This window comes from Mesoplodon densirostris, chromosome X (assembly GCF_025265405.1).
Source record: "Mesoplodon densirostris isolate mMesDen1 chromosome X, mMesDen1 primary haplotype, whole genome shotgun sequence".
Lineage (NCBI taxonomy): Eukaryota > Metazoa > Chordata > Mammalia > Artiodactyla > Ziphiidae > Mesoplodon > Mesoplodon densirostris.
In genome coordinates this window covers 32569126-32640598 of record NC_082681.1, presented here as the reverse complement: position 1 = coordinate 32640598, position 71473 = coordinate 32569126, and the positions used below count along the sequence as shown (strand labels likewise).

The window sequence follows — 71473 nt, the reverse complement described above, 5'->3', positions numbered from 1 at the left end:
TGTTAAGATAAATAATTTTAGATTAGTTTCTGCCACAATTTTAAAAAGTTATTTGGATTTCTTTTCCTAAATATTAAAACAGAAGATTGCTTGCCTAATTAATTCCCCAAATTCTTCCCCTATTCCACTCAGTTTCACATAGAAACTAAGGAAGGAATTATCTATTGAATTTTATTGAAGATGAGTGTTGAGTTCTCTTATAGCCACTGCCACCCACAAACACGCATGTGTGGGCACACAAGTAGAGTCAGAAAGTATCTGAGAGGGAAAATGTACAATACAATTATTTGTCTCTTCTGTCCACTCTCAATTAAAAGAGAAAAATAGACATGGAATATTGGATGGAGAATAAAACAGTTTTTTGGACCTAAGATATTCTGTTCATTTATGTGCTTTTTTTTTGTTGTTGTTGTTAGTAATTTTTAATTTTTTTAATATGTGCTTTGTTATAGATTACTTTCCTCTGTACTAATTTAAAAAAAAGCTGGAGAATATTTAAGACCTTGTTAGCTAAATAAGAAACCTTAACCATCTTGAAGGCAAATTTCCAAGTAAGAGTAAATTTGACTATGCTTTTCTCTTTGTCATAAGCCATAGGGGTCCTTTCTATTGTGCCTCCCTGACATTTAGTATAAGGACTTAAGGTCTCATAATATTTTTCTAAAGAACCTGTCTTTACCCACCCTGTGTTAGGCATGTATTAGCTCCAATAGCTTGTAAAACATGTTTTGGAGAATTTCATGATGTCATAAATATGTCTATTGTAGAAAATAGTTCCAGCTCACAAATTGTATATGTTATTAATCACTCAAGTCATGGCAGACTGATAAACCACAAGTAAATAACAGTAGTGCTTCTAATAGGATTTATTCACAATGCCATATCTTGTTCTTGCATATACTTCCCCTTATCCCATTTAGTTTTATTTCTTTCATTTAATCCTAAGTCGGTGTTAACATTATTATGACTATGTAAATGTTGTTCCTAGCTGAGACATATAATATACCATTATTATGCTTCCTTTCATATATGACATTTTGTTTTTCCTGGAGTTATTAATTACTTTGGTTATTTTATTTTATTTTTTTGGCCATGCCCTGCGGCTTGTGGGATCCTAGCTCCCCAACCAGGGATTGAACCTGCACCCTCAGCAGTGAAAGCACGGAATCCCAACCACTGGACTGCCAGGGAATTCTTATTTTGGTTATTTAGTTAGGTTGACTGATTTGTTTCCTTGTATTACCTATTACTAATTTTTCGGCCAAACCCCTCCAGAGATGTAAAGCCATATTCCATAAGGTCAAACATATCAGGTAATCTACTAGTTTTTGTTTTTGTTTTCTATTTGGAGACATATTTCCCCCTGTCATCTACCCTTCTACGCCTGTAAGGATTGATTGATCTTTAGGCCTGCTACACAGATGTTTTCCTGGGACTTCACTTTGCCTTTCTTGGATTCCCCTGTCTACTGGATGTCATTCTGTTTTTGAATATCTGGGTTGTTTCCAATTTTTGGCTATTATGGACATTTTTTTTTTTTTTTTTTTTTTTGCGGTACGCAGGCCTCTCACTGTTGTGGCCTCTCTCGTTGCGGAGCACAGGCTCCGGACGCGCAGGCTCAGCGGCCATGGCTCACGGGCCCAGCCGCTCCGCGGCATGTGGGATCCTCCCAGACCGGGGCATGAACCCGTGTCCCCTGCATTGGCAGGCGGACTCTCAACCACTGCACCACCAGGGAAGCCCCTATTATGTACATTTTTGTACATGATTCTTCACACAAGGATTTCTGTTGAGTGTATACCTAAGAGTGGAATTGCTGGGTCATAGGTTGTGCATATGGTGAATTTGTGAAATTGGATGGAAAAAAATCCCATCTTTATTTTCACTAACCATTAAATGAAATTTAGCATTTCCTTCAATTATGAATGTAGACAACAAACCATAGCAATAATAGCAGTACTTGTGAGTTTGACTGATAGAAATCATAGATCTTTTCCTAGCACATTACAGTTGTTGCATGTAACATGAAATACTGTTTATGCTGATGCCTTCAGTTCCTGAACTTTTCTGGGTTTCTGCAGCACAAACTGGCTTATTTCCTGTTGGCTTTCCCCATGCATGTACTTAGTCTCATAATTCCTCCATTCAGCTAAGCAAGTTTTATGTCCTTGTGGGTCCATATCTTTTATCCATTATCATTTTAGTGGGATTTCAGAGTGTTGTGGAGATGAAAACATGTTTCCAAAGTGTTCTATATGGCTTTAGATTTAAATCAGATCTGTAGTTATATCTTTTTTTCAATATTATTTATGTATACCTTTAATCTTTTTAATAGGTCAATCTTTTTTTAAATTATATTTATTTGTTTTGTAAAATTTATTTTTGGCTGAGTTGGGTCTTAGTTGCGGCACTCGGGTTCTTTTGTTGAGGTGCACGGGCTTCTCTCTAGTTGTGGCATGCGGGCTTGGTAGTTGCAGCATGTGGGCTTAGTTGCCCCGTGGCATGTGGGATCTTAGTTCCCAGACCAGGGATCGAACCTGCGTCCCCTGTATTGGGAGGTGGATTCTTAACTACTGGACCACCAGGGAAGTCCCAGTAGGTCAATCTTGATAGAGGTAAGTCTGTTATGTTAGTCTTTTCAAAGAACCAGTTTTTGGTTTTGTTGATGATCTCCACTTTTTTGGGGTGTTTGTTTTATTAATTTTGCTCTTTATTATTATTTTTTCCCTCTATCTTAGGGATGTTCTGCTCTTTCTCTAGCTTCATGAATTGAATGCTTTATGCATTAATTTGGAATATTTTTAGAGGTGCACTTAACACTAAATTTTCTTCATGATTCCATTTTAGATGCCTCTCCCATGTTTTTATATGTATTTTATTGTTATTCAGTTTTAACTTTTTCATGATTTTCATTAGGATATTCTCATTAACTCGTTGGCTATTTAGGGTTGTGTTTTTAGTTTTTAGATGTATGTTTTTGCTGCCTTTTTAGTATTGATTTAAAATTTCAACATGCATGTTTAATTTTTAATGAGTTTAGAGTTGATAGATGGAGTTTCTAGTGCTTTAACTCCAGTCCTTCCAATCACACCATCCACTTTTCTGTTATGGTTGTAAGGTATTTGGGTTTCATTTTTTTAACCTCCCCTTTTTATATTAACAGTTAGTACATATTTAGATTTTACAAAGTCTTTACTCACCATTTCTTTTTGCTTTGTTCTCCTTTTTGGGTTCAATTTCCTTCTTGCAAAAATCTTCATTTTAATAGTTATGTCAGTGAGGGTCTGTGAATGAATAGTAAATGCCCACAAGCTTTATATATCTAAAAATGCTTTTATTTCTCTTTCATTCTCAAATGAAAATTTAGCTGGATACATTTAACCAAGTACCTCACTTTTGCTCCAATGTCACATTCTTAATGAGGTGACCCTGACAAACCTTTAATAACTTTCAAACCATTTCCTGCCCCAGGCAGTATCAATTCCCTTACTTGTTTTTACCTATTACATAATTCACCTATTTGTTTATTGTTTATTTCCTATCTCTCCCCACTAGAATATCAATTCCATGAGGGCATGGATTTCTGTCTATTTCATGCACTATGTATCCCAAGCGTTTAGAAAAATACCTGGCAAGCAGAAGGTTCAGAGTTTTAAAAAAATAAATTCATTGCACTTGCTGAGTTTGTTGAATGAATATAGAATTCCTGATTGACTTATTTTCTTCAGCACTTTGGAGATATTATTTTATCACCTTATTCTATCATCTTTGGTATCTTTTTTTTTGAGAAGTCTATAGTTATTCTTCTTTTGTTACTTTTTGGGTATTCTACCTCTCTTATCTTTTAAGATTTTCTCTCTGTTTTTGATGCTCTGCAATTTTACTACAACATGTCAGATGTGGATTTGTTATAATTTATCTTGCTAAGTACTTAAGGTTGCTCCTTTAGCTTGAAGATTTACTTTATTTCTAAAAATTTCTCAATTGTTATCTCTTCAAATATTGTCTGTTTCCCATTCTCTCCTTCTTGATTCCCTATTAGATGTGTGTTAGAATGTCTCATTCCCCCTACCATGTAACCAGGTTTTCCTTTTCTTTTTCATTGTTTTACTGTGTTGGGTTCCAGGTCATTTCTTCAGATATATATTCCAATTCAGTAATTCTTTCCTTGACTGTGTCTAGTCCATAATTTTTAAACTTTGTTCAAAATTTAATGATATTTTTTTAGCTGTTACAACCAGGAGAGTGCTATTGGCATCTAGTGGGTAGAAAACAGATATGCTGATAAAATTTCTGTTTGTATATTTTTCAAATCCATCTTTTTTAATGCTTTAACATGTTTGTTTTATGGTTCTTATTCCTTCCTTTTTCCAAAAGCTCTTTTGGATTGCTCTACTATCTCTAGTTCCTTAGATGTAAATTATCCCATTTGTTGCCTCTTCTGACTCCTCCCTCAAGGCAGTTAATTTCCTGATGTGGTCTGTAATCTTAGCTGTAAGCCCATCTTCATTGAGCTTGCTCTCTGTAGAAGTCCCATGTACCTGGGTATGACAATGTCCTTACAGAGAAAGTTTGTGTTTGCCTTTACTGGGTCCCTTGATTCCCACCAGTTCAGATCTGTTTTACTGTTGTTTTTGTTGTTACTATTGTTTGTTTCTCAGTTTGAGGGACCCTGCACTTTGCAGGTGTGAAAAACTTAAACCCTACTCCCAAGCATCTCTGGGCCTGATGCATCCTTGATGTTGCACACACTTTTGCATTTGCTCACTCTTGTGCAAACTACCTCATGCCTCCTGGGATTCTGTTTCGCTCTTCTGCTTCAATCCAGGATAATGGGGGATAATTAACAGTTTCTATCACACCCATTAAATTATAAACCACCCTAGAATTAGGATTCTGCTTTATACCTTTTATGAAATTCAGTGCTCACAAGGAGCTCAATAAAAATCTCTTAATAATGATAATTAATCCTTTTAGCAAACATTTATTCAGCACCTATTTTTTTCTTTCACCTTTTTTTCATTCAGCACCTATTCTATGCCAGGGACTGTGTTAGGCACTGGAGCTACAAAAAAATGAAATTAACATGGGAAACAAAGACTTTACCCAAGAAGTATTGCTTTAAAGCAGGTATTTGAACCATTAACAAAAGTTGTCAGGCACAGGAGGAGGGGGAATATATTCCAGGCAAAGGAAATAATTTATGCAAATTATCAGAGGTATGAAACAGCATGTCATGTTAGGAAATGCTGGCTGTCTGGTATACCTAGACCAGCGGTCTCAACCATGGGCTATTTTTCTAGAAACAGGTGCTAACTTCTCTGCCACTGTGACTTAGTTTCCACCACCCCCAAATTAGGACCCACAATCTGACAAGTTTGATTTTGTTTTATTATCGTTAGATAATGTTTATAAAATGCTAGTCACATGTGTCTCAATAAATAGTAGCAGTTGTATGTTGCAGAGAAGTCAAGTAAGGTAAACACTAAAAAATGTAATTTGGAACTGGGTCGTACCTTAGAAAGGTATAAACCTTTTGCTAAGGCTGGGTGACCTTAGCAAAAGTCATTACAGTGGAGTGCTGAATTTTTTTTTTAAAGCTCTTTATTTATTTATTTATTTTGGTCACGCCACACGGCTTGTGGGATCTTAGTTCCCCCAACCAGGGATCAAACCCAGGCCACGGGAGTGAAAGAGCCGAGTCTTAACCCCTGGACCTCCAGGTAATTCCCTGGAGTGCTGAATTTATCAGAATAGGTTAGGCTATGTTGCAACTACAGACAATACCAGAAATTTCAATGGTGTAAGATAAGAGTCTCTTTCTTCTTCATCCAAAGTCTGCAGCAGGTCCAGACAACTCCTTAAAACAGCTGCCTTCCCTGGCTTGACTAAGCAATTGAATATGCTTTGATATGTTAACTTCACCATCTCAACCTGAGGCTTCCAAGTTCACTTGAGCAGAGGAAGAGAGAAACTGGAGAATCACATAGAGGCTTTGTGCACGTATTGCTTCTGCTCACATTTCTTTGGTCAGATCTAGTCATGTGGCACTGTGTAATACAAGGGTATTGGGAAGTGTAGTCTCCCTATGCCCCATAAGGAAGGGAAACAAGATACTGGTCAGCATTAATAATGTCCCTGAGAAACGGTAAAGCCAAAAGAGGGCTTTTTTGGTGAGCTAAAGAGGAAGTGGGAGGAGAGATTGCATTCTTGTAGACAGTATGAGGAGCTCCATGGACCCACTTCCCAGTGAAACTGGTGAAGATTATTAAAAACACAACCATTTACAGTCTCTGGAAATAATCCTAAGAGTATACACCAAATGAAGAAAATATCTATTTAAGAATATCTACTAGGATTCCATAAGAACAGCAAGAGCCTGTGGTATTTGAACCAAGACTGTTCTCTCCCTCCCCTTCCCAGCTCAGTGACATGGAAGCTCCATTCCAGATGGGTGCAGCCAAGAATACAGGGCTCCCCCTCTATGCAGCTCCCATAGAGGACTATCTTCCCAGAAGGGGTAGGACATCACCATTTTTCATCCTGCCTCCGGCTACCTGTTGCTGAAGCTAAGTTCTGGGGTAATGTGGCTAAAAGGTCAGGGTCCCTTCTTTCACCCAGCCCCCTCTGGTGGGACAGAGGCTCTACCTTGAGCATGGTTGGGCTGAAAATACTGGGACCCTGATTACCGTTGCCCTGGCTGGTATGGTGGTTCCACACTGGCAGAGGCAAGCTAAGACCTGAGGCTACTGCCCCACCTCTACCTACCACTTAGGTCCTAAAGTGGGGATGTTTCTCAGAGAGAAGCAACCTCACCCCTCAATCCCATAGTCTTGGCTTGGAGATTTTTCTTTGGGGGAGAAGGTTACAAAACAATCCATAATCTCTTCCCAAAGGAACTGACTTCATCAGCAACACAGAATAGGAAGTTCGAGCTTAAGGGTATTCTCAAAAACAGTGGAGGTAGTGGCCTTTGGGAGGAGATTGGTAGGTTCAGTGGAGATCTATAAACTAGACTGTAGGCCACCTCATCTACAAGAGAGAACTGGGTAAGGAGACGGATTGGAGGAGCCCTCCTAGGCTCAGGACAACTCTCAAACATTGATCTCAGGAATTGTTCCTCCAAAGGAGCTCTAGGGACTTCCCTGGCTGTCCAGTGGTTAAGACTTCACGTTTCCAATGCAGGGGGTGTGGCTTCAATACCTGGTCAGGGATCTAAGATCCCACATGAAGCATGGCCAAAAAACAAAAACAAACAAAACAAACAAACAAAAAACAAAGGAGCTCTAATTTGTATGCTGCAGAGAAGTAAGGTAAATACTGAAAAATGTAATTTGGACAGTAGAGCAATTTATGTCCCAGGGTGTTGTTGAAGACAATAGAGCAATCATTTTGCACACAGAGTTTAACAGCTGGGCACTGTCAGGAAAAGAGACAAAGAAAAACCTGTCAAAACCACTGTCATCTTGGGAGACTATGGGTTCACCCAAGGCCACAGCCCTTGAGGACCAACATCAGAAGATTAACACTGGGGGGTGGGGGGATAACAGGGATAGACTTCAGTAATGACCCAGCCATTCACTAAGCAAGTAACAATAATAAGCCCAGAGTGGTGGCTGGGGAGGCCTGCACCCAGAGTTAGTATATTACCTAAAACATTCAGTTTCCAAAGAAAATATATTATGAGATATACAAAGAAACAGTAAAGTATTACCCATACACTATAGGGTGGTAGGGAGAAGCAGGTAGCAAAAACTTCCTGTGAGAGTAATCAGATGTCAGAGTTAACAAAGACTTCAGAGTAGCCATTATAAATACATTCAAAGAACTAAAGGAAACCATGATTAAAGAAATAAAGTATGAGACAATGTTGTATCAAATAGAGAATTGAATAAATATAAATTATATATAAAAAAGAACTGGAAATTCTGGAGTTGAAAAATACAGTAACTGAAAAGAAAAACTCACTAGAGAGTCTTATATTACCTTATTAGGGCTGCCATAACAAATACCACAGAATGGGTGGTGTAAACAGCAGGTATTTATTTTCTCACAGTTCTGGAGGCTAGAATTCCAAGATCAAGGTGTCAGCAAGTTCGGTTCTTTCTTTCTTTCTTTCTTCCTTCCATTTATTTATCTAGCTGTGTTGGGTCTTAGTTGCGGCATGCAGGCTCTTAGTTGCAGCATGTGGGATCTAGTTCCCTGACCAGGGATTGAACCTGGGCCCCCTGCATTGGGAGCGTGGAGTCTTAACCACTGGACCACCAGGGAAATCCCCAGGTTTGGTTATTTCTGAGGCCTCTCTCCTTGGCTTGCAGATGGCTATCTTTAACTGTGTTCTCACATGGTCATTCCTCTGTGTCCATGTGCCCCTGATGTTTCTTTTTGTATCCAAATTTCCTCTTCTCATAAGGATACTGCTCAATGGTAAGTAGACTTATCATGGTGATCACTTTGAAATGTATATAAATATTGAATCACTATGTTGTATACCAGCGACTAACGTAGTGTTGTAGGTCAATTATACTTTAAAAACAAACAAATTCATAGAAAAAGAGATCAGATTTGTGGTTATCAGAGTTGGGGGGGAGGGGGAGTTGGATGAAAGTAGTCTAAAGCTACTGGAAAAAACACATACAATGTAAGAGCTGTGAGTTGAGTCTATTCCATGTCTTACTGAGGACTGTAGCCCGGGAGACAGCCCCTCAGATAGCTCTGAGAAACAGTTCCGAAGAGGTAGGGGAAGAGCCAGTATATATAGTGCAGTCAAGATCTCGGTAAAGGTTTACTGTTCATGAGGATCAAATATCTCAGTCAATGATTTTAGTACTTTTCTAAGTATGGGAAGGTGCGAGCATATGGTGTCATTGAAATTCTTCCTTACATATGCATTTTAACTATCCAGGGGCCCATATATCCAAAACACACAATGCTTCATCCTGAATTCCTTTCAGGGTGTCCTTGTAGGTCAGTGACTGCAGTGGCCAATGACTTGATCCTTGTAGAACTGGAATGGCAGGCCACATTCTCTGTTTACAGTATAAACTTCCAGTTATAAGATAAATAAGTACTAGGGATGTAATGTACAACATGATAACTATAATTAGCACTGTTGTGTGTTACATATGAAAGTTGTTAAGAGAGTAAATCCTAAGAGTTCTCATCACAAGGAAAAATTTTTTTTCTATTTCTTTAAATTTGTATCTATATGAGATGATGGATGTTCACTAAACTTATTGTGGTAATCATTTCATGATGTATGTAAGTCACATCATTACGCTGTATACCTTAAACTTACACAGTGCTGTATATCATTTATATCTCAATAATACTGGAAGAAAAAAATTAGGACACCACTCAGATTAGATTAGGGCCCACCCTAACAGTCTTGTTTTAACTTAGTCACTTTTTTTTTTTGCGGTACGCGGGCCTCTCACTGTTGTGGCCTCTCCCGTTGCAGAGCACAGGCTCCGGACACGCAGGCTCAGTGGCCATGGTTCACGGGCCTAGCTGCTCCGCGGCATGTGGGATCTTCCCAGACCGGGGCACGAACCCGTGTCCCCTGCATCAGCAGGTGGACTCTCAACCACTGCGCAACCAGGAAAGCCCAGTCACCTTTTTTTTTAAAGTTTTAATTCTTTTTTGAATTTTATTTTAGTTTTATACAGCAGGTTCTTATTAGTTATCTATTTTATACATTAGTGTATATATGTCAATTCCAGTCTCCCAATTCATCCCACTGAGTTTTAATTTTTAATTTTTTTTACAGTAGGTCCTTGTTGGTTATGTTTTATTTTATTTTATTATTTTAAAAAATAATTTATTAATTTATTATTTATTTATGGTTGCATTGGGTCTTTGTTGCTATGCACAGGCTTTCTCTAGTTGCAGCGAGCAGGGGTTTACTTTCCATTGTGGTACGCAGGCTTCTCATTGCAGTGGCTTCTCTTGTTGCAGAGCATGGGCTCTAGGTACACGGGCTTCAGCAGCTGTGGCTCACAGGCTCTAGAGCGCAGGCTCAGTAGTTGTGGCGCACGGGCCTAGTTGCTCTGCAACATGTGGGATCTTCCTGGACCAGGGCTTGAACCCGTGTCTCCTGTATTGGCTGGCGGATTCTTAACCACTGTGCCACCAGGGAAGCCCTCCATGGTTATCTATTTTAAATATAGCAGTGTGCATAGGTCAATCCCAAACTCCCAATCAATTTTTAAAAAAATTTTATTGGCATATAGTTGACTTACAATGTTGTGTTCGTTTCTGCTGTACAGCAAAATGAATCAGTTATATGTATACATATATCCATTCTTTTTAAGATTCCTTTCCCATATAGGTCATTACAGAGTATTTTTTAAATAGTTATTTATTTATTTGGCTGTGCCGGGTCTTAGTTGTGGCATGCGGGATCTAGTTCCCTGACCAAGAATTGAACCCCAGCCCCCTGCATTGGGAGCATGAAGTCTTAACCACTGGACCACCAGGGAAGTCCTGGTCATTATGGAGTACTGAGTAGAGTTTCCTGTGCTATACAGTAGGTCCTTATTAGTTATCTATTTTATATATAGTAGTGTGTAAATCTCCCAATTTATTCCTCCCCCTTAGTCACCTCTTTAAAGGCACTATCTCCCAATGTAGTCATATTCTGAGGTACTGGCGGTTTCAACATACGACTTTTGGGAGGGAAACAATTCTGCCTATATAACAGGTCTCCACAGTAAATTTGAATTGGCAGAAGAATTAATAAACTTGAAGATATATCCATAGAGATTATGCAATCCAAAGAATAGAGAGAAAAAAGAATGAAGAAAAATGAAGAGCCTCAGAGAAATATGGAACACCATTATGCACACCAACATATATGTAGCAGAAGTACCAGAAAGAGAGGAGTGGGAGAAAGGAGGGAAAAAATATATTTGAAGAAATAATGGCTAGAAACTTTCCTGAATTTATTGAAAAACAATCTACCCATCTAGGAAGCTCAATGGACTCCAAGTAAAACAAATGCAAAAAGATCCATAAACAGACACATCATAATAAAAATGCTGAAATATAAAGACAAGGAACAAATCTCAAAAGCAGCAAAAGAAAAATGACTCATCATTTACAAGGGAATCCCAATAGGATTAAAAGCTGACTTTTTATCAGAAACAATGGAGGCCAGAAGAAAGTGGGACAATATATTCAAAGGGCTCAAAGAAAAAAAATGACAGTCAAGGGGGCTTCCCTGGTGGCGCAGTGGTTGAGAGTCCGCCTGCCAATGCAGGGGACGCGGGTTAGTGACCCAGTCTGGGAAGATCCCACATGCCGCGGAGCGGCTGGGCCCGTGAGCCATGGCCGCTGAGCCTGCGCGTCTGGAGCCTGTGCTCCTCAATGGGAGAGGCCACAACAGTGAGAGGCCCGCGTACCAACCAAAAAAAAAAAAAAAAAATGACAGTCAACTAAGAATCCTGTATTGAGCAAAGCTATCTTCCAAAAATGAAGGTGAAATAAAGACATTCCCAGGTATATAAAAACTGAGAGACTTCATTGCTAGTAGACCTACCTTACAAGAAATAGGAAGTTTTTTAGGCTGATATCAAGTGACCCCAGATATTAGTTCAAATCCATACAAAAAACCCCAAAGAACAAAGGTAAAGGTAATTGTTGGAGGATGTCATCAAGATGTGATTGTTGGTTGACCCGAAAGCTGGACCCAGGCAATTAGAGGCTCCTTATCCCCCCACCACCTGAGTCAGTGGAATATGTATTCTACCCACCATTCCCACACTAGGTGCCATTTCAAGAATGTAGCCTTGAGAGAGTAATGCTGAATTGTTGAGACCACCTGGACTGAATATGTGACTAAACCCTGTTAAGGCCTCTATGTAAACTTTTAAGATTCTGGTGGGTGGATGCAGAGATTTACTTAGCTTGCAACCACCTAAGACAAGCCTCCTATGTAAGTTCCCTTGCTTATTAAAACTGCCACCTACAAATCTGGAGTGGTCTGCCTCTTTCATTAGTATCTCCTTACCCTCCGTGTAAGGGGGCCAATTTCAGATTTCACCTGGGGAACTCCTGAGGTTACAAACCAACAGTAGTTGTATAATTATTAAAGACAATATAAATGCATATTTCTTCTCCTTTCTTCTCTTAACCAGTTTATATATTAACTGTAGAAAATGATATGTCTATAGTGTATTGTTGGGCCTATAACATATAGAAATGTAATATATTTTCCAATAATAGCACAAAGGAGGTGGATGGAACAAAGATGTATTGGGCTAAGGAAATGATTCCAGATGGTAACTCAGATCTACCAGAACAAATAAAGAGAATCAAAAATGATAAAAAGAAGGTTAATATAACAGAAGGTATAAATATATACTTGTTCTCCTTTCTTTTCTTAGCTCCTATAAAAGTCATAAAATTATATAAAGTAATATAATAATGTATTATTAGTTTGTAACATTTATAGATGTAATATGTGTAACAGTAATATCACAAAAAGGGGCAAAAGGGAATAGAAGTATATAGGAATATTTTATATCTCACTGGAAATAAATTAGTATAAATCTGAAGCTGAATTTTTTTAATAAAGGATATATTTCTTTTTTTTAAATTAATTAATTAATTAATATTATTTTTTTGCGGTACGCGGGCCTGTCACTGTTGTGGCCTCTCCTGTTGTGGAGCACAGGCTCCAGATGTGCAGGCTCAGCGGCCATGGCTCATGGGCCTAGCCGCTCCACGGCATGTGGGATCTTCCCGGACCGGGGCATGAACCCATGTCCCCTGCGTTGGCAGGTGGACTCTCAACCACTGTGCCACCAGGGAAGCCCTAATTAATTAATTTTATTTTTGGCTGCATTGGGTCTTCATTGCTGTGCGCGGGCTTTCTCTAGTTGTGGTGAGCAGGGGCTACTCTTTGTTGTGGTGAGTGGGCTTCTCATTGCAGTGGCTTCTCTTGTTGCGGAGCATGGGCTTTAGGCACGTGGGTGTCAGTAGTTGTGGCACGTGGGCTCAGTAGTTGTGGCACGCAGTCTAGAGCCTGTGCTCCACAACAAGAGAAGCCACCACAATGAGAAGCCGAAGCACGGCAGTGAAGTAGCCCCTGTTTGCTGCAACTAGAGAAAGCCCATGCGCAGCAATGAAGACCCAGCACAGCCAAAAAAAAAAAAAAGACATGAATGGTAAACCCTAGAGCTGCCATTAGGGAAATAATTCCAAAAATGTGAAAAAATCATTAAAGAAGTTAAAATGCTACATTAGAAAAATATTCACTTAATGCAAAAGAAAGCAGTAAAGTTGGAATAGAGCAACATAAATGAAAAAAGTGAAATACAAACATACATTCAACTCTATCAACAGTAACAGTAAATGTGAATGGATTAAACAATGCAAAAGATAAAGTTTGTCACACTGGGTAAAAAAACAAGATCCAACTGTTACTGTCTACAGGAGACACACTTTTTTTGAGGGGGGGGCTGTGCCATCTTAGTTCCCCAACCAGGGATTGAACCTGTGCCCCTTGCAGTGGAAGCAAGGAGTCCTAACCACTGGACCGCCAGGGAATTCCCAGGAGACATGCTTTAGATTCAAAGATATAAATAGGCTGAAAAAGATATATCATGTAAACAGCAACCACAAGAGAGCTGAAACGGCTATACTAATATCAGACATAATAGACTTTAACACAAAAAAATGTTACTACAGATAAAGAGGGACATTCTATAATGATAAAGGGGTCAATCCATCAAGAAGATATAACAATTATAAAATATATGCACTTAGTAAAGGAGCACCAATATACATGAAGGAAAAACTGACAGGAATGTAGGGAGAGATGGACAATTCAATAATTTTTGAGACTTCAATACCCCATTTTCAATAATGGATAGAATAAGTAGGCAGAAGATCAACACAGAAATAGAAAAATCTAACAACACTATAAACCAAACAGATCTAAGAGACACATCCCACTCTTAGAACCCTCCACCCAACAAGAGAATGTACATTCTTCTCAAGTGTACATGGAACATTCTCTAGAATGGACCAAATGATAGGCCAAAAAACAAACCTCAATAAATTTAAAAGGATAGAAAGAATACAAAGTATGTTCTCTAGCTACAGTGGAATGAAATTAGAAATCAATAACAGAAGAAAAACTGGAAAATTTGTCAATATATGGAAATTAAACAACATACTCTAAAACAATCAATGAATCAAAGAAGTCAAATGGAAAATTAGAAAATACTTTGAGATGAATGAAATGAAGACACAACATACCAAAACTTATGAGATGCAGCAAAAGCAGTGCTTAGTGGGAAATTTATAGCTTTAAATCTGTACATTAAAACAAGAAAAATCTAAAATTAATCACCTAACTTTCTACTTTAACACACTGGAAAAGTGTCTTTTCCAACTAAACCTAAAGCAAGCAGAAGGAAGGTAATAATAAAGATTAGAGGGGAAATTAATGAAAGAGAGAACAGAAAAACAATAGAGAAAAATCAATGAAACCAGAGTTGGTTCTTTGAAAAGATCAATAAAATTGGTAAACTTTTAGCTAGATTGACTAAATAAATAAATAGCAAAAGAGAGAGGACTCAAATTACTAGAATCAGAAATGAATAGGGAAGTCCCTGGATGTCCAGTGGTTAGAACTCGGCACTTTCCCTGCAGGGCCTGGGTTCAGTCCCTGATCGGGGAACTAAGATCCCACAAGCTGTGCGGCGTGGCCAAAAAAAGAAAAAGAAAAAAAAAAAAAAGAAAAGAGGGGACATTACTGATGATCTTATAAAGATAAAAAGGATTATAAATGAATACCATGAATAACTGTAAAAGAAATTAAAGATTAAAATGAATGGAAAAACATCCTGTGTTCACTGATTAGAAGATTAACATTAATTTTTTTAATTACTTTATTTATTTTGGCCACGTCGCCATGAGGCTTGCAGGGTATTAATTCCCTGACCAGGGATTGAACCCAGACCCTCAGCAGTGAAAGTGTGGAGTCTTAACCACCGGACTGCCAGGGAATTCATGATATTAATTAATATTATTTATTTTTCATTTTTATTTTTTATTTATTTATTTATTTATTTTTTTTGCGGTATGCGGGCCTCTCACTGTTGTGGCCTCTCCCATTGTGGAGCACAGGCTCCAGACGCGCAGGTTCAGCGGCCGTGGTTCACGGGCCTAGCCGCTCCGTGGCATGTGGGATCTTCCTAGACCGGGGCACGAACCCATGTCCCCTGCATCGGCAGGCGGACTCTCAACCACTGCGCCACCAGGGAAGCCCAATTAATATTATTTAGATGGCAGTGCTCCCTAAGTTGATCTACTGATTCAATGCAATCTCTATCAAAATTCCAGCTGATTTATTTGTAGAAATTGACAAGCTGACTCAAACATTCATAAGGAATTCATAAGGAATTGCAGGAGATCCAGAATATCCAAAACAATAGGAGGGCTCGCACTTCCTGTTTTCAAAACTTTCTACAAAACAACAGTAATCAAGACCTTGTGGTACTGGCATAAAAATAGATATATAGATAAATGGAATAGAATGGAGGTCCAGAAACAAGCCCATCTGTCTATGGTCAACTGATATTTTTACAAGACTGCCAAGAACATTCAATGGTCTTTTCAACAAATGGTGCTAGGTCACTGGATAGCCACAGGCCAAAGAATGAAACCAAACCCTTATCTCACGCCATACACAAAAATTAACTCAAATTGGATCAAAAACCTAAATGTAAGAGCTAAAACTATAAAACTCTTGGAAACATAGGGGTAAATCTCTATGACTTCATATTTATTTATCAGATTTATGTATTCTCAGATGTGATGCCAAAAGTATGAATAACAAAAGAAAAATGGTTAAATTGTACTTCATCAAAATTAAAACCTTTTGTGCTTCAAAGAATACCAACAAGAGGGATCCCCTGGTGGCGCAGTGGTTGAGAGTCTGCCTGCTGATGCAGGGGACACGGGTTCGTGCCCCGTTCCGGGAAGATCCCACATGCCACGGAGCAGCTAGGCCCGTGAGCCATGGCCACTGAGCCTGCGCGTCCGGAGCCTGTGCTCCGCAACGGGAGAGGCCACAGCAGTGAGAGGCCCGCGTACTGCAAAAAAAAAAAAAAACCCCAAAAAGAGTACCAACAAGAAAGTAAAAAGACAACCCACAGATTGGGAGAAAATATTTGTAAATTATATATCTGATATGGGCCTGGTATCCAGAATATATAAAGAACTCTTACAACTGAAGAACCCAAAGTCAAAAAACCCAATTAAAAAATGGGTAAAGGGCTTCCCTGGTGGCACAGTGGTTGAGAGTCCGCCTGCCGATGCAGGGGACACGGGTTCGTGCCCCGCTCCGGGAGGATCCCACATGCCGTGGAGTGGCTGGGCCCGTGAGCCATGGCCACTGAGCCTGCGCGTCCGGAGCCTGTGCTCCGCAACAGGAGAGGCCACAACAGTGAGAGGCCCGCGTACCGCAAAAAAAAAAAAAGGGTAAAGGACTTGAATAGATATTCCTCCAAAGATGACATACAGATGGCTAACAAGCACATGTAAAGATGGTCGTCATTAGTCATTAGGGAAGTACAAATCCAAGCCATGATGAGATACCACTTCACAGCTACTAGGATTGCTATTAAAAAAGAAAAGGGAAATAAGTGCTGGTGATGTGGAGAAATTGGAGCCCTCTTACATTGCTGGCAGGAATATAAAATGGCACAGCTGCTGTGGAAAACAGTTTGCCAGTTCTTCAAAGATAGCATTACTAGGGACTTCCCTGGTGGCACAGTGGTTAAGAATCCGCCTGCCAATGCAGGGGACACGGGTTCAATCCCTGGTCCGGGAGGATCCCCCATACTGCGGAGCAACTAAGCCTGTGCGCCACAACTACTGAGCCTGTGCTCTAGAGCCTGTGAGCCACAACTACTGAGACCACGCGCCTAGAGCCCGTGCTCCGCAACAAGAGAAGCCACTGCAATGAGAAGCCCATGTACCGCAATGAAGAGTAGCCCTTGCTCACCACAAGTAGAGAAAGCCCGCGCACAGCAACGAAGAACCAACGCGGCCAAAAATAAAAAATAAAATTAAAAAAGATAGCATTACTATATGACCCAGCAATTCTACTCCTAGGTGAATACTCAAAAGAATTGAAAAACAGGTACTCAGAGATATGTACACATTTTCAGAGCAGCCCTATTCACAATTGCCAAAAGGTGGAAAATAAAAAATGTCCATCAACAGATGAATGGAAAATAAATTGTGGTATATACATACAATGGAATATTATTCAGCCTCAAAAAGGAAGTTCTGATACATACTACAATGTGAATGAACCTTGAAAACATTATGTTAAGTGAAAGCCAGACCCAAAAGACTACATATTATATGATTCTATTTATATGAAGTATCTAGAATAGCTAAATCCACAGAAACGGAATGCATATTGGCGGTTGCCAGGAGATGCTGGGAGGAGAGAATGAGGAGCATTTGCTTAATGGGTATGAGGCTTTCTTCTGGGGTGATGAAAATGTTTTGGAATTATATAGAGGTAATGTCACCAAACTGTTCCTCTTAAACCGGTTAATTTCCTGTTATGTGAATTTCACTTCAGTTAAAAAAATGTTTTAAAAAAGGTTAAACAGTTACCGTATGACTTAGCATTTCCACTTCTAGGTATCTCCCCAAGAGAAATGAAGATGCACATCCACACAAAAATGTGTGTACATGAATGTATCATTACTCATAATAGCCAAAATGTGGAAACAACCCAAAGTCCATCAACTGATGAATGGATAAACAAAATATAGTATAACCATAAAATGGAATATTATTCAGCCCCCTTAAGGAATATATTGATATACTCTACAATATGGATGAACACTGAGAGCATGCTCAGTGAAAGCAGGCAGTCACAAAAGGCCACATATTATATGATTCCATTGATATGAAATCTCCAGAAGAGGCAAATATGTAGAGACAGGAGATTACTGGTTGCCTGGGAGGATGGAGAGTGACTGCTAATGGGTATGCTTTTCTTTCTATTTTTTTTATTAGCAAATTTTTTTAAATTTTTAAAAATTAAAAAAAAATTTATTGGAGTATAGTTGATTTACAATGTTGTGTTAGTTTCAGGTGTAGGGTATTGTTTTTCTTTTTGAAGTATTGAAAATTTTCTCAAATTAGATAGTGGTGAATGGTTGCACAACCTTGTGAATATACTAAAAGCCACTCAAGTGCATATTTTAAAATGGTGAATTATATGATATGTGAATTATATCTCAATAAAGCTGTTACAAAGAAGAGTACATGGGAGAGAAACAAAAGACATTAAGTATACATTATTCTTGGTTGGGCGAGAGGGAAGGAGAGATAAATAGCTAAAGAGGAAGATCAATGGAAAAAAAGCAAGGGAGTGATTATCATAAAAATCAGCATAGTGGTTACCTGTGTGTGTCATCTGGAGAATCTGGATAATGTGATGGGCTTCTTGAGTGTTGTCAGTTTTGTATTTCTTGACCTGGGTGGTGGTTATGCAAGGGGTTCCTATGTAACTACTTGTTATACTGCAAAGTTGTGTCTTACGTACTTTTCTCTATGTGCCTCTCTCCATCTCACTAAGTGGAACACCACTTTCCACCTGGTTGCTCAGGTCAAAAATCTTGGAGTCACCTTGACTCTTCTATCTTACACCTCATATCTAACCTGCCAAGACAACTTGTCAGTTTTACCTTCAAACTACATTCAGAATCTGACCCCTTCTCACCACCACCTGGTTTGAGGCACGTACCATCTCTCACCTGGACAGCCTTTTTTTTTTTTTTCTGGCTGCATTGGGTCTTCATTGCTCTGTGCTGGCTTTCTGTAGTTGTGGCGAGCAGGGGCTACTCTTCGTTGCAGTGCGCAGGATTCTCATTGCAGTGGCTTCTCTTGTTGCGGAGCACAGGCTCTAGGCGCACGGGCTTCAGTAGTTGCAGCATGCTGGCTCAGTAGTTGTGGCTCGTGGGCTCTAGCATGCAGGCTCAGTAGTTGTGGCGCATGGGCTTAGTTGCTCCGTGGCATGGGGGATCTTCCCGGACCCGGGCTCAAACCCACGTCCCCAGCAATGGCAGGCAGATTCTTATCCACTGCGCCACCAGCAAAGTCCCAACAGCAGTAGCCTTCTAACTGATCTCTCTGCTTCATCCCTTGACCCTCCTGCCCTGGTTTATTTTCTACATAGCAACCAGTTTCTTTGTTTTCTCCTTTGATCTGGAGGTGTTTCTTAATGAGATATAATCACATACAATGAAATGCACATACATGTACAGTCCAGTGAGTTTGGACAAATGTAGACACCTGTATAACAAACACCCTGGTTAAGATATAAAACATTTCCATTATCCCCCGTAAGTTCCAGAAGGATCCTTTTTTTTTTTTTTTTTTTTCTTTTTGCGGTATGCGGGCCTCTCACTGTTGTGGCCTCTCCCGTTGCAGAGCACAGGCTCCGGATGCGCAGGCCCAGCGGCCATGGCTCACGGGCCCAGCCGCTCCGCGGCATATGGGATCCTCCCAGACCGGGGCACGAACCCGTATCCCCTGCATCGGCAGGCGGACTCTCAACCACTGCGCCACCAGGGAGGCCCTAGAAGGATCCTTTTTAAAGCCAGTGTTAGATATGTTAGTCCTCTGCTCAGAACCTCCCAGTGACCCTCCATGTCACTGAGAATAAAAACTCAAGTTTGTACAATGGCTCATAAGGCTGTACACAGTCTGCCCTCGCCCCCCTCCCCCCATTACTTTTCTTATCTAATCTTATTCTTTCCTCTTCCTTCAGTCCACTCTGTACGGGCTCCCAAAACAGATAATTACATTTCTTCCTCACTGTTCCTAGGACGCGTCAGGCACTTTCCTGCCTCAGGGCCTTTTCACTTGGTGTTCTGTCTGGAATGCTCTTCTCCCAGATATCTGCTTCATTTAGGTCTCTGCTCAAATGTCACCTTATCAGAAGAGGCCCTCCCTGACCACCCTATATAAAATAACATGGCCCCCCACCCCGCACTCTCATCCCCTTACCTTGCTTCATTGTTCTTCATAGCACTTAGCTCAATCTATTATATATTATGCATGTATAATTCTGTTACTCTCTCTCATGTAAGTTCTAGAGTGCAGGGAGTTGAATGCTTTTGCTTTGGCTGTTATCTCCAGTGCTTAAAATCAATGCCTGGCATATAGTGGGTGCTCAAAAACTATTTATTAAATGAATGTCCACAGCCTCCGGTCTAGTCCAGTCTGCCATCATATCGTCTGGACTAGTGCACCAGCCTCCTAACTGATCTCCCTGTCTTGTGTCCGATCTCCACAATCCATTTCCCACACTGCAGAATTATCTTTTTAAAATTCAGATCTGATCATCTCACTTTCTTTCTTAAAACCCTTTGATGGCATCCCTTTGCCCTTCTGATAAAGTCCAGAGTCCTTAACATGACTTGCAAGGTGGCTGACTTGGCCCTGACTACCATCTGTCTTTTTCCTCCAGCATCCTGGTCTGCTTCGAGTTCTTAGCTGAAGCCAGTCTCTCTCTTCAGGTCCTTGGTGTATACTAACCCTCTGACTGTGATACTCTTCCTACCACCCCCCTTTCAGGTCTCAATTTGAGGGTCATCTCCTAGGGGAGCCTCCTCTGAGCTCTTAGACTAGGTTAGCCCCTTCAGAGTCCAGCGGCAACTCATCTCTGCTGGCATGCTTTCTCCACCCCCCCAATATTTATTTTTTTTTTGCCACACCACAAGGCTTGCGGGATCTCAGTTCACCAACTTGGGATTGAACTCGGGCCACGGCAGTGGAAGCCCGGAGTCTTAACCACTAGGCCACTAGGGAACTCCCTCCATATTTAATTTTTTTAAAATTTGTAGGAATAACTATTTAGTTTTCACCTATGAAATGAAGTTGCACCGTTTAATTAAAGGTGATAAAAATATTTCTTTTAAAAAATTTAATCATAAACTTCGTAAACATGAAAAATACCTTGAGTACACCACTGATTTTTGCTACTCATTGTCCTGTTTCTTTCCATGACACTTTTTAGAACACTGTCTTCCTTTGCGTTCCACCTCAGTGTAAGCTTCTCTTTCTCCATCTGCCTCTACAACTTTCTCTTTCCTGTTCTGCAGTTTTTTTGTCTCATCTCTTTTTTTGTTTTTGTTTTTTGGGGGGTATGCGGGCCTCTCACTGCTATGGCCTCTCCCGTTGCGGAGCACAGGCTCCGGACGTGCAGGCTCAGCGGCCACGGCCCACGGGCCCAGCCACTCTGCGGCACGTGGTATCCTCCCGGACCGGGGCACGAACCCGCGTCCCCTGCATCAACAGGCAGACTCCCAACCACTGTGCCACCAGGGAAGCCCGTCTCATCTCTTAAATGCTGTTTTCTGTGTGATGCTTTCTTTAGCCCTTTCCCCACTAGGCTTCTCATGTATCCCCACTGTACTTAATACATTCTGTTAAAGAATGTTATCACATATCAAGTGAGTTTGATTCTGAACTCTCCCAAAGGCTGGGATTGACTTAATCCTGAGAGATCAACCCAGTGCACTTTTGTTCTTGTACTCATCACACCTGCACTATTTGATGTCCAGCTCCATGAGGTAAGGGGCTATGTCTATCTTGTTTGCTAATATCCCGTATGCCAGGCATGGTGCCTGACAGAGTAGTTACTCAAAGAATATCTTTAAATGGACTAACGAATATGAATATAAAAACTCTAACCCACTATTTATTTTTACATCTGTTTCCTGGGATCAGCCCAAATTCTAGTCAGATCAACAAAAATTTACTAGTCATTTGCCCTAACTGGCCTCCCTACCTTCCATCTCCCTGCCATCTATCTGATAGCCTGCAACCACAGTAACATTAAAAAATGTCTGATTGTGTTCCCCTCCCCAAGTCTCTACCTCGTCATTACCAACAGAATATAGTCAAAGCTCCTCGGCTTGGGTTCAAGCCTGTGGCCCTGATCTCCTTTTTCAAACCTCTCTGGGTTTATTTATTAAGTGCTTATTATATGCCAAGCACTGGCCTGGTCACTAAGGAGTTCACAAACTAGTTGGGAAGACAGGTAGGTACATAGATTAACTTTTTTTTTTTTTTTTTTTTTTTTTGCGTTACGCAGGCCTCTCACTGTTGTGGCCTCTCCCGTTGCGGAGCACAGGCTCCGGACGCGCAGGCTCAGCGGCCATGGCTCACAGGCCCAGCCACTCCACGGCACGTGGGATCCTCCTGGACCGGGGCACGAACCCGTGTCCCCTGCATCGGCAGGCGGACTCTCAACCACTGTGCCACCAGGGAAGCCCTAGATTAACTTTAATAGGGCGTGATCAGCTCTATTACAGGGTCTGAGAGAACAGCTTCAGACAATGGATTATAAAATGTCAGGTTCACAAGTTCAGTCTAGAACTGCATGTCCAATACGGTGGCTACCAGCCACATTTCAAGTGCTGAACAGCCACACGAAGCTAGTGTAGTGGCTGTCATACTGGACCGCGGAGCATAGGCCATTTCAGTCATCCATGGCCGGGGGGTTACCTATAGGTGCTTTTTTTTTTTTTTTTTTTTTTTTTCTGTACACGGGCCTCTCACTGCTGTGGCCCCTCCCGCTGCGGAGCACAGGCTCCGGACACACAGGCTCCGCGGCCATGGCTCGCGGGCCCAGCCGCTCCGCGGCATGTGGGATCCTCCGGGATCGGGGCACGAACCCGTGTCCCCTGCATCGGCAGGCGGACTCTCAACCACTGCGCCACCAGGGAAGCCCCCTATAGGTGCTTTAAGGAGAGCAAGGAGCATCTCCCATATGCACAGGCTGTGCGGTTACAGCTACCAGTCTCGCGACCCAATTCTCCCACTCCCACTGCTGCCCTCAACCCCCAACAGACACACCTTGGCTGAGGTGTATTTTGAAGTAGTACGCGCTCCCAAGACAGATAATGTATGAAAGTACTTTTGTAAATTATTAAGTGATGCAAAAATGTGCTATAATAAATAGGTCCAGGGCCTCCCTGGTGGCGCAAGTGGTTAAGAGTCCGCCTGCCGATGCAGGGGATACGGGTTCGTGCCCCGGTCTGGGAGGATCCCATATGCCGCGGAGCGGCTGGGCCCGTGAGCCATGGCCGCTGGGCCTGCGCATCCGGAGCCTGTGCTCCTCAACGGGAGAGGCCACAACAGTGAGAGGCCCGCATACCGCAAAAAGAAAAAAAAAAAAAAAAAAAAAAAAATAAATAAATAAATAAATAGGTCCAGCTTTTGCTTTCATCACAGCTTTGGTCACTTCAGGCAAATTCTAGCTCTTTTCTCGAACTTCTCCCATCCCCCAAATTTATGCTAAAGGGTTTTGAAAAGTATCTGTTACACACAGGCAGCATTTATACCAGGTAAAAATCCAGATTATACCTACCTTGGTGCTTTTACAAGCCATCCGTCCAGGACCCGACTTCACCACCCGCCTTTTACTCTCACTTTCCCTAGAAAGGAAGGACACAAATTAAGATTTCCAAAACAACAAAACATTTATTTTGAGATTTGAGAATAATGGGAAAATTAAGTAATGGGAATTGGACCCTCATCGGGGTCTTCTGGGAAATCGGAAGCACCACCCTCTTCTGCAGCTCTATGCTTCTCCAGTTTAGCAATCAATTCTTTCGCTGGATTGAAGACGCCATTGGTCTGCTGGTCACAGACATAGCAGCGCGGGGTGGTGCGGAAATGCTGCAGCGCACAGCTCTCGCAGAAATAATGCCTGCACTTGGTGACAACTGGGTTTTGGAAGGTCTGGCGACAGATGAAACACTTGAATGGTATTTCCTCCTCATCGCTTCCCACTTCATAGTTTTCGTCCTCGTAGACACCATAGCGACCCTCATCAAGCTCACGTTCGATCTGCCACCCATGCTTGTAATCTGAACGGTCATGGAGGAATTTGCAGCTGTCTCCGAAGCCGCAAAAGCCAGTCTCCTTGTAGTCCTTACAAATGTCGGGCTGGTAATCCCAGCGCACGGTGGCACGCAGATGCTCGGGAGCTCGGATGGGGCCCTTCCTCACCATCCCGGAGGAAGCATTGCCCATAGACGTATCCTTAGGCTTCATGTATTTCTGATAATTATTGATTCCCCGATAGATCTTGTCATCTTCCTTGCCCCTCAGCTCCTCCTGGATCTTCTGGCTGCGCTCAAAGATGGCTTGCGCGTCACGTTCCTTCTCTGTGTCTAGTTCGTAGACAGCAGTCGCCCCCATATCCTCTGGCCCCACGGGTTTCGCCGAGCGAGTGGACTTATAGACAACGCCGAGGCTCTCGGGCTCGTTCTCCCCCTCCCCCTCCTCGCTACTCAGGTCGCCGTAAACCGCCTTCTGTTTACCACTGCCACGGGTTTTCTGTATCATCGGATTGTGGGTCACCCGCTTCTTTTCCGGGCGGACCACAGTGTTACCTTCGTCACTGCTGCTGCTGCTGTCTCTGGACTCTCGGTGGCAGACCGGGCGCTTTCTGCGGCCTGCAGCCCCTTTTCGCACAGGCTTTTTGAAAAGAAAGGTGCACACCTGGTCTGTCGTCTTTCCTGGAGAAAGTTGCTCTGCCATTTTAAGAGTTTCGAGCTCCGAAACGGCTGTGGCCTGCTGGGTGGCGCGGAGCTGCTTCACGTCACTGCACGTCTTCCGCTCGACCGCGAGTCGGTGCAAAATCGGCTGTGGGGAGACGACTGTGGGTGCAAGAGTGTGCGAGAGCGCAGGCGCGCACCACTCTTGGGCCCTGCCGCGCCCCGTCGCTTCCTCCGGACGCATACGTGACCCCGCCCCGCTCATGCGCTGCCGCGGAAGTTACCGGAAAGGGATTGAAGCCGGGTCACCTTTAAGGAGCTTGGAAGGAAGTGTTTGGCCTTGGTAACGGTGTCGCGATGTGGTTCGAGATTCTCCCAGGGATCGCCGTCATGGCCGCGTGCTTATTCATCCCGGGAATGGCCACTGCACGCATCCACAGGTTCACTAACGGGGGCAAGGTAAGGCGGCTTCTCCGGCCCGGCGGCTGACTCCACCGGCTGGCGTTACGAAATGGGCGGTGGGGTCGGGAACCCGTTAGGACCCGGAGCCTCTCTCCGAGATGGGGAATACCGAGATCGGCCCTTTTTCTTTTTATTGCCTAAAAGTCGAGGCTTGCGGAACGAAGCCAACGGGAACCGTATTCTACTTTAGCAAGGAACAGCTGGTTGCTAGGTGAAGCGTGGGCAGGAGGGCGGAGTAGAGTTTTGGGGGCTGGAAAGGCAGGAGATTGAAAGAGGTAGGTCCAAACTGCTAGGCAGAGGAGAGAGGCGTCAATTACCCTTGGACCCACTCCCTCTGACCTCTGGTCTCCTTTCTTGCTGGATTTTGATTTCTCGCATCCATATCTTGGTATCTTCTTGTTTTTCACTTTTTTCCTAGCCTTTTTTTTTTTTTTTTTTTTTTTGGCCGCGCCGCGCGGCTTGCGGGATCTCAGTTCCCCGACTAGGGGTTGAACCCCGCTCGGGCAGTGAAAGCGCCCACTCCTAACCACTGGACCTCCAGGAAATTCCCCTTAATTAGGTTTTTTTTTACCTTGACATTTTTTTATCCTCCCACTTTCTCTTGCAAACCTTTAGGAACTTAGGTCATGCTCCTGTTTTTCACATTAGGATTGTGATTTTCCTCTCTAATTAGTCCTTCACATTATCTCTAAAGTACAGAGTATAAATGTATTTACTTTCTGGTTTTGTGATTGTCTTTCACTTGTGATCTACCACTGTTGTTTCTTCTCACTAGGGTCCCCAAAGGGAACAAGTAGTCATGACTTTAAAAAAAAAAAAAAGAAAGGAGGAAAGAAAAAAATGATGCTGGTTAAAATAGAAAGTGTAAGAACTCATGGTTACCATCTTAACTCTAAAGTTTAGTGGTCTGATTTTATTTAGGATTCTGGTCTTATATTGTTAATTTGGTTTTTATATCAGTGATTCCATTTTTCTGGAATGTCACTTATTAATATCCCTCTATTGGGTCACTCATCTTTATAAACTACAATAACAGTTTCTTTTAATTGTAGGAAAAAAGGGTTGCCCATTATTCATATCAGTGGCATTTGATGGAAAGAGACAGGCGCATCTCTGGAGTTAATCGTTACTATGTGTCAAAGGTAAGATGGCTCTGACGCTAGCCCATCTGTCAGAGTTGAGGTGCATTCTGGTTAATGTTTTGCCAAAGGTCTTACAGCAGACTGGGAAAATGCAAACTAAAATAGCACTGTCTTTTACATATTTAATGATCCTTTGCATTTCTTATTATGTGGATCATCTGCCTATATCCTTTCTTGTTCTGTTGTCTTTTTCTTTTTGATTTATAGGGCTCCTTATATATATATTAGAGATATTAATCTTTTGTCTCTTTTATATGTGGCAAGTATTTTTCCCAGTCTGCTGTCTTTTTTACTTTATGGTGGCTTTCATCAGATAGTTTTTTTTTAACATCTTTATTGGAGTATAATTGCTTTACAATGGTGTGTTAGTTTCTGCTTCATAACAAAGTGAATCAGTTATACATATACATGTGTTCCCGTATCTCTTCCCTCTTGCGTCTCCCTCCCACCCTTCCTATCCCACCCCTCTAGGTGGTCACAAAGCACCGAGCTGATCAGATAGTTTTTAATCTTGATGTTCAGTTTATCATATTTTATCGTTCTGGATTTTGGGTTTTATATCTTGTTTACAAATGACTTTTGTACCCAAGATTCTAAAAATATATTTCTACAGTTTCTCCAAATACCATTACAGTCTTTTTTCCTTTTTTACATTTAGTGCTCTGACCTGTCTACAGGTCATTTTGGGGTATAATGTGAAGCAAGGATTTAACTTTAGTTTTCTCCAAGAAACAGCCAGTTGTCACAGTTATCTACATATGGAAAAGTCCATTTTTTATTTGAAATACCACTCTTGTAAACTAAATTTCCATAGACACATGGGCCTGTTTCATGAATGCACTCTACTCCATTGGTTTGCCAGTTCCTGCACCAGTACATTAAAGAATTTCTATAATTTTTTATTTGATTGAATCCTATGAAACTGCTGTTTTTGTGGGTCAAACATGGCCAAGCAGTAGCATTTTCATATGGTTCAATTTAATAGTATGTCTTATATATTGTAGGAATTCATCCTCATTATTCTTGTACAAATTGTTTACTATTTTATACTTTCTCCTTGCTAATTCACCCTTCACAGCAAATCTAGGTAAATATTAATTCCATTTTATAGATGAGAAATCAGAAAGTCGGAGTGATTAAATTACAGTATAAGGACTCAACCTATGTGATCTGCCTCTCAGTATAGTGCTATTTGAGAATCTAATCTGATGAACATGATGATAGTTATCTACTCATCTAGAGTGGTATTTCTCAAAGTATGGTTCAAGAATAACCAAAAAAAGGGGGAGTGGGGGAGGAATTCCCTGGCGGTCCGGTGGTTAGGACTCTGAGCTTCCACTGCAAGGGGCAGGGACATGGGGCACGGGTTCGATCCCTGGTCAGGGAACTCAGATCCTGCAAGCCGCACAGCCAAAAAAAAAAAAAGAAAAAAAAAGTATGCCATCAGGATCACCTGGCATGTGAGATAAAATACAGATTCCTAGGACCCTGACTGGACCAAATGAATTAGGATTTTTACAGGGTGGCTCCTAGGACTATGCAATTTTAATTTCTCTCAAGTTGATTCTTCCTTCAATTGGAACAGAATACGTGAAATGTGTTATTTTAACCCCTGGAAGAAATGTCATCACTGATTACTCTTTTACTTTGTTGTTTCTGAAGTATTTGGTTGTGAACTGAGTAAGATAGAGTGGTCTTCTGAATAGTGTCATGCTTACAGGGCAAGAGTTCCGGAGTTGGGGGTCCCTGAACTTGAATTCTGGCTTTACTGCTTCCTTACTGACTTAAACAAGGGACTTTAAACCTCTCTGAGCCTCCATTTTTTTCACCTGTAAAAAAGTAGAATGGGGCTAATAATATCTTCCTGATGTTGGCTGTTATTTTATAAAATGGATTTACCTTACTGTCCTCTGACGCTGAGGGTGCTTTGTAGAAGGATCCAGGTGGTAAATAGTTGCTTTACTTTAGTTTTGATTGCAAGTGGAAGGGGGGGTTGTCTTTTCATATAAAGTGGTATGTTTGCTACTGTCAGAAAATGAAAATTAGGAGTCATTATAGGTTATAGGAATCATTGTAGGTTGTAGTACATGTACATCTTTGACAGGAACAGAATTCTCACATTTTCCTTTTTAAACTGTTTTTCAGGGTTTGGAGAACATTGATTAAGGAAGCATTTTCCTGATTGATGAAAATAACTCAGTTATGCTTGTCTACCCCTGCTAGAAGGTTATGCAGTGTATTGTGTTGCATGCAGTGTATTTTGTAGTGTGTAATAAAAATAAAACAAAAAAGTAAAATCAGAGGTTTTCTTTACTTTTTAGAATGGTACTACACAAGATCAAGCAGTCTACCCAATGTAGCTTTATCACTTTAAAAAAACTAAAGGCAACTGAGGCTTGTAAAATTATAGACGTAATGTACACCAAGTGCCGATCACTGTGCCTGGTGCCTAATGTGTCACAAATGGTAGTTCCTGCTATTGTAATATTACTGAAAACCATTGTTTCTTCAGAGATTGCTAGGAGAATACAGAAAAAGTAGTACTTTGTTTTTTTTCTAGTTCCTTTTCTGGGTGAATCCTATGTGCTTAAAATTGCAGACCGCACCTTCAACTTTCATGCACTCTGTATCCAGCACATAGTATTCACTCAAGTGTTGATTTTTATTTTAGATTGCTGTGTAGAGCAGCAACAACAGTGATTATGTTTATTAAAATGAGCGTACCGACCATTTGAAATAAAGAATTGCATGTTCAGGTAATATGAAGATCTGAAAAGGTGTAACTACTGTGAAGATGGTGATACTCCATGTGTACAGATCAACACCCCAGGTGACCACAGGACCTCTGGGTGAGAAAACTAAGTTATTTGTCACCCCCATCTTTTATTTAGTTTAACATTTGATCTGCTGGTTACCTTAAACACACCTGCACTGTATAGTTTCCGTTGACCTCATCTTACAGGACAGGGCTGACAGAGGAAGGAGGTGGCAGTCCCACTTAGAGGAATACTGTATATTGTGCCACCCTGTGATGATGAAACTGTTTAAGGAAAGCTGTGGTCATGGTTACAAATTTAATACAACCTCTAGTCTTTATTTAGTGCTACACAGGGCTCATTTTGCTGACTGTTATGAGAACTATCTCTGGAAAGGAAGAGAGAGGGCAGGTAGTACAGATAGGAATACAGGAGACTTACTGACAACATTACTAAATTTGTCACTAAATCTATTGATTTTTAGGTCTGTTCTCTGTCCACTGTACCTCTAGGCGGGGCTCATCCACTAGAGGATTCATCCTCAGATGAATGTCAGGGCTGTATAGGGAGGGGCTACAAAGTGACAGAAAATCAGTTGGTCAGGTTTAGCATTAGCGTCCGAATTCTTCTCTCCCTTTTTTGTGGCACTTGCTATGAAATTTAGCCTTATTTTTATACTCCACTGCCAGGGAGTAAACCAGATTAAAATGCACACTTTGAAGCCAGAAGACTAGAGTGGTGCGTTGTAGCCTGCATTTCTCTTTGATTTTTTGAAAGTGCAGTTAGCCAGAAGGGTTTTCTTACAGCAGCTATGACAGATGTGGTCTGGCTACTGACCTCGGGTCCATTGGTCACCTGCTTTTAAGGCAAGTTGAAAGGATGCTTGGTAAACGATGCCATTCATTTGGTTTTATTATCTTTTTAATTTATGTTTATTGAAGTATAGTTGGTGTACAATATTATATAAGTTTCAGGTATACAACAAAGTCACAATTTTTAAAGGTTACACTCCATTTATAGTTATTATAAAATATTGGCTATATTCCCTGTCCTGTCCAATATATCCTTGCAGCTAATTTTATACATATGGTTTTATTCTTTAACTTTTAAAACAGATACTGTATTCACATAGCTCAAAAATCCAACAGTATAAGGTATTCAGTGAAAAGACTTGTTCCAGTCCCCTGCCCAGCACCTGCCCCACTATCACACTACCCCAAAGGGTCTCTATGCATGTAGAAATACAAACACGTGTTCTTCTGTCTTCTGTGATGGTAACATTTGATACACAGTTTACCTTTATGTCACTTGTTTGGAAGAATGGTTCTTGTTTGAAATTATATCTGCCAGGCTGCCATCATTACTTGTAGGGTCAAATGAAATAGTCAGTAGGAAAAGAGTTTGAAAAAGTTTAGAGGAAGCCATACACATTCAGAAGGGGGCTGAAAGAGGATGGCCCTGCCCTTTGGGAAACACTTTTAAGTGAAATATTTATGAAAAAAAAAAGACAACGCTCTAGAATCAGCAATTCCAACTTATAAGGACCCTTAGACATCTAGTCCAAATTCTGATTGCTCAGTTGAGGAAACAAAGGTTCAGCGATGGGAAGCCATCACCTGGCTAGCTAGTAGCAGACCTGGGACTAGACTCTCCGTGTCTAGACTCCCAACCTAGTGCACTTTTAACTGTTCTTTGTGGCTCACTTCAATAAACACTGCTGAGTGACTGCCACATGCCAGGTACTGTGTCCCAGATTTGAATAAGACAGCCTCGCCCTTCTGGAGCTCAGTCCGGAGGACTGACTGCAAGGCAATTACAGGATGGGGTGGTGAGTGCTATGACAGGGGTCTGCAGAAGGTGCTGTGGGAGCACACAGCTGGGATCTGACCCAACCTTCAGGTGGGCGGAAGGGAAAGGGCTTCAGGTAAGTTCCAGGTGATGCCCACACCAAGCCAAGTCTTGAAGGTTGGGGAGCATTCACGAGATAAGCAACTGAGGCGAGAAAAGCAGCGCGAGTGTGAGGACACAAACTACCGTGGCTGTGTGGGAAAGAGCCGCAAGTCTGTGCAGAACTAGAGCAAAGAGTGTGAGGCAGGAAGGAGAGGGAAGAGGGACCAGAGAGGCTGGCAGGGCCCAGAACACCAAGGGCCTGGCCTGTCTCCCTTGGGTGTCAGACTTTGTCCAGGGCAGCTGGAAGCCTCTGGGGGCGGCAAGCGGGAGAGTGAGGTGGGGACGTGCAACCATCTGCCGGGCTGCTCTGCAGAGCACGGACTTAAAGACGTGCTTCTCAGCCAGGGTGAGTTTGCCCGTCAGGGCACATTCGGAAAGTTTGGAGACATTTTCACGTGGAGAGTCGGGGGAGGTGCTACTGACATCTAGTGGGTAGAGCCTACAGTGCAGGGGCCAGCCCCTCCCAGGACAGTTTTAGGGAGCCCACGACGTCAACACTGCTGAGATCGAGAAACTCTGAAAGCAGCATGGTCTCCATCAAGCAACATGCCAGGAAGTGTTATTTATTTTTTTTATTTTTTATTTTTGGCACGGCTTGCGGGATCTTAGTTCCCCAACCAGGGATCAAACCCGTGCCCCGTGCAGTGGAAGCTCGGAGTCTTAACCACTGGACCGCCAGGGAAGTCCCGAAATGTTGCTGGTTTTTTTTTTTTTTTTTTAAATTCCTACTTATTCAGGTCAGGCGTCTATGGGAGTAATTCCCCTTTTCCTCTAGTTCCTCATTCTTTTTTCATTAGAGTTCAGATCCCAGATTCTCTCTCGGCTCATTTGTAAACCTGAACTTTATCCCATCCCTGGAGGCATTTGTTTTCCCATGGATGTATCCCAACTCACTGCGAGTGACGTGCTTCAAGTCGAGAAGGCAAAGAACAAACCGTTTCTTTTCTGAAGGGCTGTGGAGAATCGGAACTTTGGGGGGATCAGCACATCAGGAGGCTCGCCGCCTCCAGCTGTGTGACCTCACGCAAGTCACTTCACTGCTCTGAGGCTCAGGTCTCCTCCTGTCTTCCAAGGGAGGATAGTACGCGCTCTGCACACGTCCCTGGGTATCTGAGACAGTCAGGACGTCATGTATGTGGAGTAGTTTGTAACTGGGCAGCCTTGTGCCTGTGGAGGGGATCACTGCTGGCGCTGCAAGCACCCCTGGAACAGCTGTCCAGTCCACTCCCAGGTCGCCCAAAGGCACCCGAATGTGGTAGGAGGACCCTCAGGCCCGCTGCGGAACCAAGTGTAGGTGGCGGCAGCAGTCTTGGGTCCTCTCTTAGAATGAGTGATCACACCTAGGGATTCGCAGAACACCGCAACAAAGACAACAGACCGCACTAACCTCTATAAGGACACGCATTGCTCTAAAGGTGTGTTCTGAGAGCAGAGAGGAAAATGCAGTTTCTTGCCACCGTGAGGACCGAGTGCCCGGTTACCCCTCTCGGCAGACACGACCTGCTCTGTTCTAGGAGAAGGTGGTGACCGGATGGGACTGAAGCTGGCCGTCCTCAACAGGGAGCCTTTGGATGGGAGGAGGGTGGAGAGATAAACACCACTTGGTTTTCAAGATTTCATATCACCCTGATACTTTTGTGACCTGAGAACTCAAATGATTCTACTACACTTTTGTGACACACAAGACACACGGAACAGTTATCGAGGTTTTTCTTTCCCAAGTATGTCGATGCAGATTGTATGTATCTAAAAACTCTGGCGTTCAGCTTCTTGGTTTGGGTCCCCGTGTGCTTGTGTAATGCTGCCTTCCTCCACCCCACCTCATCCACACACCCCTGACCCAATATTTCATCTCTTAGGTTTGCATACTCGGGAATATTCTTTTGGGATGTGCTCTTCCTTTGCTTCCCAGATGAAGCTGGAGTAGAACCTGAGCTAGACCCTGAGGGGCTCAGAATGTTCTTGTGACCTTCACACATGGGGCACTGTTGATAAAAGATGAGGACATTTCTGTAAGGAATAAATCCAATGCTATGTTTGCATAATCTTTAATTGTTAAAGGTTTCTTTGGCCTATTTGTGTACCCTCTGTGTCTGATGCTTTTGGCCATAATATACCTCTTCCACCCCCAAAGTCTCTTTAGCAATGCAGAGCCAAGTCACTGCTTTTGGGATTTCCACAAATATTGATTGAGGACTAAAGACCTAATTGTTCTTTTCGGGGCATCACTGAGAAAATGGCCTAGCAGATCTTACTTGTGTAAACCCATGTAACTGGTGCTTTACTAGTTTGAACACATTTTGTTTCATCTGTTGTTCTGTTTCTTGGCAGGCGCCTTCCTAAGTTCCAGAAAACATGGAGAAACCAATTATGATATATGGGCTAGAGAGTAGTCAGGTAATAAAATGTACAAACAAGTATGCAATTTCAGTTATGACCCTAAAGGACTGTAATACCAAAGGCAATAGGAAAAACGGGAAGACAATGGAAACACTGAGCATCACTGCCCCCAAGAAAACAAGAATCTTTTCCGTGTGTTTAGGAGTTTCTTTGGTATACCTGCCTGTCCCCCTGTGTGCCACCTACCACACGGCTGGGGAGTGTCTCTTTCACTTAGCAGACAGATTTTTTTCCTTCTAGGTTTAATACCCTTTGTTTCTAGAGGCCAGAAAACAGCATAGGCCCCCAGAAGCCCACTCCGGTCTCTCATCTCTAAGAGCCTGGTCTTTGGGGCAAGGTGGGTTAGGTATCTAGGGCAACTCTGGAGTTTTCATCCAGTGTCTGTTGGGGGCAGCCCAGTGTGGTTATGACCATGGAACAGAACATCAAGGCATCACCATCAAAAGTCCAGTTATCCAGGAACAGCTCTGCCATAGTACTTGTGTTCTGAGCATGGCACTGTTCAGTGTGGCACTCGCCCTATGGCAGACCTGCATGCTCAAGAACAGCTGGAACGTTCTGAGAGGTCTTTATGACATCATGACTGTCAGGGATCCACCCACCTGAGACTGACTGGCACAGTACAGTTCTCAGGGTGTGTGGCCTTTATGGATGGAGAATGGGCCTCAGTTTAGGAAAGGCCCTGGGCTCCTAGCACCTCCTCTCCCTTCCCGGCACAGTGTGGTGGCCTTTTAGACTGGAAGTGAGGTCACTCTGCCACACACTTAGAACCTGCCCCAACCCAAGATGCCTTGCTACATTTGACTCATTGGTTCTCTTTTCACGTGAGCACACCTTATCTTCCCAACTAGATTGTAGGTGCATTGAGGGTGGGAACCTTGTCTCACTCAGCTTCACTTCACCACAGTGCCTGCCACCTGTCCACTTTGCAGTACTTAGAAGATATGTGCTGGCTGACTGGGCTCACTTGACAGGAGAACGTCAGCATTTAGCCCGAGCTTCATCGCTGAGAACTGACAGCCTTGCTGGACATAGGCAGGGAGGAGGAAAGGCGGGGTGGGAGAGTAAGAAGATAAATAAGGGAAGGGGGTGACTGGGTGAGCATGAGGGTACAAGACGAGGCAAGGGCAGGAACTGGGTGGGAACTGACATGACTGAAGGACTACAGGTGGGAAAGAATAGAATCCAAGGCCCAAGGTGTGGCTTCCTTCCTCGTGCGCTGACGTCAATCGCCCCGGCCAGCACCCCCCAACTGCCCTCAATTCAGGAAGGAGCTGACAGCGACGGAAGCAGCTCCTCGCTCTAGTGAGCACCGCATCCTGGGTACAAATTCGCCCCACTTCCCATATGCGGGGGGCAAGTGAGGCCCCTGCCCTCTCCCTCCCCTGGCGGAAGGAAGGAAGCCCAGGAGGCGGGCTCACAGGTCTGACCGTGTGTGTGTGTGTGTGTGTGTGTGTGTGTGTGTGTGTCTGTGTGTGTGTGTGTGTGTGTGTGTGTGTGTGTGTGTGTGTGTGTGTGTGTCGATGATCTCCCTGAAGCGGACCGGGCACGCTCCGCGCACTCACTGGGCTGCCGTCAGGGTCTGGAAGGGCTTCGTGGCGGGTCTGGGTCCGCGGGGCACATCTTTGCACGCAGGCTCCACCTTCTTGCAGGGGCCAGGCTGGACCAGGCGCCGTGTGTGTGGGAGAGGGGCTGCCAAGGCTTATTTCCTGCTCCCGCCCTCGTGCCCCACCTGCACCTCTCCGGGGCTCCGTGCCACTTCTCCACACTCAGCTGCGCCGGGAAGGAGGCACCCGAGGAGGGTGTGCTTTGGAAGAACCTGTCCTCAGTGCTGCCTGAGAGTTCAAAAGGCCTCTCAAGCTGGACAGCCTGGAGGTCAGAATTTGTCGCTTCAGTGAGCAGCCTGGCTGGGGGTAGGAGGTGAAGTTCTGGCCCACCCACTTGCAGCTCCTGCTTCCAAGAGGAGCCTTTCTAATCGTCTGGGAAATCTCTCCTGGCTCCCCCACGCAAACACTTTGTCTTCTAGGAGTTTCTCATAGCTGGCCTGCAAGTCTCTCTCCTCCGGGCAATTAAGAATCCCACTGCCCGCCCTTCCAGGCCAGGTCCTCACCCTGGGCCTCACACCAATGGCCCCAGGGCTTCTTAGGAGAGGTCTTGCTGCCCCTGCCCACAAAAGCTTGGCATGCAGGAGGCTGGAGCTCTGCCCTTTTGCAATGCATCTACGTAGGGCCTAGTGTTTCCAGTTTCTCCTCTTTCCCCCAGGGAACCCAGGAGGAGGGCGGGGTGTGGACCAGGGCCTGCTATGGCACTAGAAGGTTCATGGCAGTTGGTCTGATGGACCTTGTGGGAGTCAGGTCAGCAAACAGAACTGAGGCCAGTCCTTATCATCAATCGTTTTCGTAGATCAGGAGCCTGTGGGCTCACCAAGGGCAGTGTCCACACGAGTCCTCCTCCTGCTTTGGCTCCTGGGCACCAAGCCTAAACAGTGAGAGCTCAAGACACACCCGCCCCTGTTATCCTAGGCACATTCTCCTAGCTTTGGGGAAGTGACCGGCTCTTTCTGACTGCTGTACTTTTTTTTTTTTTTTTTTTTTTTTTTTTTTGCGGTACGCTGGCTTCTCACTGTTGTGGCCTCTCCCGTTGTGGACCACAGGCTCCGGACGCGCAGGCTCAGCGTTCATGGCTCACGGACCCAGCCTCTCCGCGGCATGTGGGATCTTCCCGGACCGGGGCACAAACCCATGTCCCCTGCATCGGCAGGCGGACTCTCAACCACTGCGCCACCAGGGAAGCCCCTGCTGTACTTTTTGATTCTCCCCGTTATGGTTTGTCTCTTCATCGTCATGATTGTGGTACCTAATGGTTATTGGGCACTGTGGACAAAAGAAAGTCGCCTGCCATTCTACTAAACAAACAATGTTGCCCGCCATCAGGCCAGGAGCCATTGCAGCTGCACCCCCAGCCCAACAGACAACGCTACTGGCCCTAGATAGTTAAGATGCATATCTAAGGAATGATTTCAATGAGCCCAGACTCTGGCATCTTCACATACAGAGAAAAGCACTAAAGTCATGAACTTGAGATGTTTTTTGTGATTAGCAATAATCGTTTGATGTTTGACAACATTTTTTTTTCAGCAAAAACTCCTGTATATCGTGGCTCCTCCCTTAGCTCTTCAGAACGGTTCCTCAGAGCTCTCTGAGATGCTGTCTCATGGGCTATAGTCCTCAGTAAGGTCCCTGAATAAAACAGAACTTAAAACTTTTAGGTTGTGCTTTTCTTTTCTCCAGTCAACAGCACTTAGAGTGTGCCTGTCCTTGTTTTGAGCGCTCTGCATGAATCGCTTCCTTTCATCTTCTTATCAGCCTTACGAAGTGATGCCTATCAAGATCCCCATTGTACACATTGAAGCTCAGAGAGGTGAAACAACCTGCCTAAAGTCACAAAGCCAGTGCATGGCAGAGCTGGGGTTTGAAATCCTGTCTGTGATCAGAGTCTGAGTTCCTCCATCTAAGCCACAGTACCTCCCATCCCAGTCCATCCCCAGTCCATCCCTACCTCATTACACCATCTCAGCAGTCTCTGTGTGTGGGTCCTGGATCTGTGTGTGTCTTCCAGGCAGTGAGCTCAGCATTTCATCTTGGATAAAGAGGACACTTAGCAAAGCACTTTCCTTTCTTTATTGGGATTGAGACCAACTGTCTTATGGTAAGAAACCAACCACTCCATATATAAAGCACAGTGGTTAAGCGCAGGGGTTCTGAGACTTAGGGCTTTCATGGATTAAGATAATTAATAAAATAAAACTGGGTCCGGGCTTCCCTGGTGGCGCAGTGGTTGAGAGTCCGCCTGCCGATGCAGGGGACACGGGTTCGTGCCCTGGTCTGGGAAGATCCCACATGCCGCGGAGCGGCTGGGCCCGTGAGCCATGGGCGCTGAGCCTGCGTGTCCGAAGCCTATGCTCCGCAACGGGAGAGGCCACAACAGTGAGAGGCCTGCGTACCACACACACACAAAAAATAAATAAAAAATAAAATAAAATAAAACTGGGTCCTAACACAGGGCCAATGACTTTTGATTTCACCATTTAAAAGAACACTATTTATACTACTACTACTACTATTAATAGTACTACTAGAAATAATATCTAACCATTATAGAGAGAGGCTATGATGTACCAAGCACTGTTCTCAGTCTTTACGTGAATTATCTGATTTGATCCTCATAAAGAACCCTATTCCATAGGCACTGTTATCCCCGTTATATAGACAAAGAAACTAAGAAACGTTAAGTAAATTGTTCCTGGGTCTGTGCTGATAACCACTACAATATAAGCTCACCCTTGATTCATAAAAGACATCTTTGAAAAAAGTCAAGCACACAAGGGAGACTCTAACCTCAGAATTTGGGAATAAATAAGTAAAAGCTCAGTGAAGTTGGACAGCTCTGGGTTTGAGTTTGGGGCAACTTATTTAATACTCTCTGTGCCTCTGTTCAACTGTAATGAAAGCACTGACACCTACCTAATGGGGCTATTGTGAGGAGTAAATAAGCCCTTCCCACGGTGACTGGCACATAATAAGGACCCCCAGTACATACCAGCTGCAGGCTTACTATTCCTCCTGGCACAGCCCTGTGAGCCCATCTGCTGGGGAGAAGCTGGGTATGGACAGGACAGCTTGGTCCTGCTTTGCAGGTCAGATTGTTGCTGTGACTGACTGTTCACCTCTCTCACTAACAGAAGCAGTCAAACATTTGGGCTTTACTTCCCATTGGTTGAAATCGGTGTTGCCTTGGCAGCACGTGTAAACATTCTGGCTGGGAATCCTGGGGAAAAGCTGCCCAGAGACTTTCTGAGGCTTCCCGGGCTACTACTGTTCCACACAAGGATCTGGTCGCTCAGGTACTGAGGGTTATTAAGGGTGGGAGGGTTCCACAAAAAGGACCTGCAGTTGTTCTCCCCATTCATCGCTCAGACCACAAACTTGGCCCCGGCCCTTCACACCCATTTTGCCCATTTGGCCTCTCATTAGGAAGGGAAGGGGAGAAAAAGAACTAAGAGAGGCCAGTTGGAGGGATGCTTTAGACTGGTGCCCACAGATGTGTGAGGGTAACATCTGAACTTTCCTGAGCCCTGCTCCCCCCTTTCCCTCTGCCACTGGAGCACAGGGCTCCCTGGGTCCTTCCATAGACAAGGCCCCTACCTTATTTGCTAGGTGTCGAAGGGCACAGATTTGGCTTCCAGTCAATTTGTCAAGAAGCAGTTTGCTGAAAGCCAAGTCGCTGAATGACCAAGTAGCCAAATGGGCCATTTTCTGAAGGATCACGTTGCTGTATGGTTAACTCACCAAAGCCTACCGAATTTACCAATTTATTGTTGTCTAACTATTGTAAAAACTATTGTTGTCTAACTATAGAGTTTACGGCAAATTGCTTTGGCCAAATTGGCATGGGCCTTGGGCTGGGGAGAGCTAGTTCTCTAGAGCTAAGGGCCTCCAGACACCCTTACCGCCACCCTTCAGGTCCTCCTCACTCTGGGATGGGCAGCCTGAGAAGATTCCACTTTCCTCCAGAGGATGACGCTGTCCGCCAGTTGCAGCAACAGGGAACTGAGGCAGAGGCAAACGAACTTAAAATGCTGACGTGCAACGCAAATGAACACGAGTCAGTATTATTCCCAGAATGTTTAAAGGCTGTTCACACCATTTCTGGCCTGACGGACAGGGGAACTGGGGTTGCTTTGTACAGCACTCACCACACCTTGGGACCCGTGATGTCCAGAAAGGGAACAAAGGGTGACTGTTCTTGAAAGAGGCTCACAGAAAGAGAGTGAGCACATTCTGGACGGCAGACGGAAATGTGAGATCAGGGCCCCAGGATTCTTTGTGAACCTTGGAGGGAGGAGAGTGGGGTGATTAAGAGCACAGGCTGTGGAGCCGGATGGTCTGGTGTGAGCTTGGCTTCCTCATCTCACATGGTAACAGGAGTCCCTCTCTTTATGACTCAGGGCCCCAGCAGGAAATTGTTGGCATATAGAAAATAGGAGAGGTGGAGAAGTGTTAAGTAAAGGGAATATTTACAAAGGTGTGGCCAGAGGGTAGGGAAAGGAGGGGCTGGTAACAGTGGGGCCATGGGGTTGAAGGGAGAGGAAGGTTACCCTCACCAGACTGACAAGTTGTGAGCAAGCTGCCCCGGGACAGATGGACACCTCCTCCACACAGCCAGCCGCAGGTGACCCTGGAGGCGGAGAGCCCTGATGAATACATGCCCGGAGCTCACTCTTCTCCCTTCAGCCTGGTTTCCCCATTGTGTGGCACCTCCTGGAAGCCAGAAGGCATGGGAGAGCCCACTGCTGCAGTCCCAGCAGGTCAGCGTTCCAGGGCAGAGAGCGGGGGAGGTGGGGAGAGTGGGCCTGGAAGGGCACAGGGAAGGTCTCCAGCCATGATCTCACAGCGCTGTGCTAAGAGCTAAATGGAATGAGGCCCATTGAACACCCCAAAATGGGAGTTGCTATTTTTACAAAAATAAATAGCTCCCCTGGGAGTGAGAGAGTCACTTTCATGCAGGGCCCGCTATGCCGGGATTGCCTACAAGGGATTTATAACTGGCGCTAGAAGTGAGTGACCGCTCCTCAGTGAGGAGACTTCAGTATAGCAGGGAAAGAAGGAATCCAAGACTCAAGGGAAAAAGATGGAAAACGTGCAAAGACTTCTAGCTCTGTGATGAACCCTTCACAGCCCTGATAACTCTAATTTCCACAGTCTCAACAAATGCTAAAAGCATTTGGAAAATTTTAGTTATCACTTATAAACATCTTATTAAACTAGGAGCAGACAAATGTTTTCTGAATAAATCTCAAGCCACGAGCCAGCATCATACTTACTGGTGTGACACCAGAAAGCACGCCCACTGAAGCCCGACGCGAAAGAAGCAGGCTCACCATCTCCACTTTCACTTCCATTTTTCTGGAAGTGTTACCCAAAGCTAACACTTATATATTGTAGGAAAAGATATAAAAAATGATAGTTTCCGGCAGATAATTGTATACCTGGAAAATCCAAGAGAAAAAAACCCTGAAAAACGAACCTCTCCTATACTGTACTGTCTCTAATCATTTTGATACACTTTTTTAAAGAGCCACGTGCCCTCAGTGGCCTAAAGCAGGGGTTGAAGTTCTAAGAAAGACTCAACTAGAAATCAATATTGTTAGAACTCTAAGGAAGTTAGGAATCATTCGGCTATGTCTTGCTGAAGTCTTCATGGTTATGAGAATTGGCAAATCCTTGGTTTTCAGGAATATGGACCTCAGCAGCCAGGCACAAAGGGTAAAGAGTGAGGCCTCTCTCCTACCCCAACCCCTAATCGCCTCCCTAGAGGCAACACCATTTCCTGTGTCTTGTGATTCTTCAAGAGATAGTCTGTACTTAGACGAGAGTGTACACACGCGCGCGTGCATGCGCGCGCACGCGCACACACACACACACATACACACACGCAAAAAGTAACTTTTTGAGTTTCTTTTCCCAGTCAAAAGAAAATGAATGTGACTAAAAATGTCAAATTTCAGAAGGAAGTAGATGTGGATAAAGGTCCCTACAAGCCAGATGATGGATACAGAAGACACTCAAAATGTAACTGAACTAGCTCTAGCTTTAGCCAAGAATGCCATCGCTGCTGCTATCAAGTCCATGGAAGGTAGTAATCCTGTTGGGGTATGTAAAGGATGGTCTCATTATGTAACAGCACACTAGGAGGCAACTAATAAACTCATACCTTGTTTGCAGAAGCTGAAAACCCCATCAAAAATATCAACTGGATCACACAGGGTGAATTCACAGAAGAAAGGGGCTGTAAACAAATTGAGGAGTTCATTTCAGTAAGTCCGTTGACCACTCCAGCTCAGCACAATTAAAAGGCTCCTGTTTGATGCACAGTGGAAGTCCTACTAGGAAGCCTAAGCAATGATATCACAGGCGACCTGAAATAAAAACTGTCCTCATCTGGGTTGCAAAGTCAAGATGGGATAGTCTTTGAAGGTGAAAAGCCAATTGTATTTTCCAGTGTTTTTGTTGTCCTCACCGTACACTTCCCTAGGAAAATTGAATATTCTCAGCTAAGCAATTTCCCCATGCAGCTGCTCTAAATGGGGGCATAGTGGCCTAAGGAGGGAGATGCCCCTCTAAAACAGGGGTTCTCCAGCCCCAGCTTTAGAGTTCTCATATTAACAGAGGGGATGCACACAGATCACGAGTCTTTTTGATTTAGCTTTGAAATGTATTCACTGTACAGTCAGATGCACATGCTCATGAATTTCTTTTCTTTTTCCTCCTGGTCCTGGCTCTGACCTATTTGTGTGGCTTATCCCAGCAGCTCTGGGGAGAAGGCCCTGGGTGGCTTTGCATAACTGGTGGGGTGGATGAAGAAGAATGGCCTGAAATCCCCACTCACTGTATTTCCTTAGAAGAGAAACCAGTTGAAATTGGTGGAGGCAAACCCCCCCAGCCTGGGAGAAGTCTCCAGCTGTCTCAGTTCCTCTGACCAGCCCATCCAAGCCTTCCACCCTAAGGGCACTTTCCCAGGCCCAGGAAGGCTTAGTCAGGTGGGAAGGAGGAAAAAGGTCAGGGGTTCCTGGCTCCACACCCTCCATCCGTGATTGCGGCACAGCTCGCCATTGCCATTGCAAGGGGTATCAAGAGCACAGTGAAGAGAAACGGTGCAAAGTACTAGTTACTCTTGGGCCTTCCTGCTCTGGAGCACATCTCCCATTTGGGTTTGAGTAAAAGTTCCTGCCTGCTGCACCCAAAGTTTGTGAATCAGACTGAAATTGGACACAGAACAAGCAGGAAAATGTTCCCCTGCAGATCCTACTGGTTCTGAGTAAAAGGCAAAAGTCAGTCCGGACAGTGGCCTATAGGGCCCGACATAATCTGAGTCTCCATCCCCCCTTCCTCCCAACTGACTGCTCAGACTCCATCACCCACCACCTTCTCCCCGTTCACCTTCCTCACTCCAGCCATACTTCCCTCCTTGCTGTTCAACTGCCAGGCATGCTCCCACCTCAGGGCCTTTGCACTTGCTGTTCCCTCTGCTGGAACCCTCTCCCCTGAGATCTACTCTCATGGTTTGCACTTTCCCTCTCTTCAGGTCTTTGTTAGGATGCCTTTTGCTCACTGAGGCATTTCCTGGCCACCTGATCTAAAATTGCACCCATCTCTCCTCTGGCTTATTATTTTTTTCCATTAGCACTTACCTCTACCTATGATATTAGATTTTATTTACCTTATTGCCTTTTTTCCACATGATCCATGAGGGCAGAGACTTTTGTTCATTGCTCTCTCCCCAGGCCTTAGAAAGGTCAGATACATAGAGGATGTTCTATAAATATGTGTTGAATACATGAACAGATTTATTCTCTCCATACCATTATTCTTCACAGATGAAAAGCTATCACAGATGAAAAGCTAAGTCAAGGGCTGTTGTGAGGACACAGAAAATTAGAAAGTAGAAGGTGATGGCAAAGCTAAAAGCTCTATATAACTCCGGACATAAAATCACCCTGTTCCCAGCCCCACTAATGCAGCAAGCCCTAGAAGTGAAGTCTATCATCTAAATGCTAGGCATTTCTGATGGAGAACTTTTTCAAGCCTATTGCAGATTTCCCAGAGTCTACCATACACCAGGGGACAGCAAATTAGGAGTTACCATTTCCTGAGTGAGCACTGCTATGTGCCAAGCACCACTAAGCACTTCACATGCATTATCTCATTTAATCCTCACAACAAACCTGTGTATAGGTACCTCAGTGTACCCATTTTACAGATGACGAATCTTGAGGCTCAGAGAGGTTGGGCAATTTGTCCAAAATCTTTCTGATTAACCAGCAAAATGAAGTTTGATCATTGGTCTGTCTGATATACTTCTTCCACCTTAACAGGAAAAGTACTTTTTGATGACAGAAATAATGCAGTTTACTATCAATGAAAAATGAAAATTCAAAAGATTTTAAGGTATTGCAATGTGAAAGGGGGCACGGGTTCAATCCCTTGGGAACTAAGATCCCGCATGCCATGCGGTGCGGCCCCCCCAAAAAAAAAGAATGATTAAATCTGGTATCACAAGGCTTGTGTGTTTGTGGGGAGGGAACCGGTGTACTTATACATTGCCAGTGGGCATAATAATTGGTTAATTTTCTTCAGGAATGCAATCTGGCAACAAGAATACACAAATAAGTTCTTTTTTTTTTTTTTTCTTTTTTTTTTATTAGTTTCTGCTTTATAACAAAGTGAATCAGTCATACATATACATCTGTTCCCACATCCCCTCCCTCATGCATCTCAAATAAGTTCTTAATATAAGAAAAACTGGAAAATCCCCCATGCCTATCACATACTTAAAATAGTTTTACAATAAAAATAAGACATCATTATTAAAAAAAAAAAACTCTGAGCAAAAAGACATAAAGTAGAAAATGAAAGTTCCCAGATCTACTCCCTCAAATGTCACTTATCATCGATAACAGTTTTGTGCATATACTTCCAGGTGCCTGTTGATTTTGAGTGTCCAGTAATATGTAATTGGCTAAGCCATCCATCCATGGTTGAGTAGCACAATGAGATACTGTTTCCTGGAAATGAGTATATGAAGCAATGTTATGTAAAAATGATAAAACATGGGATAACACACACTCACTGCACAGAGATAAAAATGGGAAGAGAGTGGCCTGATGGAGATAGCTGAATTTACTTTGTCTAAGGCTGCTTTAGAAAATCCTAGAACTGAGACATCTGATGGGGTGGAGAGAGCACTGCTCGGGAGCCCTCTGAGCTGGCTGCTCGGGAGCCTGGGTCCCAGCTGTTGTGTGGGATTGTCCCTTCCTATTTCTAGGCCCCAGGATCCTCATCTACAAAGTGAGGGGCCTTGTTAGATGATCTTTAGGGACCACTCCAATGCTACAAAGTCTATGATTGTGTGACAGATTAAACATTAGGCCTGAAAAAGTATATCAAGTAACACAGAAAGGTTGGGAAAAAAAGACATGCTCCAACAGGCCTCATGGGGTTGGCTGGCGGACTCCTTCACTGAAAGGGAAAATGATCTATGTAAGAAGACACAGAACTGATCTCAAGGAATCTAGAGTCTCTGGCTAACTGAAACAGCCAATTGGGTATAAGTTTGAAATAAAGTTAGCTGAGGCAGAAGGCCAGCCTACATTTTTTTGTTTTAAAGGAAGGCCTAAAGTCTTTTTACCATCTCCTCCCAAACTCTCTCTCTACATCACTGGGATTGTTAGACAATCCTACTTCCTTCCTTCTGTGGACCTTCATCTTTTTTTTTTTTTTTTTTTTGCGGTATGCGGGCCTCTCACTGTTGTGGCCTCCCCCGTTGCGGAGCACAGGCTCCGGACGCGCAGGCTCCGGACGCGCAGGCTCAGCGGCCATGGCTCACGGGCCCAGCCGCTCCGCGGCATATGGGATCCTCCCAGACCGGGGCACGAACCCGTATCCCCTGCATCGGCAGGCGGACTCTCAACCACTTGCGCCACCAGGGAGGCCCTGGACGTTCATCTTAATTCAAGATCTTTTTTAGGAAGCTTTCTGTGCCCCAATAGCCTCTGGTATTCAAGGCCTGGTGCTCAGACTCAAGGCTGCATCATGCCTTGTGCAGACCCTAGGTGTTAGTAAGATCTGTGCTTTGGAGGGGGAAGCTTCTCCAAGGGATCTGAGGAATCTGAATGATCCCTTGCCTGATCTATTCCTTTTCTGACCTTATTTTACCTACCACCTAGGTCTGCAATGAAGTGAGTCTGATTTTCCAAAACAGCTTGTGAAATCAGCCCCCTTATTTTCTAGTCACACCTTTAGGTCTTCTGGAGTAGAGTGAGCAGAACACGTGTTCTAAGCACTTCCTAATTATTTTCCAATTAACCAAAGTTGCCTTCCAAGTAAAGGTCTGGAAGGAGGTTAGTGTGTACGTGTGTGTGGTGTGTATGTACACACACTGAGCGTGGGCCCCTGAGCTCCAAAGCCCAATCTCAAGCGATGTCTGCACTATTCACTTATTTGACGTTTTAGCTCCACCTTTTCTCTCCCCTACCTGTGGAGTTAAGTGGGAGTTGACTGTAGTTTGAATCCCCGTCAAAAGTGTTAGAAATTGATCCAGAAGCAGGGCTGTAACCCCTACTGTTGTGTGCTGCCTTCGTCTAGACAGCTTGAACAGAAGTCTGCTTTTCTTCCTTTGTGTGCTTTTTATTTTTTTCTATGAAACAGAACTGGGAGTATCAAGGCCACTGGGCGCACTACACAGAGTTTTTAAAGAGGGAAGATGTGATTCACAGCTTCCACTACATCTACTGTGTACACTGGAGCATCCCAACTGCTCGGAGACCCATAGCACGAACCACTGCCAGTGTCTACTTCACCATCAAGATCAACACAAACAAACTTCCGGTAAGCGCTTTCCTTTTCTGCCCTGTTCCCTTCAGTGAGGCTTCGACGAGAATAGAGACTTCTCTTGTCAAGGCCATCAATGGGCCCCTTCTTTGTGAAACACAACAGTCATACTTCTGTCCTCGTCTCGCTTGGCCCATCTGCAGCACTTGCCATAGCTGATCGGAGTACTCCCTCCTCCGTGAAATGTTCCATTTGGCTTCTAGAACAACATTCTCTCCTGGTTTTCCTCCTGCCTCACTGACCATTCCTTCTCTACTGGTCTACTGGCCTCTCCTCCTCTCACCAACCTCTTCATGTTGGAATGTCCCAAAACTCAGGCCTTGGATCTTTTCTCTAGCCTCATCTCCTTGATGATCTTATCCAGTCTCCTGGCTTTAAATGCCACCTCTAGCTTATGATTCCCAAATTTCTATCTCCAGCCCAGATTTCTGCCACTTGGATGTTTAATAAACAACTCACTTATTGTATCCAAAACTGAACTTCTGATTTGCCTTTCCAAGTCCGACCTACCTGCGCCTTTCTCATCTCAGCTGATGGCCAAAATCCTTGGCGTCATCCTTGACTCTTCTTTTTCACTCACATCCATTAGGAAATCCAGTTGGTCCTACCTTCAAAAATAGGCCCTGATGGGACTCCCCTGGTGGCGCAGTGGTTAAGAATCTGCCTGCCAATGCAGGGGACACGAGTTCGAGCCCTGGTCTGGGAAGATCCCACATGCCGTGGAGCAACTAAGCCCGTGCACAACTACTGAGCCTGTGCTCTAGAGCCCGTGAGCCACAACTACTGAAGCCCACACGCCTAGAGCCCATGCTACACAACAAGAGAAGCTACTGCCATGAGAAGCCCGCACACTGCAACTAAGAGTAGACCTCGCTTGCTGCAACTAGAGAAAGCCGCGCACAGCAATGAAGACCCAACGCAGCCAAAAAAAAATTAAAAAAAAAAGGCCCTGAATCCAAGCGTTTCTTCCCACTCCACCTCTACCACCCTGGGCCAAGACACCATCATCTCTCACCAAGGTTATTTCAATAGGCTTCTAACTAGTCTCTCTGCTCCCACCCTTACCCACATCCTGTCTCTTTTCAGCCAGCCGGAGTGAGCCTTGGAAAAATGAAGTTATGTCACGTGTCTGTTTTGAACGTTCCAACATGCTTTTCAAACTTCAAAGTGCATGTGAATTACTCAGGGGTCATGTTAAAAGGAAGATTCTGATTCAGCAGATCTGGGGCTCAAACTTCTGCCTTACAAAGAAGCTCCCAGGTGATGCTGATGCTGCAGGTCCACAGACCATACTTTGAGTAATGAGGGCCTACAGGCCTTGTGTGATCTGGTTCCTTGTTATTTTGACTTTCCGCTACTCCTTCCCCCTCACTTACTCTGTTCCAGCCACTCTGATCTTGCCACTCCTTACGTAAGCCAGGTATTGTCCCTCCTCAGGGCTTCTGCACTTGCTGTTTCCTTTGACTGGAACCCTCTCCCCTAGGTACGTGCACAGCCTGCTGGCTCACCTCCTCTGCACTTTCTGCCTCACCCCCATGATTTTGCTTTTCCTCCATAGCACTTTATCACCTTCTGATCGTCTGTGTAACTTCTTATCTTGTTATACTCTGCTCCCCCACCAGAATGTAAGCTTCAGGAAGGCAGGGATTTCTGTCTTGCTGTAAAACAAAGCCTGGTAAATAGCAGGTGCTCAATAAATACTTGAAGGAATGACTGCTTATAGCCACTAGGTCGACCGTGAATATGAAATATGTTGATAGGTGGTGTGAAAGGAGTCCAAATAACATGTATGAATCCAAGGCTAGGGTCCTTAGAACAGGGTTGGTACCAAGCATAATGCCTGGAATACAGCAGACATAAAAATGTTATTTCCCCTCTGCCTTCATCCTTTCAAAGTTATTTGAGGCTCTGCCTGACTCTAAGGCTTTATATATGACCACACAGTGAGCCAACTATGTCCTATATTCATCCTATCCTAGTACAAACTTACCTAGTTGGAGAGTTTGGAACCTGGAGTGATCTAAAAAGGTAAAATCTGTGAGTTCTCACTTCTCCTGGTCATATATCCCGCCATCAGCTGTCTTGCTAACTGGCGAGCTCTAAGATCGGAAAGTGAGGCTGCTGGAGGTGAATGAGACCATGACAAGAGACCACACAGAGAGAGGGCTTGGGAGCCTCGCTCTCGCTCAGAATTCCGAGTATAATTTTGGAGGGGACACTGGATGGGGACCACTGAGACGGCATTACAACCTAGATTTTTATGCTGCTTTTAAAATGTTTTTGAACCATGTTCATCTATATGGTTTCATTCCTAGGCCATCCCTACAAGGTAAGTTGGTACAGTTGGTTGAGTAAACTGGAGCACGTAAAGAAGGCACATGACTTCCTCATGCTCCTAGTAATGAGAGCACAGCCTCTCTTGACTTGTTTTCAATTTTGTGGATACTCTTAAGGTATTTGTTGCCAAAAAGATCTTTTGCGGAACACAGGTTTGAAGTGAAAAAGAACTACTACCTACAGACCTCCAACTCACAGGGAAAATGAATTCTAGAAATTGAGGAGTCTACTTATGGACACTTGTAGCAATGGAAAGAATCATGAGTTGGTGTGACTGGTCTTGGCTGACAGTTGTCTTTTTCTCTTAGAATACACCCATTGATGTCTCTTACGTCTTTGAGAGCCATTCATTGGTTCACAGGTAATGAACATTTAGAGACTTACTTTAAAAGGGTGGTGGGAAAACTCATCACACTCCAGGAGCCCAGCAGGCCCACAGCCGCAGGTAATTTATGTAATGGTCACTTTTCTTCTTTGGACCACCTACTCCATTAAGATGGGCTGAAAGTAGGAGTCTGCCTTTGTTCTAGAAAATTGTTTTTATTTTTAGTGTCTCGTTTTTCAGTGATTATAAATGTGAGGATTAGTTGCTGGAGTAGGATGGGGCCAAGGTAGGTCATGTCTACTGTTTCTATGTGAAACTTCACAGTCACATGGAACTAACTCACATATAATAATTCCTTTTATTTGTACAGCGTCTCTCTTAAAGAATCTTTACATATAAACTCATTAAGCCTTTTATTGAATGGGCCTAAGGAACAGAGACGACCTTTGTCCCCCAGCCACAAAAGGCATTTTGCTCACTAGAAATGTAACAGAGTAAACAGGTAATCAATCCCTGGCTCAATGTTTTGTTTCATTTTAAAAGCTTCTGTTGTGTTGGTTTTTCTTCCTCTGCAGACCAGGAATGACTCACTTTCAAGAAAAATGCCTGAGGGACATTATTGAGGCCAAATATATTTTAATGAATTCAAATATCTTCCAATTCAACAGTGCCAGAATCTTCCAGAATATTTTAGGGATAGATTTCTCATCGGAGTGTGTTAAAAATACGATACTGAACATCAAACCACAGAATATTTATTGAATAATAAACTTGTGGCACACAATCCAGCTGCATTGGTTTTCTTTGCATTCATTCATTTTCCAGTTGGCAACTTCCATCACATTAGCAGAGTAACCAGTAAGTTGTCTTCTATTTTCTAAAAGGTTTTTCCCATCACTATCTGCATCACTCAGAGTCTTACAGGTACAAAAGTTGAGTTTAGGGAGTTGCTAAAATTCACCTGTCAGACCAAACTGAGATTGGTTCTTGGCTGCTTGTTCCCCCATTTGAGCCTAAGTCTCTAGCCTGGACACACCTCTTTCATGGGCACAACTAGGGAACAGAAAAATGGCAACAGTTCTACAGCTCATAATATAACCAGTCTGAAGGGTTTCCCTACTCACAGACCCCTTTATTTACTGCAAGTTAAGCCTCACTGTTAAACAACACATTCTGAAACTATGAAACTGGGCGTGCTACCTGACACAACACAGCATCACAGCTGTGATGGCACCAGGGTGGCTTGAGGATTGGGTGCAATGAAACAGGGAAGGTTCAATCGCCACCCTTACTATTTCTTGTCTTCTTCCCATCCTCACACCAAATCGTTCCTACCATCCCTGTGAGGTTGTCTTGCCTGGCTGCAAGGTTTTAAAACACCAAAGACAAAATTATGAGTGATTACTTACAGGTACATCAGAATATGTATTTACGTACACAAGCACTGGAAGGGAACACAGAATACTAAAGACAATTGATGGGGTAAGACTGTGGGTAATTTTTCTTTCTTCTTCTTTAACTGTTGCATTTGTGCAATAAATTTAAAAGGAGGGGAAATCTCATCAGAGCAACAGGTGAGGAGGGGGGAAACTAGGTAAGTCTCCTTGGAGAACAAAAAATATATTTCAAATACAATAGCCCTCCCATTTGACTTATGGCTCAGGTGACTAAAACACAGTTTGAAGCAGTAAATCTAATAGGCTGAAAATAAAATACTTTTAGCCCTTTTATTCTTCCCTCCTCTTTCCCAAAGAACATGCTACTGAAGCTATTCTTTGGCAGATCTTTCCTGAAAAAACCTTGATGAAAGATATAATAAAGTTCTGAAATAAATTAATATATTTTCTTTCATTTATTCAACAAGCATTTGTTGAGTATCTACTCTGTGGAGGAGACAGGAGAATCCAATGAAAATCCACAATATTCATATATCACAAAATTGTTCCATTTAAACTACCCTGCCTACTGAATGAAAATCAGAGAACAAACCCATTCAGTCTGTAGGAACCAGTAACAAAAAGTAATGTTCTTAGAGAACAAAATTTTTATTAAAAAAAATTTTTTTGGCCACCTGTGCAGCTTGTGGGATCTTAGTTCCCCGACCAGGGATTGAACCTGGGCCCTCGGCAGTGAAAAATGCCGAGTCCTAACCACTGGACCACCAGGGAATTCCTGAGAACAAAATTTTTAAATGGGCAATATAAATTTAGGTTTTATTACACAGGGAAGTGGATGGATTATGACTCACAAATTTGGGACCTAGTTTCCTTTTAACTTTTGGAAATAATACATTTATTAGGCTAGGCAACAATGATGATAAATTGAAATCACTTCAAATTCAGGGATCATGAATGTTGCTACATGCCAACTGGCTGTTTGGTTCATTAATTGTGGGTTAAAGTTAGACATTTTCCTAGAACATATGTTAAGTAGTAAAAATTTTATCTATACTTTGATAAAGTATATAAAGTATATTTCACTACCTTGTTTTAAAACATTTTTTTGAAGAGTACACTGCATTTATTTAACCCCATAAATTATAACATCTTAACACATGTAAAATTTTTGTATTTTTAAAGTGCTTTGAAAGATATTTATTTATTTATTTATTTATTAAAAAAATTTTTTAGTTTTTTATTTCTTCAATATCCACCAGCCATTGCGTGACACACCAGCCACCTCCCCAAGGAGCTTGAAGGTGTGGGGAGATGCCCCGTCTTGCCCACCACTTCCACAGGCCCAGGCCAGCCACGGAGCCCTCAGGTTTGGGGACAGTCCCACCAGCCACTTGCTATTCATGCTTCCCTAGGAGTTGCTGAAACCCAGGTCACAGTTTGCGTGGACTTGCAGACAATGGCGTCCAGAGGGCTCGTGTTTTACACAGGCACTAAGAACTCCTTTATGGCTCTTTATCTTTCGAAAGGACGTCTGGTCTTTGCACCGGGCGCAGGAGGGAAAAAAATGAAGCTCAAAAGCAAAGTGCAGTGACGGGAAGTGGCACACGGTGGCATTTGGGCAAGATGGAGAAAGGGGGCGCTTGGTTGTGGATGGTCTGATGGCCCGGGAGGGAAGTTTGCCCTGAAATTCCACCGTCAGCCTCAGAGCACCAGTTTACCTGGGATCGTCTCCATCAGGAAAACCAAAGACCCTCCCCCAAAACAGCTTTGTAGGGAGGCCTGAGGAACTTTCAGTTGGATTTGAAACCCCTGGACACTGCTTCTGCAAGCTTTGGGGTGTCTCCCTGCTTGGATGGCTCTTTGGAGAAAGGCATCTATTTTTCTTAAGAAGGAGGTCATGTCATCCTAGTTAACTCTGTGCTTTTGGGCCCAGAATTTAAGCTTGTTTTCAGCATTCGCCTGAGAAGTCTCACTGGAATTCTAATTCACATCGGAAGTCAACCCGGGGAGCACTTATGTGTTTATATGGAGGCAGGAAAGGTCACGGCCTCTGTGGGCAGTGAGGCAGGTGGGATCCTGACATTGGTCACACCAAAGCAATCTCTGTGTGATGGACAGTGGCACTCAGTGACATTCACCATAAAACAGCACATCCTGCACCTGAAACTGGACGCAGACTATAGTTCCACTGCTGGACTGCACCCTGTCCCCACTGCCTGCACGCAGGAGCATCTGCACATTGGAGGTGTCCCAGCTAATCTGAAAACCCTGAAGCTTCCTGCGTGGAAATCCTTTTTTGGCTGCCTGAAGAACATTCAAGTCAACCACATTCCTGTCCCTGTCACTGAAACCGCAGAAGTTCGGGGGACTGTCAGTCTGAATGGCTGTCCTGACCACTAACTCAAACCCATCACAAGGCAAGGAGGTTCACCTCCGGAAGCACTGATTACCCAACGCCCCTCCCTCTCCCCTCTCAAGGTCGTTCTTGACTTAAGACACCATCCTGATGGGTTTATTAGCAAATCTCATTTTTAATTCCAATCACACATACCCATCATTTTGGCATTCAGTGCTACATATATATTTTACATAAAAATCCCATTTCTTGAAGAGGATGAACAAATCCTTACATGCTTCTGGTAATATCATTTTCCACTAAGTTTGATGTCTTTTAAAGAACATTATTTTCCACTTGTTAAAAAAAATATCTTTCAAAGCACTTTAAAAATACAAAAATTTTACATGTGTTATGATGTTATAATTTATGGGGTTAAATAAATGCAGTGTACTCTTCAAAAAACTTAAAAAAAAACTTTATTATAAGGAGAGAGGGCATCTTATAACAGCAAAGTCAGAAATTCCCCATCACTCAGATAATTTAAATTTATCCTAGGCACATAATAATGCAGCTCAAAACAACCTTAACAAAAACAGCCAAAACTTCTACTATCCCCTCCCCCTTCGCTAGTATGTCCTAACAACTAAACTTTAACAAAAGGAGGGAAGAAAAAGATCATGATCTCACAGTCCCAGAATTTTCCATTTCCCCCAAACTTAAAAGCCAACAGTAGCCATAAAAACGTGAGAAAGTGAGGAGTTCTATATGAAGTTACAGATTAAACTGAATGACAGATGTAAAAAATAAACGGAAAAGTTTAACAATGCTTAAAATGAAATCTGCGTATTACAAAGGACAGACTTTAAAAACGTTTAACATCATTTTAGCTTCATCCTAATGAAGCAACCAAGTTAAAACAATGAAAACAATGACTCATATTTTTCCTTATTAAACTCCTGATCATTGTTGACTCCCATCCATTTGTAGTATTCAAATAATGATCTAAATACAGCTCAGGTGGAAATAATGTACTTACATTGGCACAACAGGAGACTTCCCAATATTTTATATTTGAAATAACCATTTTTAATTAGCCTATTAAGAATTTTAAAACTAATGTTCACGTTTTCAATTCAACAAGTCTGTGGGTTAGTTTGCTTTTTGGTTTGTTTGTTGGTTTTGGGGTGGAGGTAGGGACTAAAATCAAAACACATTACTTCCAGAGCTGACAATAATATTGTAATATACAAGTCAACCTTCAAACTCCAGATTTGCTTTTTTTCAGCCATGCCTTCATTTTGTTAACAAAAGTGGCCTCCTGTGTGTTTCTATCAAGTCCATTTATAACACCTTCAACATAGAGGAATGATAATTTCTCCCAAGTTCAGTTGGTACGGGTTGGGGAGTGGGCACCATGTAGAGCTAATGGGAGAACTGTCCCGTGGTGTGAGAGTGCAGTTTCTCACCTCACCAGCACCTTCTCTCAATGCCACCTCCCTCAACACAGTAGAGTTTCATTCATAATTTGGATTTTTAAACCAGAAGGTTGTTTTGGTCAATCCAAAATAACCCAAAGAGCTTGCTAAAGTTACATCAATAAGCAGCTTTTTATAGAAGGACTGAAAGAATTAAATAGAAGGCACAGTAGCACTGTAAAGCTTTTTCAGATCATGGTAATCTTTTTGTGTGTATATATGGAACCCAAACTTTCTTTTTTGTTGTTAAAAATGTCTGATGAGGGCTTCCCTGGTGGCGCAGTGGTTGGGAGTCCGCCTGCCGAAGCAGGGGACGCGGGTTCGTGCCCCGGCCTGGGAAGATCCCACATGCCGCGGAGCGGCTAGGCCCAGGCCCGTGAGCCATGGCCGCTGAGCCTGCGCGTCCGGAGCCTGTGCTCCGCGGCAGGAGAGGCCACAGCAGTGAGAGGCCCGCGTACCACAAAAAAATAAAAATTAAAAAAAAAGAGTCTGATGAACAATACGAAAATCTTTATTTGTCTTCTTTCCCTTTAGTTTTTCTGTATACCATCTCTCGAAAACTGGCCAGAATCTTGTTTTCTCTCTTTCGTCTCTCTTCTTGGTTAAAGGATGCAAGGGCTCTCTTCTCATCAGCACTATAGATCTGGTTCTCTTTTCGCAGTCGCACAGCCTCCATTCGGCGATGCCTGGAAATAATTTTATTTTTGGCTTAATTTCTTAGTAATTATTTTCATAGTGCTTCCTCACTAATCCTTTCTTAATACAGAGTAGTCTATTTAAAAAGCCGACAAATAGAAACTTTCTGTAATGGGTTAGATTTTCAAAAGGTCATTCATTTTATCTGCTGACATGTCCTTTGATTCATTTCTAGTATTCAAATAATGATCTCTGTGGTTCTGTCAATAGGGTGAACGTTATTAATTTCAAATACTAAAGGCCTAAGTCTGGTTCTGTTATTTCCAGTAAAACAACTAGGAACAGGCAAATTATTAAACTTCCTAAGTGATATGTAGACTTGATAGTAGGATAGATAAGATTCAAGTTGTCATCTAGCAGGTGGAACTTCTCCAAAGTTCTAATTTATCATACAACCAAAAGAACCAGGTTTAAATTTACAATTGAATTTTGGGGTGAGTTTTGTGGGTGGATTTAACTTCCTTAGAATTCAGTTGCAGCTCAAAGAAAAGAAAGAAGGGATTTTAGCACAAGGACCAAATCAGTAAAGTATAGGGGTCGAGGCAGAGGGAAACTCTTGCATCATCTTCAAAAGGTCTGCCTATTTAGAAGGAAAACTTTATGAAAACCTGCCTCTTTTATGTATATGTACCCAATCCTACACAATCAATTCAAGATGAAGCTTGAACTATGCCTAGAAAAACAGAGCAAACTGAGTAAGGAGAAGAGGGGAGAATCATTTCAGGTTAGTGTGAAGGTGGGGGAGTGGCAGGTGGTAAGTCAAGGAGATGACAATGTATTTAGGTTGCTCAGGGTATAGTGAGTAGTTTATCTGGAACGGAAAGTGCCATGTGAATGATGCTATAATAAACATCAATGTACACATCTCCTAGTACACAGCAAAGATTCTCTTGGGTATGTAGGTATGGAGTTGCTGGGTCATAAAATATGTGAATGCTCAACTTTCCAAGATGTCAGAATGTTTTCCAAAATGGTTGTACCGATTTACACCACCACTGGCAATACTTAAGAGAGCCTGTGGATCCACATCCTCTCAAATGCTTGGAATTGTTAGAACTTTGAACTTTTCTCTATCAAATGGGTGTAAAATGGTATTTCCATATGTTGATTTCCATTTCCAATGATAACAAACATCTTTTTTGTATGTGTAGGCCATATATTTTTTCCTTCTGACAAATGCCTGTTTGTGTCATTTTCCCACTTTTCTTTTGGATTGTTTATAGATATTCTTTAAATACTCTCAATACTAACTATCTGTTGTGTGTATTACAAGATCTTATCCCAGCTTGGAACTTGTCTTTTTACTTATTTTAAGATGTCTTTTGATGAACAAAAGTTCTTATTTTTAACTCAGGCAAATTTATCAATATATTATTTTATAGTTAGTGCATCTTTTTGGTCTTCTTTAAGAAATGCTTCCCCACCCCAAGATCTAACAAAAATCTCCTCATATTTTATACTAAGAGTATTAAAGTTGTTTTTGATGTTTAACTCCTGATCTAGCTGCAATGATTTTTAAATATGGTGATACAGGGTTCTACTTTCAGCTTTTTCCATACAGATAACGATTTTCTTCCTGCTCCATTTATTGCCTAGTTCGTTCTTTCCCCACTGATCTGACATACCAGCTCTTTCATGTAACGAAGTTCCACACATGTATGGCTCTGCCCCTGGGCTCTGTATTTTATTCCGTTGAACAGTTCATTTGTTATGCCACTCTTTCCAAAGTGCTGCAAGCTTCATAATAAGCCCTCATATATGGTAGGGCAAATCACCTTCCTGCTCCTCTTCAGAAGTAAGATGGCTATTCTTGGCCCTCTAGTCTAACATATAAATTTTAGAACCATCTTATTACGTTTCATGAAAAATCTCAGTTGTGATTTTGATTGGAACTGCACTGAATCTACAGATTAATTTTGGAAGAACTGACAACTTTACAATATTGCCTTCCTATTCATGAACATGATACCTCTCCATTGATTTAGGTCTTCTTTAATGTCTCTTAATAATGTCTTATAGTTTTCCCTGTAAAGGTCTTGGACATCTTTTGTGAAGATTTATTCCTAAGTCCTTCATATTCTCTGATACTATTATAAATGTTTTCTTTTTATTTAACTGCATTTTCTAGTTCTTTGTTGCTGGTACATAGAAATGCAATTGATTTTTGGGTGTTAACATTATATACAACTATTTGTTAAACCTTCCTATTATCTGTAACTTATCTGAAGATTCTTTAGGATTTTCTATGTAAAAAATCATATCATTCACAAAAAATGACAGTGTTATATCCTCTGTTCTAATTCTTATGCCTCTAATTTCTTTTTCTTGTCTTATTGGTCCTTAGATATAATGTTTTCAAATATCAGTCCTCAGAATTCCAAGATTCTGGAGATGCTTCAGGGGTTCCACAAATATTTGCCTCCAATTTCACTTAAAAATGTTTACCTACTTTTATATTTACCCACTTTTAAAAGTTTATGAAGTTTTAAAAAATCCAAAATTCAGTTTGATCTGATACCCTATTAGTTCACTCTCCTTGTTCTTCCTGGGACTTTGCTTTCTCTTCCCAATTTTGTATTCCTTTTCTCATGCTAAATCTGATCTCTGCCATAATCCTTTTCTGCTCTTTATTCTCAGAGTCCAGAGAACTAGAGAGTCCATGTTCTCTGACTCCACAGAGAACTAGAGGCAAACTCAGAAAACAGGAAACACTGTCTTATGTAAATGCTTTCCTAACTACCAGAATGCCACATTCCTCGTGGGGCAGTGATAAATAGCTGAATTTAACTATATCCTCTGGAGGATAAACTATCTGTACCAAAATATGGATTAGAAAAGGACACTGAAAAGATTGATTCTTTGAAGTTGGAGACACAGCCGAGTTGCATACCTACCTGGAATTTTAGACAACTACATTTATACTAACAAAACCAATATTAAACCAATATTTATACTTTACTTTTCATTAGGAATGGTCACTTAATGAAAATCTGTCACCAAAATATAATTTTGGTAGTGAGAAAGGAAACTGACCTCAATGCCAAGAACATACCTGCTACCACTCATTACGTAACCCGAGCATTCAAATGATGCAATTTCTTCACTTGTCAAGCCAATTTCACCTCTTCGTGGGATACGTTTTCCAGCTTTTACATATTCAGCCATAGCTGCACCTTCACCAGGTAACAGAGCATGGCCATAGCTACAAAGTAATATAGAATTCAGAAAAGGTTCATTATAAAAAGTTCATCATCTAAAGAGAGCACAAAAAACCATTTCTCTCAGAGAACAGTAGGAATAACAGTTGCTGGGCAGCATGCTGGGAAGCCCAATGTAAATAACTTAAACTTAACTAGGGAACACCGCACTGTGACCTATATCACTAACCCAGAAATGCAGAGATACTTTGGAAGAATAAAAGAACTGATGTTAGTGAGCATATATTCATGGTTTACAATTATGGATCAATTTTCCCCACAGGTATTGCCTTTATTGCTTCTGCCTCCAGCGAATTCCTTTTACCTTTTTCCCTTTAAAAAAAAAGTAAAGAAATAATATATCTCAAATTAACATATTTATTAGACTTATAACCAATAATAATGCTATACAGTAACGGTTCTCAAATAACTTTCATTCAAGGGGACTTTGAAAACTACCATCGCTTCATTCAATTCATTGAATTCTTCTTGAATAGCTATTAAACTCAAAGCTTGTAATATAAAAATAATCTGTTCTTATGGCACTTACATATTGATAAGGATGATATAACACTAATACAACGTAGAATATGTAACACATTGCACAAAAGAAAGAAAACGCTATGAGGACTAAAGGATTAAAGAGGGGTAGGAGGACTTCCCTGGTGGTGCAGTGGTTAAGAATCCACCTGCCAACGCAGGGGACATGGGTTCGATCCCTGGTCCAGGAAGATCCCACATGCCGTGGGGCAACTAAGCCCATGCACCACAACTACTGAGCCTACGCTCTAGAGCCCACGAGCCACATCTACTGAGCCCGTGTGCCACACTACTGAAGCCAGTGCACCTAGAGCCCGTACTCTGCAACAAGGGAAGCCACCGCAATGAGAAGCCCGTGCACAGCAATGAAGAGTGGCCCCTGCTCGCTGCAACTAGAGAAAGCCTGCGTGCAGCAACGAAGACTCAATGCAGCCAAAACAAACAAACAAACAAACAAATAAAAATAAAACAAAGTAATAAATAAATAAATAAAAAATAAAGAGGGGTAGGAATCACACCTACCTGTGGAGGGAAGATATCGGGAATCAGCATATGCCCCCTCCTTTTGAAAAGGGCTTTGAAGAATGTTAAGCATTTTAACAGGAAGAAATTGGGGGTAGTAAAGAAATCAGGGCTGGGGAAAGAAGGGAAGGCACATTGGGGGAGAAATAAGGTGAAAGTGCACAGAGAATACAGGGAAGTTTTAGTTCAGCTCAGTTGGAACCTGGCGTCTAAATAAGGGAGTAGAGGAAGATAAGCTTGGAAGAGGAAGTTAGGACCATACGTTTGGGAAGGTACTTTAGAGATTATAAACATACTCTTACTTACTTCAAAGGTTTATCATCTTGAGAGGCAAGTGTTTTGGGAGCCTCTGGGCCAATCAAATCTGAGGGTTCTTCAGGCTCTGCACAAAAGATGTTCAGAAACATATTCACATTTTGACTAATCAGTTAATTTAATGTTTTATCTGTCTGAGTCGAAGTCTATCAGAAGAACCTACTTGATCGATCCTTCCAGGGATTCTCTAGAAACTCTTCTTGGGACTCTTTAGAACTTGAATCACTGGAATCTTTCCTGCTCTTCTTAGACTTCTTTTTCTTATATTTCTTCCTGTAATGATTATAATTTGATATAAATTGATTTAATATTCCCATGCTAAAGGGCATCTTATTTTTTTTCAAGGCAATGAAGGACTGACTGAGATGATCTGGATGCTCAGCTAATTCAAACTTATTAGAGAAGAACTTTAATTATAAAAATCTAATTTATTTAACCAAATCATGTTTCACTATAAAAAAAAGATCCCGGGGCTTCCCTGGTGGCACAGTGGTTAAGAATCTGCCTGCCAATGCAGGGGACACGGGTTTGAGCCCTGGTCCAGGAAGATCCCACATGCCACAGAGCAAGTAAGCCCGTGTGCCACAACCACTGAGCCTGCACTCTAGCGCCCACGCGCCAAAACTACTGAGCCTGTGCTCTAGAGCCTGTGCACCGCAATGAGAGAAGCCACCACAATAAGCCCGCAGGCACTGCAATGAAGAGTAGCCCCTGCTCGCCAAAACTAGAGAAAGCCCGCGCGCAGCAACGAAGACCCAATGCAGCCAAAAATAAATAAATAAATTTATTAAAAAAAAAAAAGATCGCTAAGGGAACAATAAAATATAGTTCTCATGTTGTAGAAAGACAGCAGAAATAAAGCAGTTTAAAAAACAGCTCTTGGGTTTCCCTGGTGGCGCAGTGGTTAAGCATCTGCCTGCCAATGCAGGGGACATGGGTTCGAGCCCTGGTCTGGGAAGATCCCACATGCCACGGAGCAACTAAGCCCGTGTGCCACAACTAGTGAGCCTGCGCTCTGGAGCTCGCGAACCACAACTACTGAAGCCCGCGTGCCACAGCTACTGAAGCCCGTGCGCCTAGAGACCGTGCTCCACAACAAGAGAAGCCGCCATAATGAGAAGCCCGCACAGGGCAACAAAGAGTAGCCCCCACTCACTGCAACTAGAGAAAGTCCGCACACAGCAACAAAGACCCAATGCAGCCAAAAATAAATAAATACATAAAATACATTTATTTAAAAAATTAAAAAAAATAAAAAACAGCTCTTACCAATTTGAACATCAACAATTTTCAGTGTAATGGATTAAAATACATCAAATATGTTCGAATTCTTGGGTTCTTAATGATACTAAAAAAACCCAACTCATTATTTTGAAAACTCATAAAACAAAAAAAGTAAGCAATTATTCTGCCCTTAGTATACCAACTATACTTCAGAGTAACCAAGTAGTTAATGAGGGTAGGTTTCTCATATAGAATTATTCTACCTAATACATGAAGAAAGAAAGCCAGAAGTAGACCATCACCACTTGGCAATGATATAAGGGACCTAGACAATGACTACTGATGCCGGTTAATATGACAAAAAGAGACAACCAGACATTATCTGACTCCTGCTGCAAGTACACAGCACTGCCTATGAAGTATTCCCGCCAGAAACTCAAATCTGAACCTTAACAAGTGTCTAGACCTAACTGTCAATCTACAGGAAATACAAAGGACAGAAAACATGTTAAAAGAACACTGTAAGAATACAACCAGCAAAATCCATACTGCAGGAAACCCTCCAGGGCAAATGATTTTGTTTCTGCTACAAAAAATTTGCAGGAACAAAAAGGGAAGGGGAAGCTATCTATTTAAAGAGATGTAAGAGACATATCAACCAATCACAATTTATGTACATTGTTTGGATCCTAATTAGAATAAACTATACCAAAAACTACTGAGAATTGAATGAACAATTACTGTTAAACATTTTAGGCGGATTAACAGTATTGTACTTTTTTTTTTTTAAAGAATGCCTATCTTTTAGAGAAACTCGCAGCTTTATGGATGAAATGATCTCTGGTATTGGTTTCAAAATAATGGGGGGGCGGGCAGCAGAGACTGCCAATGAGTTGATAATTGTTCAAGCTGGGTGATGGTTACATGGAGGTCCATTACACTATTTTATATAATTTTCTATATTTTTGAACTTTTCCATAATAAAAATTAAAGAGAAAAACTGACGATCTGCGTTTCTTCTTCTTTTCCTTTTTCTTGGCTTTCTTTGCTCTCCTTTTTGTATCTTCATCTGCAAATTTAAGCACATTATAATTTAAAAAATTTTTAACTCTAAAACCCCAATACTCTTGAGTAGATAAATATCTTATTACTCTTCCATTTGTTGTTACAGAGAAATTCATTCATTCAAATTCATTCAAACATTCATTTCTACTTGTTAGGAAATGTGCTAGGTATGGGGGGACATAGAAATTAAGTTGCATTTGGTCATATAGGGTATTATTATTAACCTTATTGCATGAGATAATAGTATTGTGGTTAGATACGAAAATGTCCTTATTGTTTAGAGGGGTATACAGAAATATTTAGGGTGGAAGTGTGATATTTGTAATTTACCTTGACTATCTCAACAAAAAAAATCCCTATTTGAAGCAGATATGTCAAAATGCTAACAAATGTTAAACCTGAGTGACAAGTACTGTACATGGCATTAATTACACCACTCCCTTTAGTTTTCTCAATGTTTGGAGGAGACACAGGGAAAGAGGCAAGTAGAATCTGAGTGAGAGGGAAGCATGGGGTGCTCTGGGCATACAGAGGAGCCTCAAAATCAGGCTGATTTGGGGATAGTGGTTGAGGAACGGTTGACCAGGAAAAGGTGACTCTTAAGCTAGTTCTTTTTAAAATCAGTTTCATTACAAAAGTAATGCATGCCCATCATAGCAATGAGTAAGCCAAGCCGCGTGCAGGGAGAGACCGGCATTGTAGGCAGACGGACTCTCTGTATCAAGCGACAGAGACAAGAGAAAGGACGTGCAGTATCAAGGACATGGAAAGTCATCCTCAGGCCAAAGAGGACGCTGTAGGAGAGCCACAGGGTACGTGTGGTGCGAGAGGTCAATCGGGATCTGACTTTACCCTGAAGGCCATGGAGAACTGCGGAAGGATTTTAAGTAGGGACCACCATGCTCAGATTTGCACATCAAGAAAGCTCAGCCTTCTAGCAGTGAGGAAGAAAGGTGACAGTGAGGGCCAGGAAACCCAGGTGACATCAGAGGAAGGGGTGCCTTAGTGTAACGTGTCCCCAGAGGAGGCACCCTCTGTCAGCCATCAGCCGGGAGAGGGCGCAAAAAGGTGACATTTTTGTGATGTGCCGCCCCACAGGAAGTGTGATACATAAATCAGCTGCTGGCCTGAGTGAGTCTCCTATGGTGTACCTTTTTGAAAATTGCACAAAGGTGCCCACTGAGTGTGAGAATCTCACAAAAAAGCTGCTCCACTGGGCTGAGGCAGCCCCCTGTGGCTTGGTTTGGTACCACACGTCTCACAGACTAACCCCAACTTGGTTCAGTGCCACATGCCTTGTACAGCTACACACAACCAATCTGGAGTCACACGGCTTAGGTTTGAATCCCAACTGTGTGGCCTTGGGTGCAGTAATTATAACCTGTTCTGGGCCTCCATTTCTCCATCTCTAAGATGTGTCCTACAGTGACTGTGTGGATTAAATATCAATAATGCATATCAAGCACTTATCAGGGTGCCCAACACAAAGTCAGCGAGTGTTCAAAACTCTTGGCTATTATTGTTTTTAAGAACCTTCTTCTAAAATAAGCTTTCAAGAAGTACAACTAGTTTTGAAGCAAGGCTCACAGAAGGATGTTGGCTTTCTTACCACTGGAGTCTGTTTCAGAATCAGAGTCACTGTCACTATCATCAGAATACTTCTTGTGTTTTCTTTTAGATGATTTTTTCTTCCTCCTTTTCTTGGACCTTTCTTTTGAATGATTAGACTTCTTCTTCTTCTTTTCTTCTACATAAAATACAAATAAAAAACTAACTTCTAAAGAAGTATTTCTGAGCATCAATTTTATTGTATTAAAAATACTGAAAAGGAATCGATGACAGGCGATTTGAGTAAAGTCTAATGTTCAACTATTTATAAACGTATTTTTTAAACTTCTCAATAAAAAAGTCCTATATTTAAAAAATACCTTCTGAAGTAGTAGCTGAAGTGGTGCTTTTCTTTGGCTCTTCGTCCTCTACTGGTGTATGTTCATCAGAGCTGAATTTAAAGAAAATTGTAGTAAGAATCAGGAAAGTGATAAAATATGGACCACGGAGTATAAAAATATACACTTAAAATTTTTCAGTAACAAATTGATTGTCCAAGAACCATTCAAAGCCAGCACCGGACTGCTTTTGTAACAGTACAGCTTATCGGCCAACCACCTTCATAATAGTAGAATAATAATTTACATTTGCATAAAGCTTTCGAGTTAACAAAATGCAATTCACACTGAAAGCAGCATGAAGGATTTATATTTTCGAAGAAACCACAGGGCAAATGCAGGGAAACAGGAACCACAAGGAAAGAGGAGAGAAACTGGAGATAAGGAGGCTGAGAGAAGACTTAATAATTTCATTCTACTTGTGGAACAGACATACGGTAGAGCAGCAACTGTTCTGTCTCCCCAGAGCAAGAATCTAACACACTACAGCTATAGAGATTTCATCCTCTTGTAAGAGAATTCTGAAAATGAGTATTATTAACATTCTACAATAGCTTAAAAAGGGAATTTCCATATCACAGTCTTTTCCTCTGAAGATCACATCTGGAATAATCTCGAAATTGCCTAGAAAATTATTTTTATGATTCCTTTCAACTCTAATTCTTTGAGTATTCTTTCAAAATAAATGTATTTATTTATTTATTTATATTTTTGGCTGTGTTGGGTCTTTGCTGCTGTGCACGGGCTTTCTCTAGTTGCGGCGAGCAGGGGCTACTCTCTGTTGCGGTGCGCGGGCTTTGCATTGCGATGGCTCCCCTTGTTGCAGAGCACAGGCTCTAGGCACGCGGGCTTCAGTTGTTGTGGCTCACAGGCTCTAGAGCGCAGGCTCAGTAGTTGTGGCACCTGGGCTTAGTTGCTCCGCGGTATGTGGGATCTTCTCGGTCCAGGGCTCGAGCCCATGTCCCCTGTATTGGCAGGGAGATTCTTAACCACTGAACCACCAGGAAGCCCTCTGAGTATTTTAAAGGCATCTGTTAGAACAAGTTTCAGTATCTCAACATAATAAAGACAATATATGACAAGCCCACAGTTAACATCATACCCAATGGTGAAAAGCTAAACAAGACAAGGATGTCCACTCTCACCACTTTTATTCAACATAGTACTGGAAGTCCTAGCCAGAGCAATTAGGCAAGAACAAGAAATAAAAGGCACCCAAATTGGAAAGGAAGAAGTAAAACTGTCATTATTTGCAGATGATATGATATTATATATAGAAAATCCCAAAGACGCCACCAAAAAGACTGTCAGCACCAATAAATGAATTCAGTAAAGTTGCAGGATACAAAATCAATCCACAGAAATTCATTGCATTTCTATACACTAATAATGAATTATCAGAAAATGAAACTAAGAATACAATTCCATCAAAAAGAATAAAATATCTAGAAATAAATTTAACCAAGGAGGTGGAAGACTTGTACACTGAAAACTATAAGACATTGATGAAATAAATTGAAGAAGACACAAAGAAATGGATTTTCTATGCTCACAGATTGGAAGAATTAATATTGTTAAAATATCCATACTACCCAAAGCAATCTACAGATTCAATGAAATCCCTACCAAAATTCCAATGGTATTTTTTCACAGAAATAGAACAAACAGTCCTAAAATCTGCATGAAACCACAAAAGACCCTGAACAGCCAAAGCAATCTTGAGCAAGAAGAACAAAGCTCGAGGCAACATGCTCCCTCATTTCAAATTATACTACAAGGCTACAGTAATCAAAACAGTATGGTACTGCCATAAAAACAGACATATAGATCAATGGAACAAAACAGATAGCCCAGAAATAAATCCATGCATATATGGTCAATTAATTTATGACAAAGGAGCCAATAATATACAATGAGGAAAGGACAGTCTGTTCAATAAATGGTGCTGGGAAAACTGGATAGCTACATGCAAAAGAATGAAATGGACCACTATCTTACACCATTACACAAAAATTAACTCAAAATGGATTAAAGACTTGAATGTAAAACCTGAAACTATAAAACTCCTAGAAGAAAACATAGGTGGTAAGCTCCTTGACATAGGTCTTGGCAATGCTTTTTTGGATTTGACACCAAAAGTAATGGTAACAAAAGCAAAAATCAGTAAGTGTGACTGTATCAAACTAAAAAGCTTCCGCACAGCAAAGGAAACCATCAACAAAATGAAAAGGCAACCCACTGAATGGGAGAAAATATTTGCAAGTCATATCTGATGAGGGGTTAATATCCAAAATATATAAAGAACTCATACAATTCAATAGCAAACAAACAAAAAATGTGATTTAAAAATAGGCAGAGGATCTGAATAGACATTTTTCCAAAGAAGACACACAGATGGCCAACAGGTACATAAAAAGATGCTCAACATCACTAGCGATCAGGGAAATGCAAATCAAAACCAAAACGAAATATCACTTCACACCTGTTAGGATGAATATTGTCAAAGAGACAGGAGATAACAAGTGTTGGTGAGGATGTGGAGAAGAGGGAACACTTGTACCCTGTTAGTGGGAATATAAATTGGTACAGCCATTATAGAATCCAGTACGGAGGTTCTTCAAAAAATTAAAAATTGAACTACCATATAATCCAACAATTCCAATTCCATCTGGATATATATCTGAAGGAAATAAAATCAGTATCTCAAAGAGATATCTGCATTCTCATGCTCACTGTGGCATTATTTACAATAGCTAAGATATAGAAACAACCAAATATCCATGAACAGATGAATGGATAAAAAAGAACTATGAGAATATACACACACACACCACAGTAGAATATTATTCATCCTTAAAAAAGAAAGAATCTTGCCATTTTAGACAACATGGATGGACTGTGAGGGCATTTGCTAAATGAAATAAGTCAGAAAGAGAAAGACAAATATCATATGATCTCACTTATATGTGAACTCTTAAAACCAAAAAACAAAAAACCACCAAGCTTGCAGATACAGAGAACAGAATGATGGTTGCCAGAGGGTGGGGCATGGGTAAAATGTGTGAAGGGTATAAAAAAGTACAAACTTTCAGTTATAAAATAAATAAGTCCTGGGGATGTAATGTATAGCATGGCGACTACAGTTAATAATACTGGGGCTTCCCTGGTGGTGCAGTGGTCAAGAATCCGTCTGCCAATGCAGAGGACACGGGTTCGAGCCCTGGTCCGGGAAGATCCCACGTGCCGCGGAGCAACCAAGCCCATGTGCCACAACTACTAAGCCTGAACTCTAGAACCTGTGAGTCGCAACTACTGAAGCCCGCACACTTAGAGCCCATGCTCCGCAACAAGAGAAGCCGCCGCAATGAGAAGCCCGTGCACTGCAACAAAGAGTAGCCCCCGCTCGCCGCAACTAGAGAAAGCCCGCGAGCAGCGAAAAAGACCCAACTCAGCCAAAAATAAAAATAAAATAATAATAATAATACTGTATTGCATATTTGAAAGTTGCTAAGAAAGTAAATCTTAGAAGTTCTCATCACAAGAAAAAATATTTTATAACTATGTATGGTAATGGATGTTAACTAGACTTATTGTGGTGAATGTTTTGCAATATATACAAATATCAAATCATTATGTTGTATGCCTGAAACTAATATTGTATGTCAATTATACCTCAATAAAAAAATAACAGGTGGTGGGAAAAAAATAATTTTTTTAAGAAGAAAAAAGAACTTTCAGATAATAATGCTTTATCACCCTGTTACAAATAACAGGTTTACCTGTCAAGCACATTGTCTCAATTCAATCTAAAGAAAACACAGAGATAAAGGAGAGGGAAGAAGCAGCTTATGAACAGCACCAAAGAGAAAAAAAAATGGGCAAAAAGAAAAAGCATTAGGCCTTCAACAATACTGTATGCAGGAAACTAAACAAACCCATATCAGTATATTCATTTAAAAAAACGCTTTTTAATGCTAATGTCTGACATTCAATCAGTTACTGGATTGAGAAAAAATAATTCAAAATAATATAAATGTGTTTGTTTCAACACTGAACCCTTCTATGAATAGGAAATTAGCACCTCATGAATTACAACTTAAAGAGAACAATTAGCATGCTAAAATCCACTAGGAGCATGTTTTAATCCTTAGGTATGTCCAATGTTTTTAAAACTTAAGGAGTAGAATAGCATAAATCACAAGAGGAAAAAAAAGAGCTGTAGTTAAAGTTCTTAACAAAAAATTTGACAATAGACTCTGGATTTAAACAAATGTTGCATTTAAAATATATATTTTTAAATCACTTACTCTGGTTCTGGATTCTTTGGAGAAAGTCCCCATACTTCAGGAGCTCCCAATTCTCCAATCCTCTCTCTCTCACTTAATCTCCTAGAAGAGATAAGCAGTTAAATTATAACTCCATGGCTAAACTGTATCCTAAATATACAATAAAAGTCAAAGGAGTCCAGTTAAGTTCCATTTTCCCTTTACAGTTTAAACTTTAAACTAATAAAAACTTGGTTTAAATGAAAACTCAACACTTAGGATCTGATGTTCTGACAGTCCTATCAAATGGTACAGACTACAGACAGCCTGACAGGCGGGGCCAGAAATTCAGCCTGGGAGGCTGTCGAGTGTGTCCCTTCTGCCACATGCACGGCAGAGCTCCTAACTGCTCCTTTCACCTTCTGCAATATGTGACAGAGACAGTCTTACATCTGGAAATAACTTCATTTGTTTATGTATCCTTATGAAAGTGAAGAGAATTCTCTACTTTTGATAAGGTCAAACCTTCTGTTTTCAGAAACTCAGGAAGTAATGAAGAAAATAACAACAAAGCATTAGAAGTAGAAAATAAAAGGAGCTCTGAAAGTGAAAGAAAAGTTTTATTTGACAAAAACTGTACTCAATGAGATACAACACTTGTTTTCTCTGTTTTCCCTTTAATTCCTTTTTCAAAAAGGAGTAAATCCTCTATCTACTCTTGGAAGACACAAAATTTTTTGTCTTTCTTGTGTTTGTGATTTCTTCTTTTAATTTTTGATATTACTTATAAACACACACACAAAACACAAGAAAACTAAGGCTTAATTCCTCAAAGTTTAGCTGCTGTGATGCCACTTGTTTTTAAAAAAAACCTTACAAAATAAATATAATTGGTTTGATTTATTAAAAATAAATTAGTTTTCTTCTTTATTCAGGGTAAAAGGTGTAATCATGCAGAGTCAGACTCAGGTTTCCCACTTGAAGTAACATGGACCTGGAGTCTGTCATACAGAGTAAAGTAAGTCAGAAAGAGAAAAACAAATACCGTATGCTAACACATATATATGGAATCTAAAAACAAACAAACAAAAAGAATGGTCATGAAGAACCTAGGGGCAGGACGGGAACAAAGACACAGACCTACTGGAGAATGGACTTGAGGACATGGGGAGGGGGAAGGGTAAGCTGGGACAAAGTGAGAGAGTGGCATGGACATATACACACTACCAAATGTAAAATAGATAGCTAGTGGGAAGCAGCTGCATAGCACAGGGAGATCAGCTCAGTGCTTTGTGACCACCTAGAGGGGTGGGATGGGGGGTGGGATAGGGAGGGTGGGAGGGAGACGCAAGAGGGAGGAGATATGGGGATATATGTATATGTATAGCTGATTCACTTTGTTATAAAGCAGAAGCTAACACACCATTGAAAAGCAATTATACTCCAATAAAGATTAAAAAAAAATCTAATGGGGACATACTTATAGACAAACTTTGAATATATACATATAGGACAAAGAATGCCTGACAGGCTGAAAAAAGCAAGCAGTCAAGTTCTTATCCCTCCCGCCACCTGACTTCATCTGTACTCTTAAGATAAATTATTTATCTTCTAAATGTACAAATGCAAATTTCATCCAAGGAATTCTGACATCTTTTGGTGAGGAATGTCTAATAAGAAAACTGGATGCTTTTTGATCGACACAGCCTGGGGGTAACTTTCTGGAAATTCTAATTTGGAAAAGTAGGTCTCCAACCTAACTCAGGACTGTTTTTACTGTTTCTGCTCCCATGCCCACAACACTAACAGCTAACACTTAAGGACTATTTATTATGTTCCAGGCACTAAGTCATTACAACTCTTAAAAAGCTTTTGTGCTATTTTATCCCCTTTTAAATGGTGAAGAAATGAAACTCAGAGAGGTTAAGTGACTTGCCCAAGGTCACACAACTATTAAGCAGCAAAGGATGGCTTCAAACTCAGGCAGTCTGATTCTGGAGCCTGTCCTCTTCATCACTACGTTTTATTACCTCCCACTCCTGGAAGAAAAAGATTCATGAAGACATCTCTCACCTGTTGGAACCTTAACCTGCTCCTAAATGCCTGTTATACTTTTTAATTTCCTGGTTTTTAAAAAACACATACAGTATGGTAAAGCACTCAGTACAGTAACTGATACACAATTTAACAAGCAATAAGTGTTAGATATTAAGACTTAAAAAGCATATAATAACTATATATAAAGTATAACCTTTAAAAATTGTGAATCACTATATTGTACACCTGTAACCTAAAACACTGTACATCATCTATAATTCAATTTTTAAAAAGTAAAAAAAAATTTTTAAACTTACAAAGCAATAATTATAACCCTTTTCCTTTCTCCTTCTTAAACTATTCATTCTCCACTCCAATACTCAGTCTCATTAAAGGAGATCTGATCTCACCCTGACCTCATTTCTCATGGTCAAGATTGAGACCACTTAACAAGATCTTTCTCAGTGTAGTCCAATCTACAGTTTAGCAGATCACTTTTCCTACATTTATTCAAACATCTTGTTTCAGAGGTTTTCCTCCCCTCCAATTTAAACCTTAATCTCAACCCTTCCCAAATCGCTACAAAACAATTCCACTCACTTACCCTATCATCTCAAACCTGTTTGATCATTCAACAAGCAATGGTTGTGCGCCTACAAAGTGCTAGGCACTGTGAATTTTGTGATCAATAAAACCGGGCTCCTCCCTTCCATGAGCTCAGTCTAGTGGGGAATAAAACATGCTCACGAATGATAACGACACACCAAGTAAACGCTATAATTCCAGTACGTCTGAGGCTCTTGGCCATGTCCGCTACAAGCCAGGAGGCAGGAGGGGGTTGAGGGAGACCAGGGCACTAGATGAAGGGGCCCGGGTTTGAGTGAAAACCTAGGGCAGAAAAGGCGAATAAGCTGTTATCGTGGGTGGACTAAAGGAAGGGATGAAAATGGGCGCAAGTCAGGGAGAGAGAGCGAAATGGGTATAGTCGGGAGCAAGATGAACGATAAATCGGACACTGAAGGCTGGTGGCTCACGAAAGATAAGGTGCGTTCGTTTCACTCACTTCTGCCGCAGGCTCTCTTCCCTCTCCTTGTCCAGGAGGCTAGGCCATGGCTTGTCGCTCCCGTAGGGGCGTGAGTAGCCGCCATAATAGGCGGACGAGGAGGCAGAAGCGAAAGGGGCGCCCCGCGGCGCGGAGGGCCGCTCTCGAGAGCGTGACCGCGAACGGGAGCGGTAGGACTGGTTTCGGGAGCCTTGGCTGGGGCCATTCAGTTGATGGCTAAGGCCATTCCGGTCCCCGGACCGAGAGCAAGAGTGCGAGCGAGAGCGGCGGCCCCGCGGGGAGCGAGAGGATCTGCTGGGCTTAGGGCTCTTCGACGAACTGCGACGCTTCACCCCGGAGCCCGAGGCCTCCCACTCCGAGCTGCGGGAGCCAGACACCGGAGCCATAGCTGTTGCTGGGTCCCCGAAGCCGAGGGAGAAGGGGGCGCTCTCGCGAGCTGGGAAGATCTCCGTCGCCTTGGCTACCAGGACCAGCAACCACGGTACCACCCGAGCCCGAGAAAACGTTGTAAACAGTTCCGAGTACGTCGACAAATTCCTTCCCCGGACCTAGGCGGTCCTGCCAATGGGACGGGATGTGTGTATCCGTATAAAGAAGCCGGTGGGGCAACTAGGTCGGCTCATCCTTCGGGTTCCGAGTGAGGCTGCTCAAGTCTAAGCTCTACTGGAGACCTTGTACTTTTTTTTTTTTTTTTGCGGTACGCGGACCTCTCACTGCTGCGGCTTCTCCCGTTGCGGAGCACAGGCTCCGGACACGCAGGCTCAGCGGCCATGGCTCACCGGCCCAGCCGCTCCGCGGCACGTGGGATCCTCCCGGACCGGGGCACGAACTCGTGTCCCCTGCATCGGCGGGCGGACCCTCAACCACTGCGCCACCAGGGAAGCCCGAGACTGTACTTTTTTCAGCTTTGAGTTGAAATAGTTGAATGGAAGGACGACAGGCCACAGGACACGTGTCACTGAGCGGCCGTATGAACAATAACTACGTTGTAACTAAGTAAATAAATAAATGTGTC

The 71473-nt window shown here is 42.4% G+C and overlaps 3 protein-coding genes and 1 non-coding gene across 4 annotated transcripts; 1 reads left to right on the top strand and 3 right to left on the bottom strand.

Moving 5' to 3' along the window:
* Positions 1 to 8198: 8198 nt before the first annotated feature.
* On the bottom strand, positions 8199 to 8271 carry TRNAW-CCA (transfer RNA tryptophan (anticodon CCA)). Its single transcript has one exon. It is a non-coding gene; the product is annotated as a tRNA-Trp (tRNA).
* Positions 8272 to 23515: 15244 nt separating this feature from the next.
* RNF113A (ring finger protein 113A) lies at positions 23516 to 24724 on the bottom strand. The gene has a single exon (XM_060087134.1). It carries the CDS (start codon positions 24598 to 24600, stop codon positions 23566 to 23568), a length of 1035 nt encoding a protein of 344 aa, XP_059943117.1. The 5' UTR covers positions 24601 to 24724; the 3' UTR covers positions 23516 to 23565.
* Positions 24725 to 24817: 93 nt separating this feature from the next.
* On the top strand, positions 24818 to 28458 carry NDUFA1 (NADH:ubiquinone oxidoreductase subunit A1). The gene is made up of 3 exons (XM_060087135.1): positions 24818 to 25016; positions 26072 to 26161; positions 28307 to 28458. The coding sequence occupies exons 1-3, from the start codon at positions 24915 to 24917 to the stop codon at positions 28325 to 28327; spliced, it is 213 nt and encodes a 70-aa protein (XP_059943118.1). The 5' UTR covers positions 24818 to 24914; the 3' UTR covers positions 28328 to 28458.
* Positions 28459 to 52568: 24110 nt separating this feature from the next.
* Positions 52569 to 70973, bottom strand: NKAP (NFKB activating protein). The gene is made up of 9 exons (XM_060086810.1): positions 70459 to 70973; positions 67401 to 67481; positions 63076 to 63146; positions 62757 to 62894; positions 61088 to 61151; positions 59022 to 59131; positions 58850 to 58925; positions 57337 to 57486; positions 52569 to 54274 (listed from the first exon to the last, which is right to left on the bottom strand). The coding sequence occupies exons 1-9, from the start codon at positions 70842 to 70844 to the stop codon at positions 54100 to 54102; spliced, it is 1251 nt and encodes a 416-aa protein (XP_059942793.1). The 5' UTR covers positions 70845 to 70973; the 3' UTR covers positions 52569 to 54099.
* Positions 70974 to 71473: the final 500 nt, after the last annotated feature.

What these genes read in the sequence shown, in the direction of transcription:
- NDUFA1 (XM_060087135.1), top strand. Translation starts at nt 24,915, where the DNA reads ATGTGGTTCGAGATTCTCCCAGGGATCGCCGTCATGGCCGCGTGCTTA. An exon ending in GGTTCACTAACGGGGGCAAG is followed by an intron (nt 25,017 to 26,071) that starts GTAAGGCGGCTT and finishes TTTTAATTGTAG; the next exon opens with GAAAAAAGGGTTGCCCATTA. An exon ending in ATCGTTACTATGTGTCAAAG is followed by an intron (nt 26,162 to 28,306) that starts GTAAGATGGCTC and finishes ACTGTTTTTCAG; the next exon opens with GGTTTGGAGAACATTGATTA.
- NKAP (XM_060086810.1), bottom strand. Translation starts at nt 70,844, where the DNA reads ATGGCTCCGGTGTCTGGCTCCCGCAGCTCGGAGTGGGAGGCCTCGGGC. An exon ending in TTCTGAAACAGACTCCAGTG is followed by an intron (nt 61,152 to 62,756) that starts GTAAGAAAGCCA and finishes TTAAATTTGCAG; the next exon opens with ATGAAGATACAAAAAGGAGA. An exon ending in AAGAAGAAGAAACGCAGATC is followed by an intron (nt 59,132 to 61,087) that starts GTCAGTTTTTCT and finishes TAATCATTACAG; the next exon opens with GAAGAAATATAAGAAAAAGA.
- RNF113A (XM_060087134.1), bottom strand. Translation starts at nt 24,600, where the DNA reads ATGGCAGAGCAACTTTCTCCAGGAAAGACGACAGACCAGGTGTGCACC.